Source organism: Mya arenaria, chromosome 7 (genome assembly GCF_026914265.1).
Source record: "Mya arenaria isolate MELC-2E11 chromosome 7, ASM2691426v1".
Classification (NCBI taxonomy): Eukaryota; Metazoa; Mollusca; class Bivalvia; order Myida; family Myidae; genus Mya; species Mya arenaria.
The window spans coordinates 66,033,504-66,105,592 of record NC_069128.1 but is presented as its reverse complement, the minus strand read 5'-3'; the positions used below and the strand labels follow the sequence as shown (position 1 = coordinate 66,105,592).

The 72,089-nt window shown below is 33.0% G+C and overlaps 3 protein-coding genes and 1 pseudogene across 4 annotated transcripts; 1 reads left to right on the top strand and 3 right to left on the bottom strand.

Annotated features, from left to right (window-relative positions):
- Positions 1–26,592: 26,592 nt before the first annotated feature.
- Positions 26,593–28,421, bottom strand: LOC128241360 (uncharacterized). Its single transcript, XM_052958284.1, has 4 exons — positions 28,370–28,421; positions 28,028–28,117; positions 27,271–27,330; positions 26,593–26,818 (listed from the first exon to the last, which is right to left on the bottom strand). The coding sequence occupies exons 1-4, from the start codon at positions 28,419–28,421 to the stop codon at positions 26,706–26,708; spliced, it is 315 nt and encodes a 104-aa protein (XP_052814244.1). The 3' UTR covers positions 26,593–26,705.
- A 1,055-nt stretch (positions 28,422–29,476) lies between these two features.
- LOC128241359 (uncharacterized) lies at positions 29,477–31,653 on the top strand. Its single transcript, XM_052958283.1, has 6 exons — positions 29,477–29,640; positions 29,914–30,073; positions 30,472–30,538; positions 30,804–30,921; positions 31,137–31,192; positions 31,538–31,653. The coding sequence occupies exons 1-6, from the start codon at positions 29,477–29,479 to the stop codon at positions 31,651–31,653; spliced, it is 681 nt and encodes a 226-aa protein (XP_052814243.1).
- Positions 31,654–34,782: 3,129 nt separating this feature from the next.
- LOC128241358 (putative nuclease HARBI1) lies at positions 34,783–37,483 on the bottom strand (annotated as a pseudogene).
- A 3,415-nt stretch (positions 37,484–40,898) lies between these two features.
- LOC128240807 (uncharacterized) lies at positions 40,899–56,960 on the bottom strand. Of its 2 annotated transcripts, none has more exons than XM_052957694.1 (17): positions 56,850–56,960; positions 54,124–54,707; positions 52,313–52,417; positions 51,722–51,907; positions 51,206–51,424; positions 50,844–50,933; positions 49,587–49,724; positions 48,882–48,964; positions 47,676–47,919; positions 47,067–47,286; positions 46,753–46,808; positions 45,921–46,179; positions 45,664–45,725; positions 45,157–45,251; positions 44,031–44,120; positions 41,879–41,968; positions 40,899–41,138 (listed from the first exon to the last, which is right to left on the bottom strand). In XM_052957694.1, exons 2-17 carry the CDS (start codon positions 54,686–54,688, stop codon positions 41,073–41,075), a joined length of 2,568 nt encoding a protein of 855 aa, XP_052813654.1. In that variant the 5' UTR covers positions 54,689–54,707; positions 56,850–56,960; the 3' UTR covers positions 40,899–41,072. The 2 variants fall into 2 exon arrangements, with proteins under 2 accessions (XP_052813654.1, XP_052813655.1); XM_052957695.1 differs by having other exon boundaries at positions 47,676–47,916.
- Positions 56,961–72,089: the final 15,129 nt, after the last annotated feature.

The following is a 72,089-nucleotide window of genomic DNA, read 5'->3' as shown; positions in this document are numbered from 1 at the left end:
CTTAATAGAGTTAACTTTAACCGTGAGCTCAACGAACCAATATCCAACATAACGCACGTCTTATATATTACAGGCAAAAACGCAATACTGTACACGAATCCAAGGAAACGTTATTGAGTCAAAAATAGTTTCTACCAGTTTTAGCAATGATACAACTGAACTTCCATCGACTCAAAAGGCAATCTTAATAATCGTCTTAACAGCAGTTTGCGTCGTTTGAACACTATCCATCATTCCTTCCTTAAGTATTGCGTTGAAAACAGATTTTAACAACATTTTTCACCAATGATCCCAAATGCAATACCAACGTTCGGCTACACATGGACCTTCTGTATATCAATGAACACCATTCCTAACATAAGATAATTAACGGAATTCACTTTTGTAATTGTAGTAACGGAGATTTTGACAGTGCATGTCTGCTTCCCCATTCAGCGTCTTTGCCCTCTTGTTCATTTAATATGCAACTTAAATCAATCTTACGTCATACACATTGGCGCGTTTTACTAAAAAATGTTATTGAATTACTTTTCACTCAAAATAGGCATTCACTAAATAGGAAATCGTTTATATGGTGTAAGATAAAAATAGATTTAATCTCATGAAAACAAATTTGAATACTTCAAATGTGGCTACGCTACTTGTTAAATATATCTCTTGGTGCTCACTCGGTGAAATATTTATCAATTATGTAGTGAATAATTTTTTTTCGGTATTATTCATAACGTTAAAGGACAAACTGTTTCCGTTTTTTTGAAATTTCTGTTTCAATGTGTTTCTATCATCTACCACGGATTATCAATTAAACAAAAGTACTGGAACATTTATAAAGACATTGAACACACAGATAATGAGTAATTATATAAGTTCATTCATTTTAAAATTAATGAACATGAAATAACAAGTTTGTAAATCAGTTCACAATCACAAAAGGTAGTAAGATGCTGGTCCAAAACAAATCTGCAAAAAGTCGTCTTAATCTTTTGACCCACGCGAGAGTTACATTTATGATTTCACACGGTGACAAAAACTTCTGTCAGGGTAACAGTACGGTTTGCTAGTGTGTGAAAATGAGAATTTAACATGGGCTGGTTGCGAAAGTTTTTTATAGGAAAATCTTGCCCCTCTTTATATGCCAAAACATATATTTTCTTTCCGAGGGAAGGAAATGCCCGTCAAATGTATGTAATACACCTCATATATATGAACCACTTGTTGTTTTAATGGCTTTGTTTAAAATTCATCTAAGGCAATCAACTTTTATATCATCTAATAATTATGCTTCAAAAGGAGGTTCAATTTACATTCAAGATTACAGTACCTATAAATTTAGATCTTTATAGTGAGAAGGTTCAAATTGTCATGTATTATCATCAATAGGAAGTGATAAACGGCGTATGGGTAGAGTTTGCGGCATTATTACAACTGGCAGGCAAACGCAGGCAAACGCCTTGACTTTAATGACATATAATAACATGTACAGATACACAGCGTTTTATCGATTTATCGGCTATATTCATTTTGACTATACATATAATTTATGGTTCAAACACCTTACATATTTGCCCTATTCTTAAATTAATGTAACAGTATATTTATATAAATAAGACGTGATACTTGAAAATTTAGTTTTTGTTTACATTACCTTGTCGATATAGTTAAAATTATCTCCATTGTACATAAATGCTCTCATAGAAACTTACCACCTTCAAGAAGGAAATCCACACAAGCCTTATTCCAAAAACACTGATCAGCCATTGACAGATTTTAGTCAAGGGCGACGTGCGGCAAGTGATAACAGCTTTTATAACCCTCAACATGTATCGTGTAATATGGGTTTCAAACATTTAGGAGGTAACAATTCGTCTTCGTTCTTTTGATAAAAAGTGAACATTAAAGCAATACAACTACGTTTGAATGGTTTTGTCTTTTAAAACTTGCTTGATGCAATATTTCTATCATCATAGGACCAATATTTTTGTCAAAATAACTCCACAAACAATGCAACTTAGACAGACGCTAATATTCGAACATCACAGGCTAGATGCATGAATGCAGCATGAACAAGGTTCAGCGCTATTCAATTGTAGCTTTTATTCGAAGTAAGTTAGAATGATTTAAGTAAAATCTTATTGCTCAGAAAAGGCTCGCTCCTTGCACTCTTTCGGCCTCTTCCGGATTTATTAGATTTCACTTAATAACTTATTACGATTAGATCTCCGTTCATTATATTTAGTCATGAAGCAACCTAACAAGAAGTCTGGTTGATACCATTTACGGTTATTGGGGTCAAGGTCAATGTCAGTATTACCCCATGTACTAAATCAGAGTAACGATTTCTGCTTATCAACTTTGGTAAAGAATGATATATGGTGATGAAACTAAACTTTTAGCAATCTCAATTGAAAAATCACCGAAGAATACATGATTGTAATGATGATTTGAAAAAGGTCAGTGCTACTAAAACTAAACAAAGACTCAATTTTGTAAGTAAACACCTAGTGTTTTGAAATGCCTTTCGGGTTGGTATCGACGAGGCAAAAGTCAAAGTAATTGCTTCCACTTAGAGCAACTGTATTTCTATTTATTTTTAAATTTCATAGAGTTTACATTACTGAGGAACGATACGATTGCTAAGTGCACGTGTACTGTTAAACCATAAATTGTGGAAAACCTCAATAAGCATTAGGTGACAGTCTTAATTCATTTTTTATTTTGCTAAAATTACCTCTCCACATTTATCTGGCGATGCGTTTTAATGTTTTTAAATGAATTGTCTTGTTCTTAACACTCTGTGACATAAATGTTAAAATTTACTTGAAATTAATTACCGTTTCAATTTAGGTGAGCGTTGGTGTCCCCTCGAGGCAGCTTGACTGCTTTTGAAGATCTTTCTGTTTTTAGTTTCTATTAAGTTAACCATGGGGTTCACCTAGAGAACAGTTCTAAACAACTAAAATAATTTGTTGCATTTGTTTTCAAAAGTAATGCACAAATGTGTGCACAACACATTCCTCCGATTTTCAGTTTTCCGAACTTTTTGTCTGGAGAAAGAGTTGGAACTCGTGTATGGGTTTCTTTTGACTGCAGTCTTTAAAACAGCCAGCCAATGCAACTACCATGCTTCATATGTAAAATAGTTGTTTGCAAGTGTTTAGAATCATGTCGTTTAGCATTGAGCCAGTACAGCTCGAAGAATATTTGACTAATGGGCGGGACTAGTTTATATTTATTTTTATTTTTACAAATAAATTAAACCCTAGGCAATTTAAATCGGGAAAGATATCTTTGTTCAACCGTATTATACCTTGGCTTTTATTCATTCGTTTGGGGATTATGGTTGTATCTGCTCGTGAAGTTCTTGAAGTTTCTTTATCAGTTTATGATATTTCTTATTACAATTTTTGTTAATATGCAAGTTGCATAAATGCTTATTCTGTTTAACTGTACTTGTGGAACGTCTGTGTGTTTTCGAATGCTTTTTCTATACCTTGTTCGGTAGAAACCGTGCATTATTTAGTAAAGTCACGTGCCGTTAACGACCGACCTTTTGTTTTACATACGTGTATACAGGACCAGCTTTATGACAAATGGACGCTGAGTAATTTTACAATTATTATTCCCAGATTCTCCCGACTGATGTTATTCTGCAGATTTGATTCAGAAAATACGATTTATTTAAACCAAATAATTGTGTGCAAATGGCCTGTATAGAACGCTTAAATGAATATACATGATTTCCTTTCGTCGTATGCATTCAAATAATTTTTCAACATTTCTTGTCTCTGGTGCTGAAGAAGAACAAATGGAAGTTATCACTCCACGATCGAATTCAATTAAGCGTTTTATACAGGCAATTTGCAAAAAGGTTTCCGGTTAAAATTAGTTGGCAAAACATATATGTTAAAAGTAGATATAGGACCTTTTTGAGAGATAAAGAACCTTATAGTAGATAAGGTTTTGTGTGTAAAAAAATCAAGTAATCCAGTATATTTTTCTTAAATAAACACTTTCCAATCTACTGATAATGGTAAAAATAGCGTGAAAGCAAAAATGTAACTGTCGTTACTTGTTTTGTTTCGTCTCTGATCGAGCATTGTGTAAAACTTTATCAAAACAAGGCTCATGACGTTACACATGAAGTTGTTATGAAACTAGATTTTTGCCTTTTCCTGACTTTTAACACCTTTTTTAACCTTAAAAGTAACTGATTGGGTATTTTTATGCTATAATAATTTACGCTACGCACGCATTCGGGCTGTAAATCTTTGTACAGATCCTTGCAGGTGGTTACGAACTAAAAATGGTGTATTAACCATATTAACTGATGAAGGGAAAATGACAGGTAAACGATGAAGATCATGTATTATACATTGTACGAAAATTGCACCAATTTATGTGAGTTAACAAAGTTAAATATTATGTGTATTATAATAGTTCTTGAGCAAAAAATACCAACATGAACAAATGTTAATTAAATAATAAGAAATTCAGAAATGTATTCGCGGAGTACGCGATTCAATGTTAAATGCGGAAATTATATCTGGTGTCAATTGTTTATGTTTCAATATTGCATACTTTAGATTAAGAACTGTAGTAAACGCCACCTTATATTCACTGGTCAATGTTTAACACATGTTAGCATAGCTAGCTTTAAACCAGTGAAAACAGCATAAAAGGATATGCCTTGGTCTATAGGACTCCGTAAATACCTTACTTACAATTGTTTTGACAATGCTAGACTGGTCTAATCATTTACCTACCTATTACAGACTAATACGGATTGACAAGCAGAATTTTACCCCTTGGTCTATGTTTGGATCATACAAGTAAATGTTATTTTTAACGCAATTATTTAAATAAAAAAGCAGAACTGAGATTTGGCATTATACGCCGAAAATTCCCTACTAATCAATGTCTGAATCATGCAATACTTGAACAACTTCAACAGTGATCAGACATGTCAATAATGGCGTAATTGTTAGTGTGTAAGACAATCTTACCGTAACTATACTTAAACACATTAATACAGCGACAATGCCTCACTGTTTACTGTATGTACCCTGCAACCTAGGCTATATGTAAAACCATATATTTAAATTGTCGAAGTATTATTATTTCGATAGAAATAAAATTTGTACTTTTGACTGAAACGCCGAAAAAACGTTCCTTAGTAGTGTTTCGTTTATGTGGTTTGCATGTACATTGGGATTGCATTTATACAACTTTTAATCAGATTGAAATATATTTTATCTCCCAAAAAAGAATCGATTGTTAATAGTTCAACGACTTAATATGATCCATAGCAACAAGAACATTTGATGATACTTGAAAAGACCTCCACCGAGAGGATTGATGTAATACCTTAATTACCCCGACTTTGTAGGCATTTGGATTAGCTTTTTCTTTATCACATATTGATAAAATATCTTCAAAATACAGATACGCAAATATTTAATGTACGTAATTTTTGATAGAAATGCCCTAGGTCTGCATGTTTAAATATAAATGTATGTTGTTTTTTTTCCGAAATTAAACTGGCACATCTTAGAGACTTTCAAACATGTAGATAATAAATCAACCACGAACATTTCCATTTTGCTGATGCTGTATCTGATACTGCTGCTGCTGGTGATGATGATGACGCTGATATTGGATTTCCACTTATAACGTAAACAGGGAGTCCAACGTGATTTGTGTTTTCCGAACACTAAGTGAGGAAAATGTGTGATGCGGAATAAAATGGCGGTGTTCGAAGAGTTTTTGGTGTTTTGGTGGATATTTTCACCTGGTTAGCAAGTTTTATCACTTTTTTTGCAATATAAATACACCTACCCGGAGGCCACACGTGTAAGCTTCGATCAGTTTTTAACCTATGATTTTAGAGGCATTAACAAAAATGTTAGTGAATGTATACGCCGAACGGTTGCTTGTTAACAAAGTGAAAATAGAAAATTGCGTGACTTGAAACTGTGATCGTGACGTCAAAGTGATTTCAATTACCTCCTTTATATCATAATCGGGAACCTAGGTGCCATTTCCATATAGTAGCTTTGTCATAAACCGTACGCTTCTAAGGAGTGATCGGGTTCAAGTTACGTACAGAATCTTTGCGATAAGTATATATTTATTTTTGCGATCTACAGATAATGAAATGAGCACAGCGAGGCCGCATGCTGTACACTTTACGGCCTATGATTTACACTGCACATGCACAGAGGACAAAGCGATCAAAAAGAAAGACGATTTTACCAACTCAAGTAGATTGACAATATAACCTCACGAAAAAGTATGTACATATACGAATCTTCCGTACATGATATGGGGTTGCAGCAGATAGGGTTATTCCTCGATTGTCATTGGCCCACACAGATGTGAGAACTACAAATTACATTACGATATTAAAACGCAGATATCTTAAATTACGGAGTTACGCCGAGAAAGTTACGATCATGGGCCTTACGATCTTTGTTGAAATAGAGCCCAGTGTCTTTATGCTAATTATCTGCATTTATCAATTACTGCGGTTCATTTATCTACTCCTATAGCGTTTTAAACTTAGATTGTTTAAATATTTGCATAAGCTTAAAATATTTAATGTCGTTATCAGACATTTTTGCACCCCGAGCTGTGTCTTATCAATGAGTAGTGCCTGTCACTATTTTGAGAATACATTGTTAGCGTCACGTAATCTGAGTTTAAAATGGTCACTGGTCTCCTTCACATGATTATATTTAGAGTTTTTGATTTCCAATAGCCGTCTATTTTTATCGATAATTTCAATTATGAGTTGATACACAAACAGAGAATAAGATAATTACTTTACTTTAAAAAGTAACAGAATAGGAAATATGAAATATTCCTAACAGAATAGGAAATATGAAAGGGTTTAAGTCATTTTAACCAATGAACAAACATATCAACAAAATGAAATGCATACATAACGTTATAAGCCGACTTATAAAGATATTAAATATTACACCTTATAGAAATATATTTAAACACTTTTAAGAATATGCTATGTTATTTCTATGGAAATTAACGTAGTTAACGCGCATAACACAATTGTATTACAATTAAATCATAACAAATATTTACCGTTGATATTTACAATTTAACATCTTGCCAAAATAAGGAAAACAAACTTTGGTCACTATTTCTTTAATATATACGAAATACTACACCTGATTGGGCTGATGGCGCGGCGAACATTGATCCGGGGACCAGGGAGCGACAGAAGCGGCGATTAAGTCATGTTGCGGCAGTCTAATTATTCATTACGAATTCGATATACAATGGAGTTGAAATAGTTTTAAATAAACACAATGCTATTAGGTTGTTGAAGAATTTTTATTATTTTATTTGGATAGAGATATGTATTTAACGAGCTTTACATATGGCCAGAAAATTCGTTAGCATATAATATTGTTAAGTTTGATCTTTTTGATTTACTACAACAACACATTGGTAGTTTTCCATCATAAGGCAGAGTTTTATAGGCAAATAGAACGCAAGAGTGAGAAATAAACCTTAATACATATAATATGTTGTTCAATAGACAATAAAGATTATGTACCCGATTCTGCCTTATCCAGATGTTTAGTTGATAATGCTAAAAATGCTAATAACCAATTTATTAAACGTAGAAAAAGACAATCTAATCCACATGTTTTTGGAAATTATCTAAAACGCCTAAAACCGATATAAAAAACAATGTTTCATTGACGACTTTTACAATAATATCATCATTGCAAAATGATATACTTTCTGCTGAAAGCTATGAGGCAGGCGATTTTACAAGAAAACACGAGTTTGAAAACTTAAATTACATGTTAGAGGAACTAGTAACACTCTTACATATGAAGACATTTTAAAGGGTCATAACATCACGCAAGAGGGAAAAAAGTTTTGAGGCGATCAGTTCTTAAATGGCTATTTCGTCGAGTCGGTAGATGATCTGTTGTCTCATCTCGTCGATTTATTAAAGCTTATAACCTAAAAACTTGGGTAGAAAATATTAACGTCCTGAGCGGTTCTCAATTTGGGGTTCGCAAGGGTCGGTCTACTGCAGGTGTTTTTTTTTCGTTTTTTTTTCAATGCAATTGTGAAAAAACTTTAAAATGATAAACAGAGATTGTGTTGTGTCATAATTGTTATGATAAGTAATATACACCAGGAGTTGATAGGAAAATGCTTAGAGCTGTTAAAAATATGTATACAAATGTAAAATCATGTGTTAAAAAATATAAAGATCGCTGTACGAACATTTCATTGTATTGCGACCCTAATCCTTATTATTCTGTTTTTTTCAGATATGTACCATTTACGTTTTGATTAAGATATCCATTAGGTGTATGTTTGAAACATCTTTTCTCTTTGTTAGTTTTTATATGTATTTATTTTTCCTTGTAATATGCCATGTATCATTGTGATCATATTAGCCCTGTCTGTCCTGATAATAATTACTGGTTTCGCTAACATAACAATACATGTGACATACCGTACAACATACTGTAACTTTCATAATTCCATATAAATATAGTTTTGCAAGAGGTGGTATTCAATATGCTACTTATAATAAGTAAAATTACCTCATATATTATTTGTTATCAATGTTTAACTTACGTTTTACATTCTTTGTAATTAGTATGTAACTTAAAACACTCTTAAGGAATAAGAGCCAATCTTCATATTGGTATTCAATGTGTTACATAAGTAAATTTTAAGTTATGCATTTTTGGTATTTGATATGCAACTCAGGTCAATCTTATAGCCATATATTATTAACTTCATTCACTGTTACACAGTATAAGTCCGTTACTTAGTTCACTCAATACGGTTAGCTACACAAATCTTAATTTCATGTTAGACCAATACTGAATCCTGACCAAGATTTAATGTTGAAGAGTAGTGCCCCTTCTATTGATATGAAGACGATGAGTCAAATGATTTATCCATTATTACAGTTAGTATATACATGTAACATGCAAAAGAATGCATTATATTGCCTATACTGAAATCAACATATGTTCAAAACGCATGTACTTGATTAGTATTTTCAGGTATTGTTAGCTTATTTACTGGTGTTAAAGGCTTCTGCTCTCTACACACACGAGACCTTTTCAAAGAGGTTGTCCTGAAAAACGTTTATACAAGTAGTACTTTTAATCTGCTGCCGCGTGTATCGTTTACTGTTAGTTTAATGATTTCGTCAAATGTATTCAGTCCAATCCATTTGTGACATAACCTACCTTATATCATATTTAATAAAAGATTTTGTTCAAGAATAGATTTCTGTTATCGGAACTATATTAAATACGTTTATTAATAAATCTTTACATTCACTTTTATACTTACTTTGTTTTGTTTTTTAAATAGTTCAATATTGGCACAATGATATATCGATGTATATTAAAAGGTCGTAACAAAACTTCTCATTAGTCCAGTAAAATCTGGTTCATTCTGGTAAATACATAACCCCCACTGAACACTACAAGGGTCTTTTCCCCCTGCTTCAAACGAACAAAATGCTGGTGTATACCACACTTTTTTATTATCGACAAATATTTACTCTGATTTATAAATAATTAATTTAGGATATTGCAAAAACCCACGGGCCCGGTACTTTGAAAAGCCTTTTTTGCAGCCTAAGATTATAAGAACGGCTGCATTCGCTTATTATTCTATATATTTAGAGTAGCAGTCAGTTTGGCCCTAAGAATCCGCCAGTTCATATGTTCTAATTTATCGATCGTAGCGTTTGTACAGAGAGTAGGTATCAACGGTAATTGACGGACCACCGAACATACAGGGAACATTACATCGGCGTGGCACTCGTAATTTGGAGTTAGTGCGTAGGCATACGGAGCATTTAAACGTTTCTGATTATACAACAAGTTTATGGCTTTCTACGATTGGTTTAGCCGCTGGGAACTTTTATGTTGAGCCGTTGGGCATATAATAAGGACATGTTTATCCTAGTTTGGCATATTTGTTGTTTTGACCGTTTGGCCCAGATGTCCATAAAGTTTTATTTGTTATCAGTTAAAGTAAAAAATAGTATTTTGTGGATTTGAACCATATTCTATACCTTAAAAAGAAAGCATAACTTCAGCGTTATTTACCGCGCTTATAATTTGTTTTGTCTGTTTTATTAGATATGTTATCGATGTGTATAATGCATTGAAACTAACTATCTGAAGTACCACATAGTTTACAATTTATTTCTCGCAGTTTTTTCAATTAAAAAAATACTGGGTATGTAACCCTAGAACACTGAACAGCAATTTCAACCGGTTCTAACCATGTGTTCGACTCGATTTTTTTTACATTTATGATATCAAAGGATAAAACATTTTATAAAATAATTGTCCTAAGTTTCGTTAGAGAAAAAAACATTTTTTGGTGCCAGTCTGGTGTATAGTCCCTTTAAGTTGTTGTGTCTTCATGATTGATATGAAATAAAAGCACATTTGAAAGCCTACCGATAACTTATTTTGAATCTTTAAAAAATAGTATTCCGACTATTGTTACACCGATTGTGTACGAGCACATACATAAGGTAATTTGAAACATGTAAAGTTTTTTAAAATCAAATTATACGAATACGAAAAACAAATTTAAAAAAAGGATGAATCCTGATAAAAGCTATGAAACATCATCAAATAAAAAACACATCGTTTAAACTTTCTTTTCGATTTCGATCACAATGTCCCAAGTCAAGTCTGATCGCAGAATAGATCGTTACCTATTTATTTAAAATTAGGAACTTTTTATTGCAGACTAAATGTTTGCCTACGCAATCCTGAGAAACACGGTGTTTATGGTCAGTGTCCAGGCTACGACCTTAACTAACGTATTTGTTATAATCATGAGGTCACTCGATTATTGGGGAATATCGCAGTCACTGTTGATTTTGTGATAAATCGCATTCCTTAAAACATCGATATTTAAGTTAAAAAATGTTAGGGTGCAGATAATATATTCGACACTTAGTATCCAATTATCTTGAAACTTACGTGGATGGACAAAATGTTCAGGCCATGTTTGTTCGTCGGAGGAAGCGCCCCTGGATAAACAAGAGTTCAAGTAAAACAATTATTGGTTTGTTACTACTGTACACAATTATCATATCATGATGAAATTTGGTGATCATATCTCCAGTTCAAGTTCGATTATCAAGAAAATTGTCCTAGCAACACTAAAGTCATGTCCTTTATACATCTAATATGTTGACTTAGTTCTTTTTTGAGTATAATGATCAGACAAGGTAATAGATGCTCAATACATTTGTACTTCTTACCTTTAACATTCAAACGTATATTATATTTTGTTTTATTCACAATGATACGCGGTCCAGGCGAAACATCTCATTCCGCTGTATTCGAGTTACTTACAATGCTACATAATTCATCATCGATTTGACCAAGGAAACTATTTCAATTAGTATAGAATGGCATATAAAACTTGACTGACGGGAATGAAATAGTGCCGTAAAGGGGAGTAAAAAATTGATCTAAGTATATTTGATATCATTTACAAGTGATTTGATGCTAGTCCTTTGTATGGTACTTGCAGACCGAAACAAGTTCATGTAAATATTTAGTGTTGAACTATATGGCAGTAGGCACCACTAGCTAAAATGATGTAACATACAACATTTAACAGTCCACTTAAACCACACCAATTTTACGTTTTGAATAAGAATTTTATTTAAAGAAGTGCATAACATGTATAATATTTATATTATCAGTAACGCGAGGATTGTACTTATAAAACGTTTCATAGTATCAGATAAGAAGTGAAAAAAAAAACTACAGTTAAAGCAATTAAAATAATCTGGTTTATTTTATTATCATTTGAAGAAGAAGGCTTAATTAGAGAGCATATACATCAAATAGAATGCAGTGGATAATATTTGCGGCAGGACATATCACACCCTAGGATTCATTGTCCAGTCGTTCAGCTGAAATTAAACGGAATTTAAAAATGATTTAAAAACCCTTCTTAGGATAGTTCATAGTTGTTCTCCGCATGTATTTGCAATTTGACTGAGATTAGGTTTCGGCGCGTTTTGGAAATAATTCCGATATTTAATGTGAAACAAAAAAACAACAAGTTTACAAGTTTCCATGTTTATTTAATATAACTCAGGTCACAATTAATTAAGAGGATATTTATTGTGAAACAAACAATTTTTTATCATGTCTTTTTTCTAAATTCCTGTTCTTGTCTTTTCATGTCGACACACACAGAAAAGAAATCATATGGTTTTTATAACCGTGTAAAAATAACCATTTTCATTGTAAAACAGTTATGAAATAGTATACTCAGAACCCAAACTCATTGTTAATGCTTACACATTATTGTGCACATTTAAATATTACATTAATGCCAATCGTTTATTCAAATATGGCTTTTGGTTGGATATGTAGTACTTATACTATGCCCCTGAGTTCATCTTTTTTAGGTTTTGAATAGACACACAGTATTCCAGTCAATATTCGACAGGAAATTAATGCAATAAATGAAATATGACTTTATACGTAAATTATAATCTAATACCATAGCAAAGCTATATAAAATAGGTATATCGGATAATGCGGTATATCTACACACATGGTTTTCTTGCAACCTATTGTTTCGAATGCGATGTCGTAGTAATGTTTACATGCAATACTATGTGACACGTTTTCATTTCAGATTATGACCCGAGTAATTGATAAATTACAAAAAAACATCCACTGTAACATTCATTGTCCCGATTTCTTTAAATAGACTGCGATTTGGGAGACTTCTGTGCGCGCATAGTAAGAAACGATAAGTATTAGAACATGTTTGAACTGAATATTTTTAGGGCATGAACTTGCATTTCGAGTTAGATGATTTTTTCCCGATGTCTTAGCGATATTAAATGTGTCTGTGAATCGTGGATTACAATCATACTAACTTTATTAGAGGGCATTTCTCGAAAATGTATTTGCTTAGAAAATATGATTAGTTATGTTCGATGGATTTTATGAAGTGAAGGCGCCTACTTATGTTCAATTCTTAATCGATCTTGACAATATTGTCCACGCTGAGAAACGACAAATATGTTCCTGCTTACAACTTCACACTCGCTTTAGGATAATCGAGACCCCCAGTGTTTTTGCTTGCAGCAATAGACACAATCTACGCTTTTTGCTCACTCTTTTCCGACTTCAACCGTACGGCCGACTTGTTTCTAGAGGAAGGGACCAAGAACGAGTAAGGGTGAATGCTGGCGTAGGATCTATACATACTGCAGTTATTATCGCTTAGGTTTGAGAACCACCAGATCCTCCGGATGTAAGGTCTAAAGCAACACCGTTGAGTTGTTGTTGTCAAACGAACATTTTTTCACCACACTCCCAACTGTTTCAGTATAAAACAACTCTGCAACGCTCGTTCGAAGTTGTTGTTAGATATTTTACAAAAAGCATTAACATCGTTTTTGGATAGCTAAAACCTGCCAATGAATTCTTTGAAAAAAAACGTCAAGTGAAACAGGAAAACAGGAAGTCTTGTCATAACAGCAGGAGGCGGAGAATGGAATTTCATTGTTGTGCATAAAACGTTGAGGAGTTCTGTGCAGCTATTTTGGGCATTAACAAAACACCACCTATACCTCAGGACTTGCACCACTCGAAATGATCGGACTATTTTTCACTGACCTGCGAACTGTTCTGCTTTCTACATGGGATGAATCAGTAGCAGAATACACTTTAAAATATATTTACATGTGTGCGTACCCGATATGTGTCATGAAGTCATTATAATGCCTAAATCAGTCGAAAAATTGTTGAATGGCACATTGGTCGATCAAAGTGATATTTTCACTGTTTAAAACATCTTTTTTTCACTGATGAATCTTTATAAACCACCGGCAAAAACAACTCATAATAGGGAATTCCATGTAGTCACAATGTGGCGTATAAACCTTAGTGTATATTTGAATGATTACTTTTTACATTTTTTTAAATTATATTTTAACAGTTGAACATTATTTTTTTCAAGCCAAAGCATAATGTTAACGATTTTAAATTTGGCCATGTGTCAAATAAAGAAGTTCATCTGAATATAAGAAATGACAGAAATATTTCCAATTTATTATTTTTGTTTAAAGTGGCACTCTGAAAACGCAAAAATTTAAATAGTGGTGAGTGCTACTGAAACAGGGGGCACACTGAATGTTCAATCTAGTTTATAAGTATTTAACCTCACCATTGTCCCAACATTTATCAGGTAAAGTTAGCTAAAATATATACAACGAAGAATAAAGATATATAAAAACTCCGCCACGTTCCTTCTTAAATTGACAGTTCCACGTTTAGGATCGAATGTAATTTATCGCTTTTTATGACTCCTTTAAAGTTTTAAATAATGGACTGATTTAAATAATTTTGTATAAAGTCCACAACATTAAGCCGATATGCAGAGCTCGAGTTCAGGACTTGTGTATTCATTATCAACTTAATTTGTCGTAGCGTCTCTTGATCTATTTGAAATAGAATTTTGAAATAACTTTGTTATTGTTTACCACATCAATGTTTTTTCCATACCGCAGCGAGTCACCGCCTTAAATCAATGTCAAAAATAACAAAACACACGATGTTTCCTTTCTTGATTAATTAAACCTGTCTGCATAACTTGTACTTCACTGTAAATAACACTATCAAATATTACCAGATCGAAGCGATGTATATACCTATTTTTGGCCTCTTCTTAATTCTAACGAAATGGAAGGATTTCCAAACAAACCACGGGAAAATCATGAGAGGTTCAAACATTTAGTCAAAAACGACATTCTGTTTCTATTATGTGCTAGCATTCACGTCGTATTTTTGAGCTTTCTTAAATTCCCAGATATCGCACGTATTAGTTTATTCATTTACTTTTGTGTTCGTTTAGCCCAACGTAGGCGTAGGTATATCAGTATTTAATATGTCAGAAACTCTCATAAGCGCACTCTGAAATAAAGCATAATCAAAGCAACCCTTCAATGTCGGGCCTATAAATATATTTTCCTTTAAACTACGCTTCTGGTATACATCGATTTGTGCACATGAGCACTTCGTCGTTCATCAATAATTATGGCTTAAAATGACCTCTAAACTGCGTCATAGCATCAGATAGAGTTTATCTACCATGTAGATTTGTTGTGGCCACCACGGGCGTTTTGTGTTTCTAAAAAGATGTCGTATTTTAGAAGGAACTTAAAATATTTAGTCTAGCTAGAACCTAGTTCCGGTGTTTCCGGTACTTAGCACACTCTATCTGGCTTTACGACTTGACACTTGTTGGCATTTTGGTCCGTTTGCCGATAGTTCATAACGTTATATAACTTATAAAAACCCATCCCTTTCTTAAGGATGTTAGAAACGTAATTGCTTTCACCCACAATATCACCAGCAAGATCAACATCACTATCACAAGCACAATAACCACCACTATCGCAACAATTATACCACCACTTTTGCCCACAATACAACCATCACATTCAATTACATCACCACAACCCGCCCCATCACCACTCCCACCAACACCACTATCACAGCCACACTATATTTTTGGCTCTTCTTTTTTGAGAGTTGGTATTTTTTAAGTGTTGCTTGCAAATAATTTCAATCTTGTGACTCGTCCAAACGGTATTATACTAAGGCTAGCAACAAAGGCATGTTAATCGACTGAAAATATTGCTCTGTGCGTAAAGGCATAGTTTTGTATAAAAGGAATAAAGAAAGAAAAATAGTCCCAATCATGTGTATAGAGATAAGCGTTTATTGAAGCATAATATACGTGAACTCCAATGAGCATCCGAGATATAGTTTTCAAATAGCATATCGAGGCATTGGATAATAGAACGAATTATCCTCTGAGCGAAACGAATCATTACTTATCGTTTTAAGGACATAACGGCGCTTGTTTTGTAACATTAAATGGAATAAACACTAGCGAATGAAGACGGATCCGAACCCGACACGCGGCCCCTCTTAAATTCTTATTTCCGTCTGGTCCGTTTTGCTGATGGTTCGTCTTCATATCACATTGTATGGCTTTATAGACACCCTATTTCCTTTGTGGATTATTAAGTACGTAGATGGTCCTAAATGCAATCAAATCATGCATTTTTTATAAAGATAAATGTATTATTGTCCTAGCTCGCATGTGGTCAATAACGAATGCGATAATGCGTATAGTTGGCAGCGGTGTTTGCTTCCATACACACCGTGTCTTTTTTAGCCATGGTCCTGTTCTCATTTGGTTGCTTTTAAACACAGCTGTCGCAGCACTATTAGCACTTAACCTTAAACTGCTCGGCAGGATTTAGAACCCATTTGATTTGTTTTTGGTTTTCAAAACAAATATTACAGGTTTAACATGTGGATGTTTATGCTTAAAATAACTAAATTATGAACACCAGTCAATATTAGGGCGTTTGGCGAATAAACATTCGAACCAAGTCTAAATCTTAAGATCTAGATACAGGAATGAATAACACACTATTATATAATACTTTTATTAAATATTTACAGCCAGCATGCATTACATAACTGGTATAAACAAGAGTAAATCTTTATGGCTAGGCGTTTATGGTAAAACTACAAAAAAAGTCTAAAGGACAGGTAATGCATACCAAAAATACATAAACGTAATGATAATGAAAATGCTTATTATATTTATCAGTTGCAAATAAAATCCGAAACAATCAAACAATCCGAGGTTTCCGCTCAGATTATTGTGGTATAAGGCACACTACAACTAACGTACAAATGAATACTAGTATAAAACACGCAATAATTAGTAATGTTTATTCAATAACACGGTATATTACTCACTTATACATTATGTACAGTATACAAAAGCTCTACACCTAATACATGCATTTCGTTTATATACGACACATATTTATTTACAAATTAAGTGTGTAATAAAACAAAATAGTATACGTCCAATCGTAGACTCTACTTTCAACACATGACAATACAATATATGTCCATAATAAGGCGCACGTGAGTACACATACACCATATCTTTTTCCTACTATACGATTAAAAAAATTACGGACATTGTGAACCATGTTTTGGGACTTTACGGACCATATCTGGATACATTACGGACCATCTAAAGAGACATAACGGACCATGAGTTATAATGTTATCAATTTGTTTGAAACTTTATTCTCCACATCGTCATCATACTTTACTATATACTTGTATATGAACGCTCATTTTGATATGACACCTGCAAAATATCAGCCAAATAACTGTGAAAATTCCTGGGCAATTCCAATTATTAATGAAGTTTAATTGTTTATAAAGTGACCAGTTTATACCTACAGTAAATAAGCCTAGAGAAAATTTCTTTTTCATAAAATAATATATAAAATAGTTATGTTTTTATAAAAGAAATGTGAAACTACGTCAGATTTAAAAAATGTACGAAAACAAACAAATACTTACTTGTCAACATCATTTGAGTTGTAAATCCCCCCATACATCTGAGCCATATAACATATTTGGTATAACACGTTCATAAAACAAGAATGTTTTGTTTTAATATCTATATTGACACGAATAAATATAGATAAAACATGATTACATATATGCATTCAAAGCATGTTCCTTTAAAGTATTTATTTTCCGTGATAAATAACCAGTACAGTAATGGAACTCAATTCCTAGGTAACACAATTCACTGACAATTTCAATAACATCACCATCATAGACCAAATAAATGTGAATTTGCTGTTTCTTTTCTCAAAAACAAATACTTAAGTTGTATTATATTTATATTTAAACACCATTTGCATGAATATTGATATATAGTGTCTAGTTGTAATAGTTAACTTTCTGCATTAAATTATATATCAAGGTCCGTATTGTCTACGAATATGGTACGTTATATAATGAAAAAAAACTGTGGGTACAATTATAAATCACGGTCCATAATGTCATGAACTATGGTCCGTAATGTCCACAAACATGGTCCGTTATGTCTGATCCGTAATGTCCTTGGTCCGCAATGTCCGTGACCCGATTCAATCGTCCCATAAAATACCAACAATAAATACCGAATAACGTTAAATGGTTTTAAATGAAAGTCGGGATCGACAGAGGCTCGAATAGTAAGATTAACATCAATCCACTTTCAAAACCTGATGATTTTATAGTTGAAGAACAACCGAAAAAGAATTTAAGGAAAACATGTAAATGTTTTAAATAATAACGCAAAGAATATATCTGGGATAGTGTACAGCAGAGAAAAACACCTTGGACATTATAAGGCGTGTCCAATATCGTTTTTTTTTCTAGCTGCGTACGAGTATATATTATATTTACAATCAAGCACATTCTTGTTTTGAATAACCCATCGTTTGAGACTAGTTTTATTAAAAAAAATTCAACTATGTTTGTTCGATATCATGCAAATGTACCATCGTGTTTTGCAGATTGGCATGACATTATTCTTTTTTCTGCGATACATGATTTTTACTGTTCACATCTTATCAAAGGTTTAAATAGCTCTTGCTTCCTTTTCTGTTATGCAACTTAAGGTATAATTTATATAACTAGTGCTATTTTTATTTACATTGAACAAATGTTAAAGTTTTGGAATTCTTGTTTCTTCGGTGTAATATTTGTCCCGTTTGTGACAAAATGTATGCCAATCACGTTGATGTGGCAACTTTATCTGATATGTGTTGTAACTACAAAATTGTTATATTCAATCCCGACGATCAACTACACTAACTGACTGACAGTACTACATCAGATTTAGGACCTTCTACAATGAGAGCCCAAGTCCGGAATTATGCAAAATTACCTTCTTTTTGTTTTCCAGATACATTTAAAACACAAGGATCCAGCGTATGGGTGATGTTGATACTCTCTTTTCACATATAGCAGCACTCACATTGGTTTCCAAACTAGATCTTGCATGAATTTCAAAACTTTTAAAGAAGATATGTGTGTGGACAGCATTTAGCCGACTATGTTTCAATTTAAATGTTTCTATATCTAAACAAACGTCGTCAAATAAAAAAATCTGTTACACTTCATTAAAATCTGAACTCCATAAAGCTTCGTTCATGTAGGCCGTAGTTATTGTATCTATTTCAGAAAGCAATCCTTTATTTCTACACTGAACCACTGTTGTAATTCCATAAAAAGTTACTACTGGTCCCAATTATGTCACCGCAAAAGCTAACTTCATGTAACCTCTCACTCCGACCAGAGTTGCTTGTCCTGAAACTAAGCCCATCATACGAATTATATCACACCATTCAACACAACAGTTAAAACAATGCTTGTCTTTTTATTTATCTTATAATTGTTTTTGTGAGTTTAAATCATTTTACCGTAGGACAATAAATGGTGACAACATATAAAAAGCTGTACATCCAATTGTTATTGTTGATATATTATCGGTTTACTATAAGAAGCTGACAGTGTATATACCATACAAGTAACTAAAAATACCGATTCTTAATAGCACTTGTTCGTACTTCAAGAATACAAGGCTAACTAAAACTTTATATAACCTAAATTAGGCAAAATTGGACAAGTAAATCGCACCTCGCAAACATCAAACCGTTTAAATAAATTATCAAATTATATTCGATATTATCTTATTTAAATGACTATGTTAAATCAGCTTTATTATCAATTGAGGCCGATCCCTTTTTATAATTACCACCAAATGCTTTCAAAAGGCTGAAACATTATTTGCCTTACATTTGATGACTGTAGCTTCAGTGTTAATACGTATTTTTAAAAATCTAATGATAGTTCAAACTAAACATATATAAGCTTAGTGGATATTTATCACACGCATAGAGCGAATGTAAAATGTTATATTTATTTATGACAACCACCTGACCTCGCCGCTTATATAGGAGTTCCATCAGAAGGACGAAAACAACTTGAAGATTATGACCTAGATGTACCAAGTTGGGATGTTCTTCTTTCAAAGGTGTTTAATTTATTAACATTTTGGCAGTGTTTTTGTTAACATTAAATACGTATGTAACTGGAAATCATTTTTGACCTAATCAAGTTCAATATGGCGTCAAAGATGGCTGCCAAAATAATCACAATTCTGCTTACTTTCAAAAAGGCGTGTCTTTCAGAATATAAGAGCTAATTTTAGACTTCTGTTTGATTGATTGGAAGCATTTAGTGATTTCAAATTATATAAGAATGTTTTTTTAATATATTGTTTGCATAATAGTTTATTATAACAGATATAAAAAATACAAGACAATACATCAATTATAAATTATTCGTGGTCTTGCCTGATCTATAAAGACTATGGAAGATACATATTGATGCCGTGATGTATGAGCCCACGATTTGCTACTTAACACCAAGAACTTGTGTAGGAAAAGACCGCTACCCTATCGTTCTAACGCTACGTTACTGATATGACAATGACGTAGTACACCGCTCAGTCAACATAATTGATCGTCGAGTAGTTGAAATGTGTCGTGTATTGTTGGAATAGGCTAGATAATTGGCTCATGAAATTCTAATTACAGAGCAGAATGTGAATGGTTTTTTTTTTATTAATATTGGCTTTAAAACTTATTTGGCTTGTGAATATATTATGTTAAAGTAAATCCAGATAACAGTATATTTTGAAAAACAAATTAACATCTCTATCATAATTGCGAACAATATCCATATATGTCATTCCAAGCAAAATAACTCAACCACTTGACACCTGTTTAAAAAATCCATTATTTTTGGATATTTTTGCAGCCATCTTGGATGCCGTCCACGACACGGTATAAAATATATTTAAACCAATACGAGCATTGTATCTTTAAGATTTTTTGACGATCCGTTAACACAATTTGAGAAGTAGTTAGCATTTTTGTTTAACGAAACAGCAAAAAATGTGGTATTAGTAAGTTCTCTAGGCCTCAATGCATTCCATTTATTGTACTATATCTTGGATGCAAGAATAATTGGGATGGTTTCAGATTCAAAACAAGGGTTTTACACGTTTTATCGTCTTCATACTTTTGGCGGCCATCTGGAACGCAATGTTAGTGTATATATGATCTTGACTATGTTATTTGCAAAAGCGAAGTCAAAGAATAATCACCATTGCTCAACATATTTTGGGCGCAACACTCAATTTCAGGTAAATTTACGTTGAATTGGCGATTTGGTAAATTTTTCCGGCCATATTGGCCACCATGTTGAAGTTTGTTTTACCTAAACTGGCGTGTGTTATGGTCATCTCATTGAAATAAAATTAATGAATAAACGTACATTTTAACAAATAAAATACAAATATATTTATGTACAAAATATACAAACATGTTTTGAACATTTCATATCTGTTGTTAAGTTTAAGCGTTCGCTTACCAAATGTTTATTTACTTTAAACATATCTGGTTTTAATATAACTGATGGTTGCTCACGGTTTGTTGAATGCGTATTCTTTATACATGCAACCAGGCAACATGCCACACTTAAATGACTCTTCTTACCATCCGCCCCCCTGCAGTATTCCATTAACAAATAGAATACTAGCTAAGTGAAAGGGCTATACTGGTTGTGATGGCGTCCACGAATTGGAGTTCTTAAGTTCTAAATCTATCAATAATCTTTGTTAAGAAGGCAGCCGAACTTTTCCGAATATTGTAGTTTTTACCATACATGACATTAATTACGATAAATAATTGGTTCAATATTTAATATGTTTTCCCAAAAGACAGACCATTCAAAGTTTACATAGCATCTATTTAATGTCATATTAAACTTGTTTATCGTATAACACCATCCATTATATGTTTGTATTTGGACTGACTCTTCGCACATTGAAAACATCTAAGTCAGTTGTCCTCCTATCAATATCATCAAGGACTAAAACATTAAGCTAGAGAACATATGGAGTAGAGCAATAAATGAGATTTGTACCGATATACCAGGACATGACGCGAAAAGGTCATTTCCAGGGGCGAATATAGAGGCAATTTGATGTGCAGGCACAAAAGTGCGGGGACCGGGTGCATGGGGCGCCGATTTGTTTTAAGGCGTAGCTTGCGAATGGTGCGTTTTAGCGTGTATCAAGACGGAAAATAGTCTTAAAAATCAAAGACAAATATAGACTTACGAATAATTTATCCAAATCAATTAAACACAATTTACATTTGTTTTTAAAAAGGGCAATGTGATGTGCAGGCCCGGGCCTTATGGCTAAGCGGAAGCTACGCCGCTGATTCCTTTATATCCCACAGATTTACATGGTCGGGTTATAAAGATGCTTTAATTATTAAATTCAATCTTAACATTGTATAACTATTTTACGGGGAACGGGTAACTTACCTGTCCTTAACCCTACAGTTATCCGTGTTCCCCTGTATACCAAATCTGCAAATATATAGAAATACTGTACACATTTGCTTAACAACAATTCATAAAACAATCGTCTGCTTATTTTATGTATCATGTATTACATTATAGTCTGTTTGTCTACGCAGCAAATGAAGCTTTCTAATTATTCATTTTATCTCAATGGTATTGCACAACTTTTAAGCAATACTCGAAATACATTTTTCTTAACTGTTACCGTATAACATACTGGTAACTGCGATTGTTAATGAAGGCGACATTAAAAAATATATCAATTGGTGTCACGGTTTTTTATTCAAGTGTTTTCAATAATAAAATGATTGGTCAAACGCTTAACATTTACGCTTAATATTTTCATCGAGCTGGCGTTAAAACGATTACTCTGATACTTTTCGGACGATCCTCGAATATGTCATAATCAATTTGTTTTAAACGTATATATGACAACATGTACGACTGTAGTGGTTATTTGATGCAAAGCATTTATTTCATGCGTACGGCTATGGCTACGTTTTGGTAAATGCGTCTCTGATAAATGCAAACATGTTTAAATGAGTTTCAGCAAAGGCTTAAAGAGTTTGTATTACATTTGTATAATGCATATCACCAACATCATACAAGCTAAATAAGTTCCTAATAAAATTACTATTTTATTCAACTTTATCTTTATAAGTATAGGTAGTTTGTAGAGACCAATTACGGCTTTTACATGGTTGTGAACATTCATGCATTTAAGTAACCTTTAACAAAAGTGGCTTTATCACAATTATATAATAAGCGTAAATGTTAATATAAGGCATTATCTGAAAATGATATATAGCTAAAATGCAAATGCATACTTAGGTATATATGTGAAGATGTTTAAAACAATAATGTCTGTATACACTTTCGCATGGGCAAAGGTTAAACATTAAAACAAATACTCAGATTTCATAAAAAGATATTTTTTGGTCAGATGCAAGGGATATATGTTTGCCTATATCCTTATCCAAGTTTGTTGAATACTTGGAGCTTTATCTTTAAACAAGTATTACTTGTAGCATAGCTCTGGAGGATATAAATTTGATAGTCTTTTTGCAGACGAAGAGGCAATATTTGCTTAAAAGCCAGAAGGGATGCAACTCTGCAGTACGTTCAGTCGTTTGATGATTAACAACTAGAATCATAGCTACGTAAAAACGCTATACTGGTTACGATTGCGGCCAAGAATTGGAGTTCTCGGAGTTTTATAACCATCAATAATAGCTTTTGATGAAGAAGGCAGCCGAAATGTTCCGAATATTATAGTTTATACCATTCATGACATAAATTATGATAAATAATTGGTTCAATATTTAATATGTTTTCCAAAAAGGCAGAACATTCAAAGTTTCCATAACACCTTTTTAATGTCATATTAATCTTGTTTATCGTATAACAGCATCAAATATTTATTTGTATTTGGGCTGACTCTTTGTCCATTGAAAACATCTAAGTAAATTATCCTACTATCAATACCATCAAGGACTAAAACATTAAGTCAGAGAACATATGGAGTAGAGCAATAAATGAGATTTGTACCGATATCCCAGGACATGACTCGACAAGGTCATTTCCAGGGGCGAAGATAGAGCCATTTTGGTGTGCAGGCACAAAAGTACGGGGACCGGTTGCATGGGGCGCCGATACTTTTAAGGCGTAGCTTGCGAATGGTGCGTTTTAGCGTGTATCAAGACGGACAATAGGCTTAAAAATCAAAGACAAATATAGACTTACCTAAATCAATTGAACACAATTTACATTTGTTTTTTAAAAAAGCAAATTGATGTGCAGGCCCGGGCCTTATGGCTAAGCGGAAGCTATGCCGCTGATTCCTATATATCACACAGATGTACATGGTCGGGTTATAAAGATGCCTTTAATTATTTGATTCAATCTTAACATTGTATAACTGTTTTACGGGGAACGGGTAACTTACATGCAATTTGTTTTGCCAATATATTGTTTGCTTCTTCTTTTATCCATGACATCATGTGTGCCAAATCTGCAAATATTTTGAATTACTGTACATGAAAATTTGCTTAACAACAATTCATGAAACAATTGTCTTCTCATATTATGTATTACGTATTACATTATAGTCTGTTTGTCTACGTAGCAAAAGAAGCATTATAATACTTCATATTATCTCAATGGTATTGCACAACACAATTTTTAAACATTTAACGATGTAGCCTCTTCTTTAACTGTCACCGTATATTATAATGTAAACTTTGATTGTTTATGAAGGCGATATCTAAAAATTGGTTCCAAGGATTTTTCTCGTTCAGTCTTTAACGCTTAACACTTTTATGAGCTAGCGTTAAAAACGTTTTTCGGAAACGTTTCATATAAATTAACAGCAATATTCGATTTAATTTAAAGTATTATATCTATAACCATTAGCGATATTTGTTTCGGTTCAAAAATGTACGTAAAAATGGTCATTTGGATAATTGTACATCTTTTTTAACTATTTAAAGGCATAATCATATTGAATTGACAAATCTACGTTTAAATTGTTTTTTACAACATCCCGTCTTGAGAGTTTTTCTTCGATCCGTGATTGATTCTGACGATCCTCGAATATGTGAACTTACACTTTTAAAACGTATATATGATAACGTGTACGACTGTATTGTTTTTTTATGTAAATCATTTATTTCATGCGTACGGCTTTGGTTACGTTTTGGAAAATGCGCCTCTGATAAATGCAAATATGTTTTTAAATGAGTTTCAGCAAATGCCACAAGCGTTGTTTTTATTTCGACCGGGATAACAAACAATAAACGAGCTCAGTGTTGACGAGCTTTAAGGAGTTTGCGACTGATTGCGAAGATGTGTCGTTTCTAAGTTTGGATACATTTTCTAACATTATACACATAGCTTCGTATATATTGTCATAAGCTACTTGTGGAAAAGGGTGTTATGGTCGTTATTGGTTATTGATAACAAGATTTCAACCGTGTATTTAATGGCTTAAAATATTAAAGGATTGGGGAGTGCTAACAGATTTAGTGTGATCTACTATCGACTCAAAAGGTAGAAATACCGCGATTTCTGTGTCTTTTTATTTTTCGACATTTGTTTATTCATGTTGGTATATTAAAACAATTGTAATAATTGTGGTAAATCTAAATTGGGAGTAAGAGTGCATCTTGCATTTTATCGACAATTTATTACCCCCATTATTACATCGCCTCTTCTTCAAAGCAATATCTACACTAGATTTAAATAAATTGGTACAATGCCCAACGCAAACAGCATTGCATCGGAGTTAAGGTGTTATTGAACTGGCTTTATTAATAAAAGAATACTTCTCGAAAACTTCTTTTTGGTGCGTCTTAGGTACCAATAATGTCTTAAATACGATGGGAACATAAAATCATCTCCATATATTTATATACAAATGGCTAAAGTAGAAACACACATTGTAAACATTGATTTAAAGCAAATCCCGAAATATAAATAAACATTGTTGAACAGCTCTAGCCAACAGGTCATGGTGTTCCAAAATATACTGTCAAATGAATATTTTGATGAAAGTTCATTGCCTACAAATAGGTGTTTCACTTAGACGGTCTTGGCACATTTACGTGATTAACATTCACACTCGTGTAAAAATTTAAAGCTTAGTTTTAGTTATGGTATACTTATATTAGTTTCAATCAAAACTAAATAGTTCGCATACATTTGAACCTCTAAAGATATAACTAAAGGGGTTATATTTGTTCAACTAGTGACTCCAACTTTAAGTCGGCTCTGCTCAGGCAGTTTTTAGTATTTACTTGTATCAGTGATGAACGATCTGTTAATATGTCATCAAAACTTTAAACATAACATATTTCGTATCATGTATAACAGCATATGTTTATGAAAATTATTCATTATTTAAAAATTAATCTGTAATTGTTGCGGCACATCATAAACATATACCAATAATGACTAAAACACGATGGGCACATAGACATACATTTACCTATACAAGTTCTTATTAAACGGCTCTTTATATATAATGACTGTTAATTTAAATGCATGGCAATGTCTGAAAATACAAATATTGGTGAACATCTGTTGCCGGCGATCAATGACGTTCCAAGATATAATCCTTAATCCAATATTTTATGACACTATATTGCCTTAAAATTACGCGTAACACATTTACGCGGATGGATTACACATCGATGAACACTCGTCTAAGATTGTACAGCACCTTTTTAGATCTAATATAATTTTGAGTTACAAGAAAAGATAAGTTTAAGCATCAATTTGATCCACCATAATCATAACTAAAAGGTTCTAACTGGTTGGTTTGGTGACTCTACCTTCAGTTTGTCTCCGTCCAATGATAAAGTTATGTTTTTCGTTCATTGATCGCATCCGAGAATCATCGGAGAATGGGACACCAAACCCTTCAATAGAAGTATGTATTGTAGGATTTATAAAAGCCATGTATATAATATCTGTGTTAACAATGTATGTATCATTGCGTCGATGTTGACATCGGAAGCTACGTCGCTGATTCATATACATCCAAAAGATTTACATGGCCTGAATATAGAAATGCCTTTGATTTATTAAATTTAATCTAATCATTAAATAACGAGTTGCAAAACTATTTAAGGGGGAACGGGTAATTAACCTCCCGTTTCTATTGTCCAGTACCTGTACAAGTAGGTGTTTCACTAAGACGATCTTGACACATTTATGTGATTAACATTAACACTCGTGTAAAATTTTAAAACTTAGTTTTAGATATGGTATAATTTAATGAGTTACAATCAAAACAAAATATTTAGCATACATTTGAGCAACCATTTAAGATATAATTAATGGGTTAAATTTGTTCAACTAGTGACTCTACCATTCAGTCGGCTCTGCTCAGGCAGTTTTGAGGATTTTTCTTGTATCAGTGATGAACAATCTGTAAATATGTCATCAAACACTTTAAAAATATCATACTTCGTATCATGTATGACAACAAATGTATATGAAAATTATTCTAGATAAATTATTTATTATTGTAAAATTAATCTGTAATTGTTGCGGCACATCATAAACATATACCAATAATGACTAAAACACGATGGGCACATAGACATACATTTACCTATACAAGTTCTTATTAAACGGGCTCTTTATATATAATGACTGTTAATTTAAATGCATGGCAATGTCTGAAAACACATAAATTGGTGAACAGCTGTTGCCGACGATCAATGACGTTCCAAGATATAATCCTTAATCCAATATTTTATGACACTATATTGCCTTAAAATTACGCGTAACACATTTACGCGGATGGATTACACATCGATAAACACTCGTCTAAAACTTTACGGCTTCTTTTCAGATCTAGAATAATGAATTGAGTTATAATAAAATATAAGTTTATTTATTCCACCATAATCATAACTTAAAGGGTCTAACTAGTTGTATTTGTGACTCTTCCTTCAGTATGTCTCCAGTCAGGCCATCCTTAGTGATGCTGTTCGTTTCTTTCGTCTTTTAAATCTATTATTATTATTAATTGTGTTACACCTAAAGATAAGTTAAAGCATCAATTTGTGCCACCGTAGTCATAACTAATATTGTTTAACTGGTTGTATTGGTAACTCTACCTTCAGGTTGTCTACTCTCAGGCCTTCCTAAGTCTTTTTCTATCCGTGATCGATTCTGAGAATCCTCTAATGGGACACCGTGCCCTTTTACTGTAAATATAAATGTAAAGCATACATACTAAGATAGTCATTGGAAGATGTAAAATATATCACATATGTTAAATTACAATCAAAAGATTAATTAACACTCGTGTAAAATTGAGCAAATTAATTTTAGATCTAGTAAAACTAATTAAGTTACAATAAAAAGATAAGATTTAACATACATTTGTACCACGATAAAAATACCTAAAAGGGTTAAATTGTCAATATGTGACTCTCCTTCAAATCGGCTCCACTCACGCAGTTTTGACACTTTTTCCTGTACCACTGATGGATCTGAACGATATGTCATCAACACTTATTCAAAAAAATAACATAATTTGCCTATAGTGCGGAGTCTCTCTACACTTATATCCATCGTTCTATACCAGTATCCTGAATTATTTCATCTTTCTTTTAAGTTTTGTTCGGACTTCTTTCAAAGATAAGTTTATGTATTTCCTTTGCAAATGAATTAATTGTATATTATCATAGACAGTTTATGTTATATCTCAAAACAAATTAACTATATCTCAAGCATATGACACTGGCATATATGTAATCTTATATGTAGATTATCATGCTTCATTTACAGAAGACTGCAGTTGGTATGGTGTGTGTATTGACTTATTTGGGAATAGGTCATTTGCTTTTAATGATTTTCTTAATGATGTACTTATCAATTGACGCTACTGTAAATGTTCATCTTTTGGTTTGATATTATGTAACATTTGCAAAGATTATGTTTTCATTTTTTGCAAATATTGTCAAAGGTTAAATGGGGTTATACTTTGAAGTTGTCTCTCCATAAACATTGTGTATCGAGTAGCCACTACCAATATTAAAAACGGGGAAGCTATCAGAATTCTTCATTTCAAATAACTGAACCAGAACTATGAAATATACTCTTACCAATGAACAGCGTAACCAGAAAAACCACTGTCACAAGTAGACCCACCTCTGCAATAACATAGCGATATATCTTATAAAAACTTGAGGCAGTTTGTTTTATGATTTAAATAAGATACGGCTTACGGTTTACTGCAAAAATCGTTAGGTAATACTAATTTCTATTAGCTCGGTTGTGACGAAAGCTGAGAGCTTATAAACTCACGCTCGTTTCCATTTCCTGGGTAGAAACCAGGGCCCCGTTTTACTAACAGTTCGTAAGTTTTGCGTAAGTTTTAAGTACATTTTCAACTTACGTAAATATTACGAATTGCGTACGTGCGTTTTACTAAAATTTCGTAAGTGTGAATATTTGCGTAGGGGTAAATAATGCGTAACTCTCCGATTGGAGGTAGAAATCTCCCTTCGCGGGCACCTGTCAAAAAAAGTAAACAAACTTCGTCTGCTACATCAACAATAATGGCGACACCGCAGAAATTGAAAAGAAAGGAGAACTGGTCCAGGGCGGAGCAAGAAGTTCTTAGAAATGCATACTTCGATGAAAATTATGCCATCGATAGCAAATTCTGCCCTGGAATAACACATTGCGATAAGGACAAATCCTGGAAGATAATTGTGGAGCGGTATGGTACCTTTTTATAAGATTGTTTGGAAACTTTGACTATGGCGGATGACGACGTTGATCATATACCATGTAACAGTTTTATTCTGATCATTGAAATAGTTATTTTAACTGTTTCATTCACAGCATGTAACTATTGGCTTTACAAAGATATTATATGTTGATTTGTTTGCAAGTTTTGATCATGAGCCCCCGCCCTCACACAGCCCCATACAATATCCTCTAAGTGAACTTCAATCATAAAATTTGAAGAAATTATCTATTTGTATTTCAGAGTGAATGCCCAGGGTGTGTGTGTACGAACCCTTGACGAATGTAAAAAAACACTATCTGATATTAAGACTGATGTGAAGAGAAGGGAGCGGAGGAGGCGCCAGATGACAGCTCTGACAGGCGGTGGGCCTCCTCCGAAGTTAGATGCGTGGGAGGAGAAGGTAAATTATTACTTATTTGCAACTTTTTTTCATTTTTTGACATTAAAGGATTTGTAGGAAAGTTAAAGGTGCACACTAACAGACTGCTGACAAAAGATCAGAACGCATATTTTCATATTTCCGTCCCCAAATCGATGTTTAATGCATTTTTCTTAAACAAAAAGTAACGGTTTAAGCCAGAAAATGGCAAATCTCATCGACTTCATGTATATATTTTAGAATCTGGAAATTAAGTACATATATGAATCTAATTTGAAATTTAAAAAATATGCCAAAAACCTAGATTTGAAAATGTAGTATTTCATAATTTCTTATCAATTCGAATACATATTTAAACATTTACATTTTCATTATAAAATCAAGATGTTTTTTATAAATTTGGTAATATTGTATTACAGATGATTCAGCTGATCGGCGATTCGGCGATAGGGGGGTTTGCGGGGGTGGACACCTTTGCTCTTAATAGTAATATTCCTTTATTTTCTTAACTTCACATTTAATATGGATTAGAAAAGTGCTCGCCTTCATCCTTTATGTAAAGTGAAACTTTGAAATTATTATGTAAGTAATTCATACCGTGAATGTGAAATCATAAAGTGATAGTCATAACATTTGAATATATCATGTTGTCATTCCAGATGAAGTTTTGATACACATGTCGTGTATATTTATACCTTTTTGTTTGTTTTTAATAACACTTATATATTTATATTTGTCTATATAACTGCAGCTTCAAGTCCATCGCCTATCAAAACAGCTGAATGTGCATTGCCAGTAGAGTCAGGTCAAACCACCTCAAACAAAGTGTCCCCTTCACTGCCCCTGGGTACTGCCATGGTTCAGAAAAGGTAGTACACAAAATATGACTAAATAAACTAATTCTAGTGATTAGACCGCCTAAGATTTAATCCTTGTTCTTATAGTTCTAGTACTACTGACTTAGGCAGATAATTCTGTGGAGTGTTATAAGGAGAAATAAGGTATACATGTTATAACTTCATATCATGATTGCATTGTTATTTGTTGATAACAATGAAATTACATGTACTTTTTAATATTTCAGTAATACAAGGATGACAACACTGCCATTAGTGGGAGAAAACAGTAACAGTGATAAAGGTTGGTTTTTAATTTTCTTATTTTGTCAGTTTCTAAGCATAGCAGACACATTGTGATCACTGCCTTTGTTGTAATTGACATCGAATTCGCGCTCTTGTCATGTTGAAAACGGAAATAGTGTGTGTTTCTTGAGGTTTTGTGTCATTCAAGGTTAGATGTAATTTAGCTGCTTGTTTTGATGAACAAAACTATTCAACTGCTTGAACATAAATTTAACATCAGTTATCAATACATTCTAACTGTTAATATAACCTTTGCAGGCATATATTGATTTCACTATGTTAACAGTGGTATACCTGACATTGATTGGAACTTATTATAAATGTTAATCAAATTACTTTCCAGGTGCAGTAAACATTGAAAGACTTCTTATGAAACAGAATGAGCTCCTCAACGAAATTCTTCAACAGCAGAAAATTACAAACGATTTAATGATTAACTTCTATACTTTAAAGCAATAAATAAATTACATGGAACATTATTATGACACCGCCACTATGTGATGTGGGCTTAATAGGAATCACCTTGTACGCTCTGTATCCATTCATGACTTCATATAATTTTATATAATTAAATCTCTTTAAAGGGACTGTACATCAGATTGGCACCAAAAACGTTTTTTACTGTAACGAATCTCAGAACAATTATATAATTGAATGTGTTATGCTTTGATGTCATAATTGTAAAAAAAGTATCAAAATGAGAGTATCAACGCAGTCCAGCGTTGTATCCACTGTGCTATAAAGGATTATTAAAAACTAGTGGTATATTTAAGATATATATCTAACTTGGTAATATCACGTTATAACATCGACTAGCCAATTTTTGTCAGTGTTCGACAATTTTCTGGGTTTTTTTCTTGCAAATTGTTCATCTTGTGCACAGTTGCTTTAAGGAGATGTGAATTGCACAAAATCCATAACTCTTGGTGCTGTAATTGTTGAGTGATTGCTCGTTATTAATTTGCAAACATATATTTGTCTTGAGCATAACTTGAAAAGACTTTGAGGTATAGACCAATAACTTAATTGAGGTATTCTTACTGACACTGTTCATTCAATGAGCATTAATCACTCCCATTGATACTTCTGAATAGAAGAAGGTGGTGGTGAAGTGGTGTAAGATTCACATCTAGTTATGGGTCTAGTTTACTCACTTATATAGTACATAACATTTGCTAATGAAGATGTCAGGCAAATTGTTCACATGTCCTGATACTGGTACTACTTGCATGAAATGATGTTCTGATAATAAAGTTAGTATTCTAAATTTGTCTATTTAATATTAAGATTAAATAAAATAAATTGCCTATGCTTAATATTTGGCTAATTAAGCATAGACATTGAGCCATTCGTAATCATTAAGATTTTACTTCAGGTCATCTAACTAACTTGAATAAAAACGTCAAAGCATCATAATGCCAACATGTCAAACTGAACTTCAACTTATGTTACATGACTTGTATAGAATTTTAAATATAGGCAATATTGTGAATCAAATTTTATTTAGTAAGTCAAAGCGTTAATGGAACTATTCAATGCGTAAAGCAATACTTGATTTGATATGTATACACAAACTTGTTACAGATTGCATTTAGTACAAAAAATTGAATTACATGTCATTTATATGTACATGAATAGATTTATATTACAACTTTGTCAGTAGATGTAACAGCAACATGTGTTAACTGTATTATGTAGAAATATGTGTACATATTCATGTATTTAATTCATATGTCAATGACTGCATTGGATAGTTAAAAATTATAAAAAATAAACTCTGTGATAGCTGAGCAATTTTATTGTTCCATTGTACAGTATGTTTATGTGTTTTGCTTCCTGTTTGTAGCTTCACTGTTTCAATAAAAAGAAGTATTGTTCAGTTCAATCTTCATCAATTCATACCTCTTTAATTCATTTCATGTTTTCATCAGCAATTATAAATATTCGTTAAATGACTAATAAAATGAAATGTGACTAAATAACTTTTAAGAGTCGACATGTAACCTATGATAATCATTTGTAATACTGTTATTAGAATCATGTGCTTAGAATTCAGTGAATCTTTCAATATTTCATCTACTTAAACTCACATAACATCTAAATTTTGCGCATACTCTTGAATATCAACAAATGTTATTCACAGTTCAGTTTTCTTTATAATTTGGTCAGTTTTTCCATGTTCAAGTAAACTAATAACATATATGGAAACACAATTGCATTCATATTAAAGTGACATATTTCAAACAATGTGATTACATAGAAGTGGCTAATAATCATACATGAGACAGTTTTTTCTTCACAAAAAATGAATGTGATAGTTGGAGGTTGTTTCGAGGTATTAAATGTCAATTTATGTGTATTGTTAATGTTTTAATTGTTTTATGTATTGTTAACAATGTTTAAACACTTAAGTCAAAGTTCAGTACTGTTGTTGTTCATAGCTATTAAGTCAATCTCATCCAAGTCCTTAGGCAAAATAAAGAATAGACATAAACAGCAATAAGATTATGTATAATCAGGTTAACTTTAAGAAAACTGATACAGAAAAAACAGATTTTTGAATGTTTTTTAGTTTAGAGTGCCCCCCCCCCCCTCATCTATGCATTAGCTAGTACATTTTTGAGTTATTTGAAATGATTGAATTTGCAAAACATGTCATATTTAGAAGAATGGTCAGGTACACTGTATTGGCATTTCAACAAAATATAAAACTGCCTTTTTACTGTGTTATAAGATTTCTTTGTATATCAGATAAAGGATGATTAAAATCACCATGAAACAGCATTTGTTTTGTTACTTCAAGTTATTCCACTGATATAATTAGGAGTATATACCCCCTCATAAACAGCATAATAAATAGAAGAGCTACTGTTTCATCATATTATGAGTCATGGCTGTACTGTATTTTGTAATAAGTAATTACTTTCTTCATGTCAATATGAAATAGAATATGACAATTAAGATGGTAATCATTACATTTCAAATATGTTTGTGCAACAAATTAACAATGGCTATGATAATAGTAATGCATTGTCTTCTTTATTCATGAATTCATTCAGATTCATTATACCATTAACAAGTTTGTTCTCTCTGTTTACACTTTACTGAGACTTTAAAGTAATCCATACAATTTAAAGCTTCATTCAAATTCAAGGTTGTTTTACTAATGTTAACATTTTTGAGTTTGAGTTTGCGGCAACTCTATTTAAAAAAAATATTGTCACATATACTGAGTCATGATAGGTTTTAATGGTACATGCACAGTTGTGTCAATATTGTATTTTAATTCATACAGGTATTAATCTTTCAGACCCAAGTTCTCGAAACATCTAAAGCATAACAAGCTTTGGTATCTATTTTCATTAATAAAGATTACTAATAAAACTCTATAAAGATAAAGATTGCTTGTCTTTAATATAAGCAAAATTAATTCTATTGAAAGTACATGTATAAAAAGTCTTCAAAATGTTTATACGAGATACAAGTTAAACCTAAACCAAAATAGTGGATAAAAGATAAATTCTGTTTTTTGAGACTTAAGATGTTTTGTGAAAAAATGGGCCAATTGTGATAGTTTGTGTAATTTGATACAGAAAGTTCTTAACTTAATTATACATAAAAATGTGAATCTATCACAAGGTAATAATATTTCCTTCACTAGTCCAAATAATTAGATATGCACACAATTAAAACAATACGAGTGTTCATTTCAAAATCTTGCAATAATAGCTCTTCTGTCCCTCTGCGCATTTGGGTCAAGTGCTCCAATGTAAGGTGGTGCATTGTCAGGGGCAACATTGATTTGTCCATCAAACACGACAGCATCATCTATACACATGTTGTGCAGTTTAGCACAAACAACAAAGACTTTGGCTGCCTTCTCAGGTGTGATTTGGATGAATCCTCCAGTCTTATGAAGACATCTGCATGAAATGAAGTGAGTGCAAACATAATATAATACCAATTAACAGCATTTTTCTATGATGTACCTATAGGGTCAAAATTATTGTACTAGGAGTAAACAAAAAAGTGTTCTGCCTATATTTAGAGGTGCATCTATAAGTTAGAGAGCTCGGCTACATTATTGTTTGAAAACATAGAAGCACAAAGACAAATACACACCTCTTAATATAGAGGTGCACCTCTAAGTTGTACATCACATCCGGTGGAATGTGATTTTTTTTACGAAAACGGTATATCTTTATCATAAGCTACTACTATTGCTTATTTTAAAGTGACATGTCTAACAATTGCATAACATATAAACATCAAATCTCGTTTATTTTAAGTTTCTTTTTCTAATATTGATGAATAAACAACAAAAATAGCAACTCACGGATAATAATTTGAATTTAAGGTTGCAAATGAAAACAAATTAGTTTGTTATATTTTAATGAAAGAACTACTTTTTAGTATCCTTTTGTTGTTATATTTTATTCATTATTTATTTACATCTTCCATTTCAAAAGTGTTATCAAGTGGGCTTTCTGAAAAGAATCACTTCATAATTAGTTGCCTTACACTTCTTTAAGTTTCTTACTTATGAACATCAATAGATGGTAACAAAATGGTAATACTGTATTTGAAAATAAAATAATTACCGAAATCTCGACTTCAACAAACCTAACGGTCTTTCAACTACCATTCTGGTACGGCTGTGTGCCTAGTTGAATGCATTTTCCTGTTGGGTCGTAGGCCGGATCTATAAGCAATTGCATGAAATCAGTGTTTAAAGTTACTGCATTTATATTTATAACTTGCATTATATCTGGGATCTATTCGAAGACCTTACCATGATTTTACAATTTAAATGATCATATTCTAGCAAATATGTCACCTAATATGCTACAAACACATTTTACATGATGGTGATAATTAAATACAGACAATTACATGAAACCCTTTCTGTAGTTGTATTGAACAATATTACATTAAAGTATTGTACACAATTATAATGTTTATAATTGCCTTTGGTGTCAGCATGTAAGGTTTCAGGGCATAACCCGCGTCACCAATCAGCCAACCAACATTATTTGCCTCGACCCATGCCTTCAGGCCACAGTTCTCAAATATGGTGTTGTCGTGTGTAGACCCCGGCCACTGAGCGACCACATCAGTGAATCTGCAATATGGACATATGCAGACAGATACATGATTTGGATTCCCTATGCATACAGATATTAATGCGAGTTACAGTTTTAATTCACTGAATGATTAAATACAATTTTTATTACAGTGTAATTAGTTCATTGGGTAAATAAAGATAAATCATTTATATCTTCATACATGTATGTATTTAAACATATTTCTTTAATTAACATATTTCTCTAACTATCAACGTCACTTATACTACCGGGTAGTTCTAAATTTAATAATACCTCATATCGGGTGTCACTACTGTCTGCACGTTTATTGCATGGTATCCTTTTCTACACACATATATATCTTCCCTCACTCTTGGCGCTATGATGGGGATTAATGTTCCATCTACAGCTCCGATGCAATTTGGCATTCTTGCTACCTCATAAAACTTTTGTTTAATAGATGCCAGGTCAGCCTGGGTGGTAGGGAACTTGATGTTGTTGACACGCTGGTTAATTGCGTCTACAACCTGACATAAAAAATTAAGTAAATTTATTGAATTGTTTCTTTAATTGTACATGAAGCTTAAATATGAAGGATATACATCTCTCTGTAAGTACTATAACTATCGATATCCCTTTAATTAAAGAAGTGTTTAATGGTTGAGCATCTGTTTGAACACATTTTTATTTTTTCGATGAAATATTAATGATTCACATTCATGAGAGAATCATAATTAGAAGGAAAATGTTCAGGATTTTTAAAGACCTCATATCATATGGTAAAACTGAAGTTACAAATCACACATTAAATTAATTTAATACAGCAATTGTCTGTTAAAAAAGCTTTGAAAGATCTTAAAATCAAAATTTTACGCAACACCAAATAAATTAATTTAAATCAATAAATGATCAAATTAAGTTTTACTTACTTGCCAAAAGATACACATACAGTGCTTCTGGAGACGCCATGTACAAGTCCACCCTCACTATAGAATTCACCTTTCGCCAAGAACTGCAGTGTTATGAGGAGCTACCGGTACAACAAAGAACCATACAATTTGATATAAGTTATAACGGTTAATGTTGGAATGAAAGGAGAATATGATGCTGATTAAAAAGATTCAAGGCACCAACGGTTGTCGGCAGAAAAGTGCAATTAAAAGCAAAAACCATACCTCAGCGACATCATTTGGATCAATTTCCATTGAAATGATATTTACCTGTGTGCCATTGCGGCAAGAGCCGAGACTACAATATTCCCAGTACACAGCACATTTTAGTTTGTAGATTATAAGTTGCAAATATATGTATGTCATGCAATATAACATATTGGGGATTAAATGCCACCCGAAAGTTATAAAGCACAAACACGCTTACAAACAACTTTTCTTTTAATCTCAAACACTCGATTGCTTCCATCCGGATAGAGATAATTTCGGATACAAATTTAAATTTCACATTACGTTGATACAAACAATCCACAGTCTTTCTAAACACGTTTAAAACATGTAGACAACGAGGTCCGATTCATGAATTTCATGGTGTTTTTGTCAACTTATGAGACACTGTCTACTATTGAAAAGATACTTATCAGGTAAATCTCTTAAGCAAATCAAAACATTTTTGCGTTAAATTGTTAATATTTGTTTTGCTTACTATTTATAATAATCACTTTTAGAAAACAATCGGTATCTACAGCCAATGAATTTGCAGATAGGCAATCATTAAGTACTAGACTTAATCAATAAGAATTTCAAGTTTTGCTGGTGTTTAAAGATCCGCCCACTGTCACCCATCCGATACATATTCCCTGCGTCAGATTTTCCTTTGATAGCGTGACAGCCAATGAGGTTGGATTCTTGGTCAGTTATTTCACCTGAATTAGACTTAAATGATCAAGAATAGGTTGGGTAAGCGAAGATTGTAGTTCATGCCATGATACTATTCATTAAAATTCTGCGGATATATAACAAGTGCAAACTATGTTTTCATTCTGCATTATTCACTTTATACGGAAATCTTTTAAGTTTAAGAATTTTTTTCTACTCTTTAAGGGACATCCAACAGGACATTCATTCTAAAGGCTGCGCAATCTCAGTCAAATCTTTATTGGGCATTGCGTTGTTTCAACCTAAAAATCGGAATTTTATAAAAAAAAATCAACATTTTATAATGATTTATTAAACCCAAATGAAAGAATGATTTTAAAGTGTTTTTCGTCGTATAAGTGCATAGTTTTACACCCTTCAAGAAACAAGTTTGTCATCACACGTCCTGATTCTGCCAAACTAATATTTTTCTAATATCTGATATGGCAGTCCATTATTTGAAGAATGACTGTCCATTCAACACATATTGGACAGTTAGTAGAAATAAAGTACAGAATGCAGTCCAATAACCTATATAGATAACAAAAAGACCAATAGATGAGGTCACAAACATGTTTTTATTTTCCCATATGTTGCATATCGAGGGCTGAATGCGAAAAGGTTCTAAGTGACATTAAATAAAGAAGCAGATAGAACCTTTTCGCTTTCACCCCTCGATATACAAGTATATTGTTACAACTACTTGATCATACAATAAGTTAAGTTATTGATTGAAAAATAAAACAAATCATAGAAAATAATAATAAGTGCCTACAAAATCATACCATACCACAATAGAGACATCTTTCCAAAACAAGGACAGACCAAACATATATAATGTTGAACGTGTAGAGGAGAACAAAAGTTATATTTAAAAGTGGATATATTATGCATCCTACTTGAATAATCTTTTTTTTGCTAAACATATTTGAACAAAAATAGGTTATATTTGAGTTTTACTTAGGATTTATTAAAAACTCCTTGAATGAACCTAACGTTTTTGTGTCATCAAATTTGTTTGCTCAAAAAAGATAAACATAATTTAAGAACTGCTTTCAATCCATTTGTTAAAGGTACAATACGCATATCTTCTCATTCAAAGAACTATATCTTTTTTACTTCTAGGGATAAAATATTTAAATCATTGTTATTGCAATTTATGTAACAAAATGGGAAAATAATGTAAGTTACAATATAAACATACATTGATCAACTACATTCATTTTTGTTCATAAAAAATTCCGACAGCAGAAAACAAGTTTCCATAAAAAAGCTTGTGAGTCATTATTTGGACCATACATATTGATAAACGTTATACTTCTGGAGCACAGCTGCACATCAAGAACAACATTATTGCCAACGCTACCTAGACAAATATTGTTAACCAATGCATCACAAATATTTCCTCCAAGAATAGCAACACAGCGTGAATTTGAACTAGCACAACTTAAACAGCAAGGACGATTACAACGAAAGTTCACGCGTTTGGTCATTGATGGGACTAAAGGAGTATCCTGCAAGCAGTGTAAATCAGCTGATGTATCATTGATTCAATTAAGAACGTCATTTCGATATTCAGAACGTCACTACGATATTTAAACTTATTAAGACATTGGCAGTTTTATTACGATACCTTAAAGTACATAGTTTAGCTACCATAACTTAATTAATAGTATTAATATGAACCTTTCTTTGGTTAAAATATTTTTGGGATATGGATTTATATAGGTCAACAACAGTTAATACCTAAAATACTCCTATACAAGAAAGTAAAACATTATAATATTTCTATTTTTGGGATAATGAAAACATATCAGTTGATACCATTTTTATGTGAGAAATAGCAACATAAAATTGATACAATGTAATGGTAATATACACGATGTATTCAAGCAATAACAAACACTTATAATGCAGCTATTTGAACAGATAAGCAAATTGATTTTAATTGTGTTTTCTGTTTATAAATTTATTCTTAATTCATTTTGATAGTGACATATTAAACTATGGCTGTTATTACAATGCATATTTCCTAAGTTTGAAATTTAACAATTGTAACATTTACCTCAGGTGAAAATTGGTAACAGAATAAAACATTACTTAATCCATATCCAATTATGCAAATCTTGAACACTAAAATTAAATTAAACAGGTATATTAATCTAGTTATATACTATAACAACATTCAATATCGAGCAAAACATGACTTACATAATCAAGACTAAACCAATTTGATACCATTTATTCCAATACACAGTTGCATTCGAAAATCTGCAGTATTATAAAACAGCAAGATAATTAGAAAATTAAATAAACCATCTCGCATTATTTGTGTTATCCTCAATAAAGCAAAACATTTATTTTTAAATTTGAAAACAAAACAAAATCGCCAAAATTAAAATAAATGTTCGTTCTATTCATTTGACCATATTTTATATACACTGACTTTTGAAATTCAGAAAGTTTAAGAAAGCATTTAAAAGACATATAACATTTTAGAAGACATGAATCATGCATGAGTTGTTGAACATACGAAAAAGTTATCTAAATAATGTTTTACATGAATCTGAAAAAAATCCAAATAAATACCATAATGAGCAAGTAATTCTAACACATAATGATAAGGAAAGAGAGTTTTTGATAAATGTTAGAAGTATCTTATAAGGTCATATTTCGATGTATCACTATGACGGAAATCCTATAACAACGTCATGACCTCATACTGAATAACAATACATATATATATATATATCAGTACATAGATGTAGCACTTATAAGCACACAAAATAACAACAACATTTGTTAAATATGTAATGTTTTCAAACTCACGATGGATAAAATATCCTTATGATTCAAATATCATGTCAATAAAACTATTGATGAGAAAACTAACAACAACAACAAAATGCCTTCCGTTTGATATATTTTAACGGATTATTTTGACCTTGCCTCTAGGAGATGTGGCTAGTTCTTTTAGTGCCTCCCAACTCATCTAAAAAGAAAAACGTTTTACGTATGAACTAGTCCATCTAGGGATCTATATATCTTGTTAATCAAATTAACATAATTAGTTTAGTGGAAATCGCAAACCATAACTAGATAACCCGTTAGCGCCTGAATCTGGAATGCATTTATTGCTAAGTGGTAACACGAATCTTTTTACGTTAACCAGTCAGTATGTTAATTATTTAGTGGAATTTGCAAACCATAATTAGATAAAATGTTAATGTTGTACAGCTGAGAGGGATAATAGGTGGCAGTTCTGGGCACTTTTAAGCCTGTTTTTGTCTTATGATATTTATCTTACCAAAAGAGTAACGCGATTATTAACTAGATAGCTAGACAATTATCGCGAACGAATTTTTATACGAACTCGAATTCTCATTCAAGAATAATAATTGATGCAATGAAATAAAAACACATTGTCCCTGATTGCTTGGATTTTTGTTTGTTTTCAAAGATGAATTACTGTTCAAAACGGAAACCAGTACTCATGGATTATACCGTTCATATATTGCAAAATAGTTGCATGCTTGCAAAATATAACACGTTTCCAAAATATGCACCCATCATATAACATGGTCAGAATAACACTTTGGTTTAAAACAGGTTTCACACCCAACCATCGTGTAACTCGCGATTCACGCTCGTTGTGTATAATTTTAAGAAATTCGGTGAGAACGTGAAGTGAATATTAAATAAGTTATAAGGCCCAAAAGTGCGTTGTTTTACCTTCACATCCTCCAATTGCTGTTTTGTCATTTTCTCAGTATGTCTCCAGGTGGAATATTGCATCAGCACACGCATCTCCTTCTCGAAGTCCTGAAAAGGAAACCAGTACTATAAATAGTACGCATGTGATATGATGTGTAACTATTTGATTCTATTCATGGTTGCCCTCTCGTACTAGCAGAACAATATGTCGCTCACATGAGATCCTGAAGAAAGACCGAAAGCAAGGTATTGCTACGGAAGGAATTGGCTGCCAAGATAGGCATTGATTGCTAGAACAAAATATGGCTTCTAATCAAGTTGGCTACTTAGAATAAATATAGTTGCTAAATAAATTGTTGGTTGTTCAGAGTGTCTATCGTTGTTAAGAAAAAGGAATGCTGCTAGGGAAACAAACTACTGCTTAGAAAGTCATAGATCACTAAGAAAAAACGATTGTTGACTATGATGTTTGTGATTGCTATGGAGATCAATGGTTGCTAAGAAATGTATTTTGATGAAAGTTGAAAAAGGACTACTATAAAATCTACTTAGTTAATAGATCAGGATATAGAAATGCAGCTTTGGAGAAAAAGATTCTTAAATATTTCCTTATATACAAGTCCCTTTAAACAAGTGGCAGGGGGCACGGTTAGTATTGACTACAGGAGCATGCTTTGGAAACAAAATAAGGCAATTCACTGAACATTCCTGTGGGGTTTGGTTGAAATTGTCTTGGTGGTTTTGAAAGAAATGTCGTTTGAAGGAAAATATTGACGACGAAAAAGTGAAGAAGTACGGACAATGACGCATCACAATAGCTAACTCTTGATGCACTTCAAGCTCAGGTGAGCTAAAAAGAAATACAAGCAAGGTACGTATTAAAATGTAATACGAAAACATAAAGAAACGTGAATATCATACATTCATTTAACACATCAATGCTTAATAATACATCAATTTGTACCTAAATGTTAACAAGAAATCTCATCAAAATTGTTTAACTGAGTAAGTAGGTCAGTCACACATTTATTTAACACCTTACTCAACATATACATAATGTATAAACTATACCAGTGGTATGCATGGAATTATGCATACAATTTTTACACGGATTTTACGATTGATGATGCAAATAGAACTTCTTGAAGCGGGTTTTAATTGTCTTTTCTGTGTTAGACTTAAGTATTTCTTCTGGTAAAAAATTCCAAACTTTCCCACTGAAGCATGCAAACGAGTGTTTCTTGTATTGAGTTTTATGTCGAATGTGAGCAATGTCTTATCGCGTAGAAGATCGTAAGATATCTTGTATTTCTAGATATCTTAATAATGTCTTTCATTTAACTCGGTGTAATATCATTAATAGATTTAAATACCATAACAGCCGTTTGATATCTGCAACGGTATTCAAATTGAAGCCATTCTATTTTTTTTTAATAACTCATGCGATGGCGTTCTAATAGGCTTTAAGAGGGTAATTTTTGCAGCTCTTTTTTGAAGCATGTTGATTCGTCTCATTTGCGTTTGCTTACTTTTCCCCCAAACGCTACAACAATAGTCAAACATAGGAAGAATATACGATTTATGAAACAATTGTCTCATTTGATCCGTTAAAAAGTAATTGAGTCTTTTTAAAAGGGCTATCTTTGCAGTTAATTTCTTGCAGATAAATTCAACCTGCAGATTCCACGACAATGATGAATCAATACCAATTCCAAGCAATTCTGCGAAGTTACCTTTTTAATAAATACTTTTTCTACGAATAATTTGAGTGCACATGCATTTCTTAACTTTGCATTTGAACTCAGCAACATGCAATTAGTTTTTTGTGGATATATTGGCATGATGTTTACTTTGCACCAATCCGATACCATATCTAAATTTAAATGCAACGAACGTTCAATATCCTGCTTATTTAAACTTTTTGCATATAGCGTAGTATCATCAGCATATAAGTCAATCAAGGAATTTTCAATTTCAAAGGTTATGTCATTAATATATATATATATATATAAAGAATAGGTCAGAATAACAATATGGTTTAAAACAGGTTTCACACCCAACCATCGTGTAACTCGCGATTCACGCTCGTTGTGTATAATTTTAAGAAATTCGGTGAGAACGTGAAGTGAATATTGAATAAGTTATAAGGCCCAAAAGTGCGTTGTTTTACCTTCACATCACCCAATCGCCATTTTGGCATTTTCTCAGTATGTTTCCAGGTGGAATATGGCATCGGCACACGCATCTCCTTCTCGACGTCCTGAAAAGGAAACCAGTACTATAAATAGTACGCATGTGATATGATGTGTAACTATTTGATTCTATTCATTGTTGCCCTGTCGTACTTGCAAAGAGCTGTTCTCTAATTTTCTATGTATGAATTTCAGTTTAACCGAACCCGATCCATTTTTACACACTAGCAGAACAATATGTCGCTCACATGAGATCCTTAAGAAAGACCGAAAGCAAGGTATTGCTACGGAAGGCATTGGCTGCCAAGATAGGCATTGGTTGCTTGAACAAAATATGGCTTCTAATCAAGTTGGCTTCTTAGAATAAATATGTTTGCTCAAGAAGTTGTTGGTTGATAGAGTGCTTATCATTGTAAAGAAAAAGGAATGCTGCTAAGAAAGTCATAGATCACTAAGAAAAAACGATTGTTGACTAGGAAGTTTGTGATTGGAGATCAATGGTTGCTAAGAAATGTGTTTTGAGGAAAGTTGATAAAGGACTACTATAAAATCCACTTAGTAAATAGATCAGGATATAGAAATGCAGCTTTTGAGAAAAATATTCTTCAATATTTCCTTACGAACAAGTCTCGAAAAACAAGTGGCGGAGGCACGGTTAATATTGACTCCAGGAGCATGCTTTGGAAACAAAATAAGGCAATTCACTGAACATTCCTGAGAAGTTTGGTTAAACTTGTCTTTGTGGTTAAGAAAGAGATGTCTTTTGAAGAAAAAATATTGACGACGAATAAGTGAAGAAGTACGGACAATGACGCATCACAATAGCTTGGTGCACTTCAAGCTCAGGTGATCTAAAAAGAAATACAAGCATATAAAGCGTATCAAAGTCGATTGTCATCCTTCCATCACTTTACACAGTACACTACTACAGCACTAGTAAAATTAGATGGCTTTATCAAAACTTGATACCGACAGATTAGGATTTAAAAGAGCTGGCCGCGTCCCATACATTTCCTAAATATAAAGATGAGCCACGAACTATGAACAACATGCATGTTTAGGAATCAACATGACATTGTTAATCTAAAACCTATGATCGATTACCTTAAACGTATCGTACAAAATGTCGACGTAACCCACGAAGGTCGAAAACTCAGAATTCATTTTTTGGTAAAACGATGAGGGATCTTTCAGTTGCTCTGTAATAAAAAAGTAAATTCGAAGCATGTTATGACACAGTTAGGAATATGATTGTACCAATGCTCTCGGGTTGTAACTGATCATAAGTGCCATTGCGGGCCGTGTTACACCGACATCTTTTCTTCACGAATTGTTTAGGTGAAAGTTGTTCGTGTATGTCGTCGTCACATGTTGCCTGTCCAAGAGCTCAGTCAGCGGGTAGTAGCATGAACTAGTCATATTATTTACTATTTAAATCGTTTCTTTAACTTTAACCAATGTTTAAGCTTGTTACACCGTAGTCGCAGAAAAATACATTTGTTACAAACATCCAAGGTAAGTATCCAAATATTGACCATAGCAATAGGAGTTATTACCGTCTTTTTCGCAAACTGTTCAATACCACTCATGTAATCGAATTTGGTGGTTTACCTATTTCTGCTATGGCTTTTCCCAGCATTTTCCGGTGTTTGAATTCAGCTGACAGCCTATTCCTGAAAACACCAATCATTAGAGGTGCTGGTACCGGTGTATTATATCATACTGTCTTGATATTTATTCAGCAATCATGAGTGTGTGTGACTAAAGAAAATAGTGTCTTAATTTTTAAATAATAGTCTGATTCTACAGATCATTCGTTCGTGAAATGGACTTTGTTTCATTAAATTGACCTTATCTGTCTGGGAGACCTTATATATTCCATGTGTCTTGTAATTCCTAAAACGTCCAGTAAGGTAGACACGATTAACGTCACTGACACCGCTAACAGAAACAAACGCATCGAAAAATTCATCATCTCCCACTTTTCTGCAGGAAGTAAACAGTAGACAATCGGCATCATTATCCCCGTTATCGCCACTATTGCCACTACCATCGGTACTACTTGCCACCAATGTGCATCCGTATTCGGATAGAATATCGAAACCTTCCTCCTATACGAGTCCACCCCTGTTAAAGACGGAGTTATAAAGTTTAGCCTAACATAACGTTAAACCAAAATTGGGTACGTATCGGGGATTACCATCCCTTTATCTAGATGTATATCACAATTAAAAATCCTGATGTAACATATTCATTTATATCGTTAACTGAAGATAATCGAAATTGCCAACTGTGGCTAAATACATCTGGTTAAATAACCTTTAACAAGACGCCATTAACGCATAGCATAAAACATGAACGCGCTGTATATCGACGTATTATATATTCAGCGTTATTAATGATTAAATTAGTGTTTTTCATAATAAATTCATTATCATTATTTTTTGTAATAAATCAATACTAATTAACTCGTTATCTTTATTGATGAAAATTCGTCAAGGCTCAGTTAATGGGATAACATCAATATGTTATATTCATTTCGTGTCCTCACCGATGTCGAAGAAAAACGACAAATGTTAACAGTTTTCTTTGAAAACATTATGCCTTACTGTGCAGATCAATAGCGTTTAGTATTCAAAGTTAGTATCCAAATTTTGGCTCTTATTATTTACTGTTATGTAATAACACTAGGTTATTTACCGATTTTTTCTGTGAGTATTCCTATAATTTTCCGGTAATTGAATCCCAGTGCATTCCTAAAAAAAGAAGTCACTTAAGATGCTTGTACTGGTGCATTGCTAAAGAGTATATTGAGTGTAAAATTTTGTGTTTTCTAGAAAAACGGATTGGAATATTTATTTACCAACCATGAGCGTGCGTGACAACAAACAATTTCTAGATTTTTAAGACAAAACGTGATTCCATAGGCCCTCTTTTATTAAAGAATGCGTGTAAAATGAAGTTTGATTGTTTCAGACTATCGCATGGGTCTGAAAACACTTTGTTATACCCACATCAAATAGTTTATGCCTCGAATAACACGTAGAATGGAGAATGATACGCTGTTCGACATAAACATCCCAAACGACGTCAATGCAATAAGTATTTCAGTTCTACCGGCAGCCTCCATCATTATAGGAGTATTTGACCAGATTGATACCCAAACAATAATCCACGATATTGCCAGTAAATCCCTTCTAAATGACAATAACGAAGCCCTCTTTCCATACCAACCTGCATCGATATAAATTTTACGGAATTATAAAGTATAAGGTATAGCAGAACACAGCGTTAAATCTTAACGAGTACGCTTCAGAAATATATATATATATATATATATATATATATATCGCCTTATTGAATTATATCAATAGTGGAAACGAAATTCATTATCATTGTTAAGTTAGTCTACACATTTTTTTAAACAAACTCGACAATGCTTGCTGACCCAAGTTTTAACATTGAGGATCAAGAAATGCAATAAACAAACTTTCCGCAAGTAAACTAATATTAAAGAGGGATCAACTACACAAACAGTGAATAAGACAAAATGTTCGGTTTAAAAGTTGGTCAATAACTATACTGAGTATATAATTCTAAAATGGATGTTTGATTATATTTACCAAATCTCTCTTCCATTTCTTTTTGCACTGCCTGCTGCATCGACAAAGCATCGTCTCTTAATTTCACAATATGTGACACAACGTTTTTGATTAATGCCGGTTCATATCGATATTGATAGTTGTCCGTATCAATTTTATCAAATTCGAAGATGTCTTCACAATCGTACTCTGTCTGCTTAATAATCTCGTCAACTCGCAAGCATTTTAATAGTGACAACACATGCCTGTTGGCAGGTATCAGCTGCTAAAATAGAATAACAAATCATTTATTTTATCGAATACTGAAGTTCATACATTACAACGATTCCGTATAAATACATGTATATATATATATATATTCATCTAAGTTCATATATATATATATATATATATATATATATATATATATATATATATATATATACATATATATACATCTTTCACTGTCTGTCTCTCTCTCTCTCTCTCTCTAACCTGATGTTGAAAATAAAATTATTCTGGTAGGAATAGTAATGATATCATCTCTCGTCTCTTTAAGACCTTTCCAACTTCCGTTGCCCCACAATGCCCTTTTCCCGTAATGTCCCATTTCCTAATATATATGATTAATATTTTTCGTGTTGAGTGTTGACGTACGTAGGTTCTTAGGCATTATTTTGTAATTGTCTTGGTCAATTGTCTCGGGAAATCCTTTCAAACTATCATCGAACATAGCATGTATATTACTGCTAAGATATTGAGTTTTTTAAGTTCATTTTCGAGATTCTAACATTCTTTTTTCCTTTGTTAGTTTTTCATTCTTTATACAGATAAGCCTTTTTTTGTGATTGTATGTGTGTGTATTGTCCATTTCTCCTCGTTGTGAACGACATATAACGTGCGTTAACTTTCAGCAGGGTTAAAATGCAACACTTCGGTTGTATAAGAACGTTCTATTTAGTATAATTATTAGTACATTTCAAAATTCGATAAAATATCTGAATACGTTTTTCCGTGAGTATCTTAGAATGAAAATAAAAATGAACAGAAAGGCCGATCACGTACAACAACACTTATCACCAATTGACTATGAATCTGTCCTTATTAGACTTTTATAACTATAATTGTTAAAATAATAATGCCACCATATTTAAGTATTTCACCGCGGCAAAATATTTAACAGTTTAAAAATATCAAGAAGGAACGAAATAGTCTACTTTCTTTAGTCTTCGGGTGTTCTTAACTTACTTGTTCGGCTTTCATATCCTTTGTGGAGTAATGTTGCACCAGTTCAGATTCTGTATGTTTGTTGCTGCGAAGGTCGCTGTAAACTGAAAAGCAAAACATATGCTAAACACATATATTTCTCTTTCACTTTGAAACAACAACGCTTACATAATACACGTCATACATCTTCCTGTCTTGGGGATGTTTACGCTCAGCGTATGACTATTACAACACACAACACAAATCCCGATAACCCATAATGAACACGGACAAATTACAGTCATGTTCCGGAAGTTACGTCACTTTGCCATTTGACAGGCTCGTTAATAAAGTATTGTCTGCAGGGCTTGTCTCTTTTTTCATTGTTATTTCTAACGCACACAACGCTGCTGAAACATGCTAAACTAGATATATAAAAACGACAATTGACAAAAGCCGCAAAATAACCTGAATGTAATTCATTTTCTGCTACAAACAGTTTGATTTTGTTTGGACGATCAGTTCCTTTTATTTTGCTTCTTTCAAAAGCGATTGTTGTTCTGGGATCGTTAAAACGGAAATAATCATCTAATAATTTTGCATGGAGGATGTTATACTAACATACGTCCAGAAACAACAGTTTGTGAATAAGCATTTTGATAGTCTACATAAAAGTGTGTTATTTTGCGTGATTGTCGTACTAAATCGTAATAAACTTATTAACAATCAAGTAATGAAAATAGATACCTATTTTTTCTATGGCGGCTTTAAGAGCATGTTGACATTTTTGTTCCACACTTTTAGTAAGGTATAGATCACTTATTTTATGAAGCTCGGACTCAAATGTTGACATAATGATATCTGACTCCGTGATTTCGAAAGGGTCTGAAAAAAGAGATTATGTTAAACAAAGGCGATTCGTATACTAAAATATATTTTTGCTTAAGGAAACTCGCGAGTTAGTGAACAATATTGAAGTATTTTACCACACTTGATACGCAAGAAGTTTTGTGAATAAACACTTGTCTTGGTAACATAACAAAAGGTTTGCTAAACAGTCAAGATTTATTTGTTTAAGTCCTAATAGTTAAATCACTTCAGGTAAAACCAGTAAAGAGTAGAGTTCTAGACTACGTATCAAATAGTTGACCTAATATATTATAGTTATGGCAATTATGCAGAGCTGATCATAGTGATCAATAAAAGTAGAAAAAATGAATTAACATCAAGTCTAGTCCAAGTTCTTATTTTCAGAGACATCATATTAGTATATACAACATCAAAAGCTTAAATAATTTAATTAATTAATAAAGCTTTAACCATTGACACAGAGTATCAAATAGTTGGCCTAGTATATTGTGTTTATGGCAATTAATCTGAGCTGCCTATAGTGATAATTATAGTTTAGCGCTAGTCCCTACAGCTATTTCATTTAAAGAAGGCTAGTCAAATTATTATTTCAAGAGTCTTAATTAAATACAAAATCAAAAGCTTAAATAATTATAATACTTTATAAAACCCGGGTGTTGTTTGTTAAATATCTGATAAGTAATGTACATGAACTGTTCCACAAAACAATTTGTTCTGATCTAAAATGTATGAGTCTTAGGAAGTGCACAAACTATATATAATTTAAAATACCAAAAGATCTGACATAAACGTTAGAATAGAGAAATACAGATGCATTATATGGTTACAATATGAACGGCAATGTTTAATTTAATGTTTATGGACGATCCTGATATGTGTATATACAATTAACTTTTAAATATAACATAAATATTCTGAACAAGAGGTCAAACATAATAATATTATATTGGTGCATATCAGAGTAAATTACACTGGAGTCGTTGCTCTATTCTAACGTAAATCTAAATATAGTAGTGTTAAAACTGACCACACCTTGTCATTTGTTTATACATGACCAGACTATAACAAAGATGAACTATACAGTAAATTTCCTTTGCTCACGAGTTACATTTGAATCCGTATTTAGTAACATACCCGATGGATCCTTGCTGAGTACAGGTTTTTGGGCGTGTTTGTCCGCGCTATTGGTAATAGCACATTCACGTGCATCTTTCAAACATTTCACTGAAAACCAATAGCAAAAATTATTTAGTTATACACTTTTTTACTAAACATGTTGTATATTACAACTAACAACTATACATTTATTTCACAAAAGCCTAGAGTCGATATGATTGTTAATCTTAGGAACTGTTTCTTACGATAAGTGATTAAATGATAAGGTGAAGTGCATGCGATCACAAGAAATGTTACGATTTAATTTCTTTACCTTTTCAGGTGTATTAAGTAAAAAATTGTCATATAAATATTTTAAAACAGCCATTTTCAAACTTTACGTGTATGCTCAAAGCAAAATAATATTTGCTCAGCATTCATGACCATCTCTACTTTCAAATCGTCATTTTTATAACAGCTTCGTAGTAAATTCTGCAGTGGATTTGAAAATTTGTTTGTTTTTCCATGCAGTATTTTCTCGAAAAAATCCATGTACGATGAAAAGTCCTTGAAGCGAACGAACATACAAACGCATCCGTGTGTAGCGTTTGTTGGCTCAACTGAAACGGAATATATAAAACATAAATATCAACGCGTGTTTTGCATTGTCGAACCTAGATAAGTTCAGAAGATCAAGATATTTTGAACGATAACATTCGATTTTATCGCTAACCGCAGTTATATAGTGGAAATTCATTGTAATTATATAGCTTAATCAATAAGAACTTAAATAGTGCTGTCAAATTGCCATCGGGGGAAATCTAGCAATCCCTCCTAGCGACGATTAAATTTTACGTATTTTAACGGCATAAACAAAACGATAAGGACCAACTCAGAAACCGTATTGTTTTGCTTACCTCCTTTGTTTTTAAGACGTTTAACAAGTGACCTCACAGCATCCTTAGCCTTTGTGCAGTCGTCATGGGACAATTCAATGCTTTTATCTTTTATCTCAGTGTCGAATAGTCTCACTTGTTCTTCCGACAATTCCTTTTCTTCTTCTGGGTTGCAATTTTTCAGTAGTAGCTTAAAGCTTACTTCTTCTGTGACAAAGACATCAAATAACACATTTTACTAAAATAAACCTTGATAGAGCATGGCTTGGAATGCGTTTACACTGACGTTGTTAAAGTGATAATATGTTTAGGGGTGTTTATATGTTAGTGTTTCTCTATAAGAATAAATAACAATAACAGAATAAAAAGCTTGTTAAATACACAAACGCATTCTTTGAAGTCGATCAACAACTAAATAAATGTACGATCAAAAGTAAATTATTGCCTTTTCAGTGAGCGGTACCCGTCGAATTATTAACGAAGAAACCATAATCGGACTTAGATTTAAAGTTTGAACCAAATTATTGTTGACGAATATTATATAATATCAATATTTGATTTTGACTGCAACTTCAAAACTCTTGGACACAATTGAAGATATTTGAAACTTACGTGGCGGCTTTATCTGCGATATGATTTTCTCTGGAAGTGTGCATAAAGCAGCTTTAAGAGCTTCAAATTCTTTAAGCACATTATAATTGTGACCGTTCATGTGTTCTGAAAAGTTCAGTAAAACAAAGTATTTCTGTAAATATTGCCTATCATCACGGTCAACGGCGCTCATATGAGTGTTGCCAAATTGAAATACATAATTCATTTTGAATTACATTTCATCATTCCTCAGGAATAAAATCTAACAATAAAAATGTTGGTCCTGTGAATTGAGAATAGGTTTCTGTTTAAACGTGGATATCAATAACTTATAGACTCATGTGTAATTCGATTCGATTTTCATGTCCCAACAGAAGATACAAGCATACCAGTGTAAAGTGTGTTTAACAATTATTATTTAAATATTTTACAATTTAAATAATATGAAAGAATCAAATGGCCAGTTGTTTAATTTCATATGCATTGTAAGTCTATACTACAATAGCTTAGGCAAATTTTCAAGGGGTACAATCCTTTTTATTAATTAAAACTATGTCTAGGAATTTTCAGCAACCGGCCATATGCCAGATTTTCTCATCAAACAAAGCAGCAATACAACGTGTATCTACAACTTTTTTAAACAAATTAGCCTTACAGCTTGTGACTACCTTCACTAGGAATAAAGCAGCAATGCAGCTTATGTCAATATCCTAATCAAATAAATCAGCGTTACAGCTTGACACTACTTCTCTTCAAACAAAGCAGCAATACAGCTAGTGTATACTTTCTCGTCAAACAAAGCAGCAATACAACTAGTGACTACCTTCTCTTAAAAAAACAGCAATAAACTTGTATCTACTTTATCATCAAACAAAGCAGCAATACAACTTGTGACTACCTTCTCTTCAAACAAAACAGCAATAAAACTTGTATCTACTTTATCATCAAACAAAGCAGCAATACAACTTGTGACTACCTTCTCTTCAAACAAAACAGCAATAAAACTTGTATCTACTTTATCATCAAACAAAGCAGCAATACAACTTGTGACTACCTTCTCTTCAAACAAAACAGCAATAAAACTTGTATCTACTTTATCATCAAACAAAGCAGCAATACTTTTGTCCTTACTTTCTTATCAAACAAAGCATCAATGCAGCTGATGTCTACTTTCCTATAAAACATAGTAGCATAACAGCTTGTGTCTACTTTCTCACCAAACAAAGAAGAAATACAGTTTGTGCATACTTCCTTATCAAACAAAGCAGTTATACAGATTATATCTACTTCCTCATCAAAGGAAGCAGCAATTCTTTTGTGCCTTCGTTCTCATCAAACAAAGAAGCATTACAGTTTATGTCTACTTTCGCATCAAACAAAGCAGCAATATAGCTTGTGTCTACTTTCTCATCAAACAAAGCAACAATACAGCTTATGTGTTTCTTCCAGTCAAACAAAGTGGCATTACAGCTTGTGTCCAACTTTTCACCAAAACAAGCATCAATATAATTTGTATCTACTTTTTCATCAAACAAAGCAGCATAACAGCATGAATCCAGCTTTTCACCAAACAAAGCAGCAATCCAACTTGTTTCAGCTTTCTTATCAAACAAAGCAGCAACACAGCTTGTCGATACTCTTTCGTCAAGACGGATTCTAAGACACGAACGTTGGTGAAGTAATTAAACCGGTCATATGTTTGGATGTTTATTTTATATAAAAAGATTACACGAGTTCGCGCAATGCATAATAATTTCTAGTAGTGAACTAATTCAATCTAACACTGTAAATAAAAATGAAAATGTATTGAAGAAATCGTCAAATGCGTTTACCTTTCAGTTCCTCAACGGTGCATTTATCTTTCAAATATAATGCGTGAGACATTTGAAATGCTTCTACAGCTTCACTGCATACAGGTAGTTCAGCTTTGTCGACCTTCTGGTTGATAATTGCCTTCAAGTTTTGATCATTCATATAATTCAATGCATTTGCAATGAATTTTTTGAAGACATTTGCAAATTTAAGATAATCGCTATCGCTTATACTTGGCTTTGGTAAATGGTGAATAACGTTTCGCGTTATTCGTACTTGATTTACATCGTTGTCTTGTGTAGAAGGCAATTTGCATACATTTCCTAAAATCAAACAGAACAATGTAAGATCCCATTTGTCTAGATCAGTGGTTTGATTTCCTTTCGGGAACAGAACGGTGTTGAAACGCTTCCCAATATCAAAGTTCAGTATATCTTTTTTGTTGTTTAAGAGGAACTGATCAATAGTGTTTCCGTTTATTCTAGTCTCTTGAACTAGCAGAGCCTTTTGTACTTCTACGACTATTGCCTGTATCTTACAAATTTTCGCGTAATTTTCCCCTCCAAATTCCTCACTAAAGGCCATGTTTTAGGTGCATTCGATCCTGAAATACAGACCAACAATAACAAACAAGTAAATATGATCAATAATGTATGGGAAATGACTGCATACTTGGCACTACTGACATTCAATTGATATTTTATATAAATTATACTTTCTTAAATTAAGCGTTGTTGGGGGAAAGGCAAATGTTTGTGAAAATTATTTTAGCTTGATTTGTTGAAATAAGCATGTCAATTATTCAACTGTCTTAAACAAATTGAACGCTGACATTAAATATCAGCATGCATGTTATTTTTCTAGACTGGCTTAATTCAAGGTTATATTGTATTTTGAAATAAAAGGTGCATGTTAAGTTGGCAAAGGTCTGACTTTGGATTTGCAAAGACGATCCCTAACTGCATTTTTAAGGCTTTAGCAGTTAAATGATTTTTCACATTTTCTGACAGAGACTGTGGTCAATAAAGCCTCTTCCGATGGGCATGCAACTGATATATTCGACTTCTTTTTACAAGACACGCGACAACTAGAATTCCGTGAAATGGATTTGTCGTCTGTCTGAAAATGCCTAATGTTTTCGAACCAAATGTTATACCAATTTAACACAGCTTAGACTTTTGACGTCAAAAATAGGGTTTATCTACTGGAAATTCCATATAATCGATCAACGTTTGAGAACCTTAGGATTATAAGTATCTTCCATGGCCGAGAGTGTAAGATAGGTTTATTCTGACCCGAGCGTAGGGTGTTTTGCGGAAACGAGGTTTACTGAGTTTACTGTGCGAGGGTTGGGATGAACCTATCTTACACGAGCGGCTATGGTAGATGCTTTTTCTCCCACCTGAGTCAAACAAAATTAAGTAAAAATGTATTTTTTTTTGCTGGAACTCTTTTGTGCTTGGTGAAAATAATTTCGTACGGATATGCGATAATTTGTGGTTGTCATGGATACGCGCGCAGTGATTCAGATTATGTTAATAGTCAAATCGGTCTTTAAATATTTCTAAGGAGAGTGAATCATTATTTCTTGAACGGTGCATGAAAACTGTTTTATGATGACATTTGAAGCGAGAAATAATTAATTAGCGTTCTAAATATTGCCACAAGACAAGATTTTCATGATGCTACAAATGACAGTCTTCAACAAGGGGGGTGATTACAATGTGGTGACCATCAATAAAGGAGTTCTATACGGGCATTTTATCTTCGCCCGTGGGCAAGATTAGAATTTGTAGCATGGTAAAATTATTGGATCTACTTATCTGAGGTGGGAGAAAAAGCATTCTGGATATCTGACGTAAAGCGCGTGTTTTAAGAAAAGTTCACCATGACCATGACCGTTAATGGTTATTTATTGTCCATGAAAGATTTGCATACAAGCTTATACAACAAATATAATATAAATTCCATTAACTTGAGAGTGTCTCATTCAAAATTTATATGCAAAACTACACAAACAAGCTCAGTAGCTAAAGTTTAAACGTAAAACCCGATTATTGGCACAGGGTAAACGCCAAAGACATAGAACCCAAAAGCAAAATATAACACACAAGAAACATGGAACAACCGCACAAATCAAGGAAAAAGAGAAATTTTGTCTGTAATAAAACAATAGGTGTTAGATATATCTCGTTGCATTTCTTTTAAATTTCAATGATGTAAATGTATGTAAACTATTTCATTGACCTGAATTCGTCTCAAACAGGGAACATACATGTATATCTCGTGCATTGCAATTACTGATTTTGATATGATGATATATTGTCGACCATCATACAAAATCATTTTTTAAGAAACACTTATTGACTGCTAAGATGAGTTCTTATGCAGTAAGGAGCTGCCAAGTTCAAGTTCCTTATATCGAACGTCAGCAACGATGGCAGAACTGGAAGTCCTACGTTTATCATATCGATGCACTAAACAATATTCGATGATAAAGGAAGCATTTCAAAAAACATTGGGTCAACAGCCACTGCAACCCACAGTAACGATTAAAGACTGATGATATGTAAAGAGTTCGGATTACACCTCAATGTAGCTTCAAGAAGGCTTAGTTTGTTCTTTATAAATTTCACCATTTTGAAAAGGTTTAAACTTGAAATCGAACGTAAATTTTTAAAATGTTTCAATTGAAAATCACTCAAGATTTGCTTAACTTACTTTTGATGAACTAGAAAAGGTGTACCTTTTACAAGTCCGTATATTGGTACATCAGAAATTTATTTTATAAACACTAAGTTCATCATATTTCTGTGTCCTGACATGAACGCAATCTTTGGTTTCCCTTGTATCATCCACTACATATTTGAATCGATATACCTCTTCGCCAGGTCTTTATTTGAATAATTACTTCACGGCCACTAACCGCCAGCTCCGCCACTTGGAGGTGGAATGAAAATGAGCTGTCGAAATGTCCGTGATGCAGCTGTGCCTGGTGTCTACTTTTACACACTTGAGGTTGATTTATATTTTATTTGATAACTTATCAAACGGACATACTTCGATATGTAGTACCGAGTTAGAACACTTTTAATGCCTGTTGGCTACAATTTTGTTTCAATGTTGTGCAAACTGTGGTGCCAGGAGCTTTTCTCCTGTATCGAATATGTGCATGCACCAGAATGTTCTTACGGTGTGTGTAAGCAAATAAGTGTACTTGGAATGCTGGGCGATCTAAAAAAAATAACAAGACCGATTCGGGAGAAAGGTTCTTCACGTCGGGCAATCATTTGAGACATAACATTTTGTTGTGTTGAAAAATTATCCAATGCGTCTTCCGTCATAGTGCCAATGAGTTTAATATGGATGTAAACAGTGAGTATGGATTCTTATTTATCATTTTTGAGGTTTATACGAGTAAATAAAAAAATGAGAATGTAGTTCGATATAGCTTTGGCTATGAGTTGTTCTAAATGTATAACGGAAGACGCGTTGGAGCATTTCATCACCGTGTTCTTGGCACCACAGGTCGCACAATATTGAAACAAATTGGTCGGCAATTCATTTTCATTTCATCATCGATAAATAGTGGAGCTGGCGTTTAGTGGCCATGTATTTGTAAACAGAGATATTGATCCATAACACTTAAACAAGTAATATCGGATGACAAATTTTACACTGTTTTTAAACTTGAATGCTACGAGGCTACTTGGTTGTTTTGCGATAGCTCAGCGTAGCAAATCTATATTCAATGACACGTGCTTATTGAGTGTTACATTCCAATTTAAAAAGTCAAATATCGTTGAAGAATCATAATTTGCAACATAAATTACTAAAACATTGCTTTCTGTTTAAATCCAGGTCAAGCCGAGTACAATTGTTGAAACTTTCAACATAGACAGATAGGTCATCAGGAGCGGATAAAGGGCTGAGATTAGAGGGGTCGTAGCTACAGGGACGTATCCTTAAGACTTGCACCCCTCCCTCAGAACCTAAATTTGGTTAGCTTGAAGAGTTGGCATGCGAGTTTGGGGGTAGTCCCACACTTTTTTAAACAAAGTCTAGTCCGAAATGGTGCATTTAAGGGGCATTGTTTTACTTTTGTCTCTATATCGTAATATAATAACAACTTTGAGCAGGTGCGAGTAAATGCTTAAATCCTATTTGATGTGACATTCATTCATTTCTCCATGATGCATTCGTGTATGCACATCAGCTTAATAATGTTCATAACCAGGCTACTTTCTATTTAAGGCCTATGACGTTACGTCATAGTTGGAAGTTGCTTACATGTGTAGTTTCCTTCTTAAAAACTATCTGGAGTTAAAATAAAGGAACAACTGAACTATAAACCTTTTAAAAATATTGATCTTGTTTTATTTTTTTTATTATAAATGACAACAAATTGATTGCGGAGAACTGGAAACTGAAAGTTCGTCTTCAGCACAGAGTAAACATGGCGGATGGTCTGTCAGATTTTGACTTGCTTAAAGATCTTTTTGATAGTTTTGAGTTGTTTGTGCCGGGATTAAGTGAGGAAACTGCTGCTGCTGCCGAGAGTTCTCCAGAAATGGAAGAACTAATGAACATTTTATTTGATGATTTGCCTGAAGTTACAAATAAAAAAGGAAGTGAAAATGAAAGTTAAGATCTAGGTCAACGACTTAATGAAAGTAATGACACGCCGACAATTCAGGAATATAAACAAGAGGGCAGTAGGATTAATGGTAAAAATATTGTCTTAGGCAAGGAATAGTTGAAGATACATTTCAGACTTTAAAGTCGCCTTTACATAAATATATGACCTAAAAATACTGTTAATCCGCTTCGAAATTGGAAACAAATGAGAAGTCGGCAGAAAACTAATGTTTAATTCTTACCAAAAGTTAACATGGACGATTTTAGGGGGGGAGGGGGCGCTGGAAGCACCTCCCCCTTGAATCCGCTAAATAGAATTTGATATGATTGACAAACATGTAGTTCGCGCTTGATAATTTAATAAGTTATCAGTTGGTATAGCATAGAATCATATTAACATAATTTTAGAATGGAAATAAAATATTTTGAACGTTATCCTTCCAATACAAAAAAACGTATAACTACATGTTGACAGAAAAAAGCATAGTCAGGGTGACAGAGAGGTGGCAACGATATAATTTATTCTTAAAGATTTAGTATATTTCATTAGATATGGGTAACATTTAAAATATTCAATAGCCTAATTAATCTAATTTAAAAATGTCGTTGTTATATTTCGCCGGTGGTATTCAGTGTTTCAATCAAACTTAGGAAACAAGGTAATGTATATGCTGTTAGAGTACGAAAACATATAATATATTCTTTAGGTTCATTGCTCATCAATTTTTGCAGAAATATGCTCGTTTGTAAGTGTTACTAGACTCTCTAAATATGCCAGGTTTTGTTTATTTGCATTAACCTCAAATAATAGAGATGTGTGCTCAGACATGCAGAGGAGTGAGTTTTCGGATAAGCTTTTTTCAATTTTCGATCAAAATTGAAACAAGTTCGAATAAATTATTTATTCCAAGAATAGTTACATATTTATATTTTATATTCATAATCGATTGATTGTGCATTCAAATCTCAGTTGTTTTGTATATAATTGTTATGAAATTATTCTTATTTGTGATATTTATACATGTATATGCATATATAATCAGGAGTTTGTGTATCTTCTAGAACTTACATTCATAGCAAACTCGATGAAAAAAGTGTTATTAAAAATCATTTTGATTCTAATGCTAAATTTAAGTTCTGTTGAATGATGATCATGAAAACATTCATACAATACACTGGTTTCCTAAAATGCATAAAAATCCGTATAAATCACGATTTATTGTTAATTCCATTTCTTGTTCTAATAAACAAGTTTCAATTTTACTAGCATCCTGCTTAACTTCTATTTTGTTTCATGTGAGAAATGCTGTAGCAAAGTTTATGAGAATTCTGGAATTGATCTCGTTTGGTCTATTAATAATTCATTAGATTTAGTTAATGATTTTGAAAGTAGACGGTATAAGGTATCAATGCTTAATACTTATGACTTTTCAACGCTCTATATATCTATTCCACAATCTTTAGTTACAAACAAATTGACTCCTCTTATCGAAAAAACTTTTGCGAGGGAGAAAACTACGTTTATGGCAGTTAATGTTTAGAAAGCCTTTTTACTAATGATCGCTCAGATGAATATATCTATTGGACATGCAAAATGTCTTTGAAGTTTTTAATTTTTTACTTAATGATAACTTTTACTTTTTTCTAAAATTCGGTAAATGTTTATATAAGCAAACAATTGATATTCCAATGGGTGCCAATTATCCACCTTTACTTGCAGACCTCTTTTTATACTGCTATGAAAGCGAATATATGTTGAAATTATCTAAGTCTGGAGATCTCTCTCTTGTTGAAGCAGAAAATGTTGCCAAAACTTTGAACTTTTGGTCTTGAACATTGAAGCTAAATGTTCGACACATACACGACAGGAAAAAGGTGAATGCTTAAGATACCTTTAGGGGAATCACACTGTTGAGTTCCATTGGTAAACTACTTACACAAATATTAAACAATTTGGCAGAACATTATAATGTGGATACTGATGCCAAGTTGGGATCCCGGGAACTGATGATATTTTTTGTCATGAACGGTATTATAAATCATATGTATAACCAAGTTACAAGAATAATGTGTGCTTTCACAGGTTACATAAAGACCTTAGATTATATTATGAAATAAATTAGTTGGCAAAAACTGATAACACTGCTTAATATAATTATATTTGACACGATCAAAACGAAAATTAAACATAATGATACATAAGGCGAGGGGTACATTGTCGTTGGCATTTTAATTTTTAAGCAATTAGTTCGATTGGATGGCCGTTGATATGTTATAAATTATTATCTTTAATACAGGTAACAGATCAGAAACGAAAGGTTTGGTGTCCGCTTCATCAACTGATTGAATAAATTTGAAATAACTTTTGAAAGTGTTACCTTTCGTCTCCTGTCCATAAGAAACAAAGACATTTAAGTACTAAAATGATAATGTCTGTTCTTTTACCTTATTAGTTTATTCCACTTCACTTGTACTTTTTTATGTAACAGAAAAGGCTTCTATTGACAGGCATTGACGTGATCAGGTGACCATAACCGTGTATACTCGGGCTCTTGTGTCTATCCTGAAAATAATTTGTGACAGGGATGCTTCCATCAGTGTCAGCCCTATTTCCTTTCCGGATCATTTCTTAGTATTAAATTAAGTCAAAATTGTGGGCGGACTGTACTTCTTTATTTTAATTAAATTATTGCATACACAGTTAAACAATGACTTTCATTGCGTGTTGTATATCATGAATATTGATCAAAGGATACATATTGGGCGTTATTTATAAAATATCTAAAATTTATTACAAAGAAGTACTATATATTAAATAAGCTATGCAAGATGCAATAATGTAATATTGAAAGCTTGAAATCAAAAACAAATCCTTACAATGTTTCTCAAAGAAAATATTCATTAACTTACTATAATGAACATCTAAAAAGAGTACCTTTAACAAGAACGTATATTGGTATATCAGTAATGTTACACACACTATGTTCATTATCACTCTTCTGTGTCACCGCTGCCACTTCTTGTACAAACGCAACGCTTGGTTTTACTTGGTTTTGAAGAATTGAAAAGCAAATAAGTCCAATGAAAACCTGACATTATAATACATATCATTCACTACATACTTGAACTGAAATATTTATTTACAAGGTCGTCAGTTAGATAAGTAAGTGTGTATATGATAATCTAACAGTGACATTGATTCATAACAATTTAAAAAGTTATATCCGATGACAAGTTTTAGTCTGCTATGCATAAACATAACTTTATATCTTAAGTTAAACTAAACATGGTTATCATTAGGTAACTCAAGGTACACGGAATACATGTCTTTATTTGTCGATACAACAAATACCACAGTGATAAACGCTGAATAGAAATCTGTTATCTTTGACATGCGTGCACTTCTTTGTGTTTGATTACTATAGGCTCGTTATAACATCGAATCATGCCAACGTGAAATGAAAATGGAATGAAAAGATATTGAACGTTATCCTGGTCCAAAGACCCAAATGTAATTGGTTAGAAAAATAATAGTCACAAGAGGTGCGTGAAGTTAGCGGAATAGTTGGACATAAGGGTCACCATGCTCGTTAAAACCACTTTCAAAGTTGGCCAAAATTTAACTAGTGATGAAGCACATATACTTAAAATTTACTAAACCTGGTTAAATTTACAGAAGACTTTAACAATTGCACTATTATATTTCGTATGTATATACATCCGGATCAAGTCAACTAGGTGCAGTTCGATTTTTTTTTATAACGCGTGCACGTGAAACAATCAGGGGTATTGCCATTATGCCAGGGTGGTAGGCATTTGATATCACTTCAACCTCTCATTCATAGGCCATTGTGCTGAGAGAACTCCGGTTTGCACACAGTAAGCACGTCAACATTCCCTTATGCATTGCTAAGGTGTTTGGGCGCACACCATGCAAATCACGTGACCATAAAAAATAAAAATAAGTATTTCGTTTGATTAAATGTAAATTTTCTGAATAATGTTTTTTAATGTATTTTAACGAAATGTTCATTTGGAAACTTCCAATTTAACACAAAAACGCAAAAATAAATATGGAAACGAAAGCATTTAGGAGGTATATATGGCTGATTTCTAGCTATAGCCAGAGATCTGTTCTGCTTGTCAAGGGAGAACACTGCGTAGGAGATATATTTCTAACGGCAAGCATACAACAGGTGTAAAGCCTAGGCGCATATTTGTATTTTAGGGTGTGTCGAATAAAAACCACAATAAAAGAAACATTAGAAGAATAGTACAAGTTTAACAGAAACAAAAGCAGTTAATATTTTTTAGTTAGATAATTCGCAAAGTAAACCTCCAGGGCCTTAAATACAGAAATTTGGGGAACCCAATTCGTTAGCATCGCACGATACCCATTTCGTTATTATCGCATCTAACCCTTAAAACTATTTTCTGCTACCGAACATTAGTAATAACGGAGAGTACACAGGTGTAACACTTGGGATGGGTGTGATAGGAAACGGATACTAAATAGTGGTAAAGTGCAGGGAACAGACGGTTTTTCGTTATGTAGTGTTGTTGAGCATCCAAGATAGTAACTTTAAATTTGGGTGTTGCAACATTACCTTTATATTTATGTCTAGATTTTATTAAGTTATGAATGTGCTAATATCATTCTCTGGGCCCTTGACGCCTTTATTTATCAATTGAAAGCCTCTTTCATTAAAAAGCATATATGAAGTATATAAATATATCACCGGTGATGAACAAATACGTCACGTAACCACAAATGCAAACGCAAGTAATACTTTGGCTCGATTGATTGTCAATCCAGGTAAGTTTCTTATCGATTTTTTTGTTATACGCAAGAGTTCGTTAAAGTGACATAGCGCAAAATACGATCTTACACTGGAATAAACAAATATCCTCTACATCTTTAACTATTTGGGAACATGTTGTCAAAAGATCTAAATGTTTCACTTTTTCATTTTTGAAACAATAGAGTTTGAAAATCCCAACCGCCATTTCAGCAGAGCCTGAAAGTCATTAATAGCTATTTTTCTATGTGAAGAAGTGTATTTAATCACTTATTAAAATATTTCTGCTTCTGGATGGTCTCGTACCGCGTACATTCGCACGGAAGCAGGTACGCACGCACACGCACACACACACACACACACACACACACACACACACACACACACGCACACACACACACAGGAAAATAAACACTCACACACGCACGCACGCATAAAGGCATGCACGTACACAAACACATGTACACAATTATTCACAACAACATACATACATACCTGCATGCATTCTTATTCAATTGCAAGGTTCAGACATAACTGTTTTAGAAGCAAACTCAAAAGACAGGATTCGCCAAGAATAAGTTAACTTGATCTGGCTCAAACCAGCAAACATACACGGCAAATCAATGACAATATCAACGACACAAAGAGATTATCCTGAAACAGGTATGTACAAGAAGTACGTGTAATATACTGCTACGTTTATTGTCCACGATTCGTTTATTGTGGACGTTGAATATATTCAGATCCATTTGTGGCATAAACCACCTTATATTTTATTGTAAATCCATCAAACGTGAAAATTGGCATGCGATGATTTTAAACTAACCGTTGAATCAGTTTTTTTACATAACTTTAACTATTTTAAATGCTGTTCTGGTGTCTTTGTTATTGATTTGATATTAAATCACATTTGAACGGCTTCAAGACAGCTTAAGAAAAAACAAAATAATATTAGTGTTACGTCTTTTATTGCACCCATTGCTCCCAATACGCTTTCATAATTATCTTTGCGTACAATCTTATCCGATAAATTTTATTTCAGAAACAAACGGATGACTTGGAAAATATATATTTCTATCGAAAACAACCTCGGATGTATTTGGACGGTTTACATACTCAAACAGTGGTACATTTAAGTCCGCTGCAAGTAGATCGCGTAGTTATTTTATTTAGCAGTTTAACTTTATGACTTAACTCTTGGAAATGTTAATTATGTTTGCAATAATACACTTTACTGGCAATCCATTTAAACTTACATCAATAAATACAACTCTAAAACACTACATTCAATTAATGATATAATTAAAAAAATATATGAACTTCTTCAACAAATATACCGGCATACATCCGAGGTTGTTTTCGATAAAAATGGCCGAGGAGCTCCGAATGTTCAAATCTGCTCTAAATAATAAGGAGCTACAGTAAATAGTGTTAACCCTCGATTTTAATTGGCCCATAAATATGTGCGAACACCAAATGTCCTTACAATATTTTTTTATTGAAACGCAGCTATCGCATAAAAACGGAGTTACGCCGAGAAAGTTACGCTCTTGAGCCTTAATATCTTTGTTGCAAATGAGCCCATGGTCTTAATGTCAGATATTTGCATTAATCAATTTTGTTTATCCCTATGTCGTTATAAACCTTTTTTCTAATATTTGTATTAGCTTTAAATGTTTAATGTCTGTGCGTTATCAGGCAATTTATTTCACCCCGGTCATGTGTGTAATCTATGAGGAGGTTGTGGCTGTCACTATTTAGGAAAAACAATGTAAAGGTCGCGTTATCTGAGTTTAAAACGGTCACTGGTTTCCTTCACATGATTATATTGAGAGTTTTTGATTACCGTATACTGTCTATGTTTACCGATAATTACGATTAAAAGTTGATACATAAAAAGAGGTTAAGATGACCGGTTTTAGGAAATCTGTAAGAGTTAAGGTCAATGAAACCATTAAACAAACATATCAACAAAATAAAATGCAATACATAACGTTATAAGCCGACTTATAAAGATATTGAATGCTACAACTTATAAATATAGATTTTCAATACAAAGCACATTGAAGAATATGCAATGTTATTTCTATACAAAATAATGCGCATAACACAATTGAATTACAATTAAATCATAACAAATACTTACCGTTGATATTTTCAATTTTACATCTTGCCAAAATAAGAAAAACAAACTTTGGTCACTATTCATTTAATCTACACGAAATACTACACCTGATTGGGCTGATGGCGCGACGGCTAAGGGAGGGACGACCAAATGACCATTGATAACTTTTCGCATAAATATTGATCAGGGGACCACGGAGCGACAGAAGTGGTGATTAACTAATGAAGCGGCAGTCTCCAAAAAATAATTACGAATTTAACTTACAATGGGGTTGATATAGTTTTGAATAAACATGATACGATAAGGTAATTTGATGCTATATGATACGTCTATTAGGTGGTTGAAGCTATTTAAAAAACATACTTTATATCGATGTTTATATTTAACATATGTAAAATTTGGCCAGAAAATTCGCCAGCATAAAAGTTGTTAATATTGATATTTTTGATTTAATACAACAATACATTGGTTAATCCCAAGGCAGAGTTATATTTATAGACGAATCGAATGCAACAGAGGTAAATAAACCTGATTATATAGTATGTGATATCGTTGTCGATTTATAGATTATGAAGATTATGAGCCCGATTCTGCATTATCTAGATGTTTAGTTGATAATGCGTATAACTAATTTATTAAACGTAGATTATATGAGAATAAAAAGGGAAAGGCTAATTCATTCTAAGCCTCATGGTGTTTGGAAATGACTTAAAAATCCGAAAACCGACATCAATAACTGTTTCATTGAAGACTTTTACATTAATTTTCATCATTGCAAAATGATAAACCTTCTGCTGAAATCTATGAGGCAGGCGATTTTGCCAGAAATCATGAGTTTGAAAACTTAACTTACATGTTAGAGGAAATAGTAAACCAATTACATAGGAAGAAGTTTTAAGGGGTCATAACATCACGCAAGAGGAAAAATAATGTTTGAGGAGATCAATTCTTAACTGACAATTTCGTCGGTTGATATTTTGTCGTCCCATATGGTTCATTAATTAATACTACTCTCGATTCGGGACATTTCCCCTAAAGTGATCTAAAGGCATAATCGTACCTATCTATAAAAAGAACGACCCTTGCAATCCATGTAAATACCGGAGAATAACGTGAGTGAGCGGTTTTGCATAGATTTTCACCGGTATATTAAATGAAAGAGTAAAACACTGGGCAAACAATTATTACGTTCTGAGCGATTCTCAATTTGGGGTTCGCAAGGGTCGGTCTACTACAGATATTTTATTCATTGCAGTTGTGCAAAAACTTGAAGATGAAAAACAAAGGTTGACTTGTGTCTAAATTGCAATGAACAGTTATATACATCTGCAGCTGATGGGAAAACACTTAGAGCTGAATATGTATACAAATGTAAAAGCATGTGTAAAATATATGAAGTTCGCTGTTCGAATACTTTATTGTGCAGCGTCCCAAATCCTTATTATCCTGTTATTTCAGATATGTACCATTTTCATCTTGATATAGATATTCATTATTTGTTTTGTTTGGTTAATAACTATAATATTACAATAGGCGTGACATACCGTGCAATATAAAGTATTTTTTTTTTAATTCCATATAACTCTAGTACAGCCAGGTGTGGTACTCAATATGCTACTTAAGTAAACCTTACTTCATACATTATTAGTATTAGTTATCAATGTGCAACTTAAATTCATCTTACGTCATACATCATTTGTAATTATTATGTAACGTAAGTAAATCTAAAGGCATTCAAGTCAATCCTAATGCACCAATCAAGTGTTATCACGCCTCCTCCCTAGGTCCGGGGCATGTCGTTGACTTTGACTTACGGTCAAGCCATTTCTAGGTGATATCCCCGCCCTGCAGGGACAGACTGCTGGTAAAGTTCAAGCCAAATGCCCTCACACACGGGGACGTCTAAGGTAAGGCCTATTATCATGTACATATTTAAAGCATACGTTTTGATCTCGTTTAACTCCGAAAAACTCAGCTTGGATAAAACGCTGACAAATCCAGTTAAAACCTCACAGATATGTCCCTGCACAAAGCCATGGCCCATTCCCCGCTACTTTCGGTCCGAAAACAAAACCACCGCTTTCACTCGGCGTCGGAGCCACATGCAAGGTAAAAATACGGCCCATTTCCCCCGTTATCCTCGGTAAACCCCCGGACCTGGAGGCCGTGGCTACAATTGACTGGTGCATAAGTCATACATTATTGGTAATCGATGTGTAGCTTCAGTCAATCTTAAGTAATACATTTTTGGTATTTATTATTCAACTTAAGTTAATCTTAAGTCAATACATTATTGAGTTTATTCACTGTATAAGCCCGTTATCTGGTTCACGCATTGCGATAATATGAATCGTTCTTAATTTCAAGTAAGACCAATATTGAATCCTAAACATGATTTAATGTAAAAGAGTAGCGTCCCTTCTATTGATGTGGAGACAAATGATATATAAGTTATTACAGTGCAAGTATAAACATTTGATATGCATAACATTGCATGATATCCCGTATAGTAAAGTTAACATTGTTCATTACGCATGTATTTGTAATGTTTTTACTTTTAACACGTGATTTTAGCTTATATACATATATACTGGTGGTAAAAGCTTCAGCGCCACACACACACGCACGCGCACACGCACAAGCCCGCACGTACGCACAAATCGCAAGATTCAGAAATTATGGTATCGAACTAAACTCAAAAGGCAGGATACGCCAATACTGTTTTAGTGATCTGGTTCAACCAACAAAGTACACCGATAGAAGATGGCAAATCATGAGAAACACCGTATTTGTAATAATCATGAGATCACTCTTTCAAAGGAAATATCTCAGTCATGGCGAATTTTCAAATAAATCGCATTCCATTTTAACATCGCCCTTTAAGTTAAACTGGTAGGGTGCGGAGAATATATTCGATATTTAGTATCAGCTTGCAACTTACGTGTGTTGGCATAATGTAACGATCATGATCATCGGAGGAAGCGCCCCTTGATATACAGGAGTTTAAGTGACAAAATAAATGATTCATTACTAGTGCAGACAATTATCATGAAATAATGGAATTTGGTGACAATGTCTCCGTTTCAAGCCCGATAATCTCATAAATTGTCCTAGTGAAACTATACTAAATCAGACTAAGTTATATATGATCAATATATTTGTGTTCACCTTTAACATAAATATTTACATGAAAAACTACAGGAACAAGCTCATTTGTCGAAAGTTTAAACATTAACCCCGTAAATGGCACATGATAAACACCAAAGACATAGAACACAAAAACAAACAATCACAAACCTGAAACATGGTACAACAGCACAAAACTGCACAAACGACACAGTACATAAACTATATAAAACTCAAGGACTGTTTATCAAGGATTGATATGAACGACTTGGAACGGTCAGTAAAATGTAAATTTACTGGGATCTTTAACCAGCTTTTGTGCCCAACCCCATCCTTATCCTAACAATCATGTATAAAGTAAAAAGGTAAATGGTAAATATTATCAAAGTATGCATTAACTCGCGGGAATTTGATAATAAAACAAATACTAATAAACTAATAGGTAGACCCCAAGTACTTACACAATTAAAACTATTGTTATAGTTTGCTTTAATTCCCAATGATGTGCAGTCGTAACAGGCGGAACTATCAATTCCGCAGTATACTAGTTACTTTCAAAGCTACAAAGTTTATCATCGATTGAACCAAAGATACTATTTCAATCGGAATGAAATGAAATATAAAAGATGACTAATGTGACCGAAAAATTTCTATACATGGGAGTAAACCAATTGATCAAAGTGTACGGCTTTCATTTTTTAAGAAACCTAAAAAAAAGGTCCTTTGTACTCTATTTGCCGTCAGAAACAAGTACATGTAAGTTCTGAGTGTTGAACTATAGTGCATTAAGGAACACTAGCTAAAGTTATGTAACTAACGACTATTAAAATGTTGTCAGGCCGCAAAGACCTCCACAATTGAGCACGTATTGAGGATCAGGATTATTTCATAAATATACGTGTATTATGAAACTTGTATAACCAGTAAGGCGAAAAATGTTCTATTTAAATGTTTCAGACAAATGAGAAAAAAAGACTTGAGCTAAAATACTATAAATAAAATGGTTTATTATTTTGACAATTGAAGAGGTAAACTGAGCAATTAGAGACCATCTTAACTAGAATACACTGATACAGTTTTATATAAAGGGATTGGCACGACCTAGGATTCATTTTCTTTATAATTTTTCCTCATGTTTAAACGGTGATGCTCTAAGGCACTTCGATATTATGTTTTTGGTAAAGTTAGACGAATTAAACGCAAGCTATCTTGATGTCATTTTCGATACTAAATGGGTCCGTGAATCGCGGATAGTTATCAATCCAACATTATGGGAGGGCATTTATCGAAAAAGTATTTCCCAGAACGACTCACAGTGTATGATGAAATTTCTATACATACTGCAGTTATTATCGCATTGGTTTAAGAACTAGGAACTTGGATCCTCCAGATGTGAGCTCTATAGTTATACCATTGAGCTTTTCTTTTCAAAAGAACACACAATGCTCAAAATGTAGTATGAGGGGAATATAATTCATACTCATTAAACGCTTCCAAACTGTTTCACTAGAACTCAGCTCTGCTAAAGTCGTTTAAAGTTGTTGCTAGACCTTTCAAAAATAACCCTTGCATCGTTGCTTGATGGCTAATACTTGCCAATTAAAAATCCTTCGAATAAATGTCAACTGAAGGAGGAAGACGAAACATTTGCTTTGAAAATTGATGAATTTTGAGGAATTGTTGCCAAACCGTCAGTAGACGGAGAATGGGTTTTCAGTTTTTTGCACCAACGTTTAAGGAGTTCCTTGCTGCTATCCATTTTTGGGCATTTGAAGAAAACCTCAAGTACCTATTGACAAATACCCCATGATATAATAGGAATATTGTTTTGACCAGCGAACTATTTTGCTTTTTATGCGGAATAAACAAATCAAATGGCGAATACATTTCGTAACTATATCCACATGTCTGCGTACAAGACATGTGTTCTGAAGATATTATAACGCCAGAATCAGTCGACAAATTGTTGAAACGTACATTGGACGCTTGACAGGAAGCCAAATCAGATAACTCCAGATATTGATCACTTCATATTTACTGTCGCAAAGGTGACAAGCACACCAACAAAGAATACATGTCAAACACAGAAAAGAAAACATATTGATTGCCTTTCATTCGAGAACATGTCTACGAACGAAGTGGCCGAATATTTGATAGGTCTCTGTAGTGTTTCGCTCTCGTACATAAATATTCAGTCTTCATACGAGAAGACAATTATGTAGCTGACGTGTTTTAATAGTTGCATTAATTTGCACACACTTCATATCCACAACATAGAAAAAAATGCTTGAGCTCTCGTCTTGCCGAAGTTTATCCGCGTTGACTCTCAGAAATGAAGATTCTCAAAAGATCGTCATATTCGATAAACGTATAGCTGTGTTATGCCTTGATATTTTGGATGTCATGTATTTTGTAAACGCACTTGACAATGATCATTTAACGAGGTATTCAGTGTTTCATGAACAAGGATATCTGAAACTTTTAAAGAGCGGCAACGTGGCTGACAAAGCTGAAATCAACTCACAATATTTGCCTGCCATAGGCAGGTCGAATAAGCTAGAATTCATCGCCGGATTGTACAAGTTGCACGAGCTTTCATATTGCGATTTATGACTGTCTTGATCTCACTTGTTGTGAACAACTATCTGTTTTTACAGTGTCTGATGTGCTATTGCCAAAGATAATTATAAACGCTGAAAACATCGCAAAACTGTGCATTAATTTTCGAACTAATGAATTGGAACAAACTTCACGATTCTCAAAACGACTGAAATGTCTTGTCATTGAACATGCTAGTCTTGTGTTGGCTTTGGATCTTACAAACTGCTTACATTTACAAATGTTACATTTGAAAAACGTAAATTTGAATTCCATGTTCCTTAAACAGCACGCAATACAAGTATGTTCAATATATGGTCGTGTTGGCACTTTAAACTGTGGATGGAAGTCGATTTTGAAGTGTCTTGAAATGTCAAATAACTTACGCCAATTGACGGTCTATCAAGTGCCTAGTGACGTGATATCATTTGGCAGAATCACTCATAACGAAACATTTAGAAACACGTTCTCTCTGTCTTTAGAATACAATCTACATTTTTAGACAATGAAATTGCAGCTGCTGCCAGTCATCCGGTATATACCTTCTGTTCCAAATCTTGCGTTGACAATGCGTCAGCCATTAATTTTGTGTTCTAAGTCAGTTAGATGACATTAAGCTATGATTAAGAAGGGTCCGTTCGATATTTTTACTCCGCCCATTCTTTATCATTAATATTTTACTTTATGTCATCTAATTATA

Bases quoted from the DNA above. Each gene is read 5' to 3' on its own strand.
- LOC128241360 (XM_052958284.1), bottom strand. From the start codon at position 28,421: ATGACATATCGTTCAGATCCATCAGTGGTACAGGAAAAAGTGTCAAAA. The intron at 28,118-28,369 runs GTGAGTGGAGCC...TTATATTTACAG, and splicing joins GGAAAAAGTGTCAAAACTGC to TAAAAGGGCACGGTGTCCCA. The intron at 27,331-28,027 runs GTAGAGTTACCA...ACATATTTACAG, and splicing joins TGAGAGTAGACAACCTGAAG to ATTGTTCATCACTGATACAA.
- LOC128240807 (XM_052957694.1), bottom strand. From the start codon at position 54,688: ATGGCCTTTAGTGAGGAATTTGGAGGGGAAAATTACGCGAAAATTTGT. The intron at 46,180-46,752 runs GTAAATAACCTA...CGTCTTTAACAG, and splicing joins AATACTCACAGAAAAAATCG to GGGTGGACTCGTATAGGAGG. The intron at 44,121-45,156 runs GTAATCGATCAT...TTTCCTTTTCAG, and splicing joins TTTTGTACGATACGTTTAAG to GACGTCGAGAAGGAGATGCG.
- LOC128241359 (XM_052958283.1), top strand. From the start codon at position 29,477: ATGGCGACACCGCAGAAATTGAAAAGAAAGGAGAACTGGTCCAGGGCG. The intron at 30,074-30,471 runs GTAAATTATTAC...ATTGTATTACAG, and splicing joins TAGATGCGTGGGAGGAGAAG to ATGATTCAGCTGATCGGCGA. The intron at 31,193-31,537 runs GTTGGTTTTTAA...ATTACTTTCCAG, and splicing joins AAACAGTAACAGTGATAAAG to GTGCAGTAAACATTGAAAGA.